Source organism: Miscanthus floridulus, chromosome 14, assembly GCF_019320115.1.
Source record: "Miscanthus floridulus cultivar M001 chromosome 14, ASM1932011v1, whole genome shotgun sequence".
Taxonomy (NCBI): Eukaryota; Viridiplantae; Streptophyta; class Magnoliopsida; order Poales; family Poaceae; genus Miscanthus; species Miscanthus floridulus.
This window is the reverse complement of record NC_089593.1, coordinates 15,711,342-15,783,180: the sequence shown is the minus strand read 5'-3', so window position 1 is coordinate 15,783,180 and position 71,839 is coordinate 15,711,342. Positions and strand designations below refer to the sequence as shown.

The following is a 71,839-nucleotide window of genomic DNA, read 5'->3' as shown; positions in this document are numbered from 1 at the left end:
AAAAGGGAGATGATCAGGATCTTGAAGATAAAATTGAGAAGAGACAAAAGTTATGATAGATATCTCACCCGCGATCCTGGCCTCGGACAGCCTATCCTCCACTGAATCGGCCTCGGGAGGTGATCGGCATCGGACTATGGCCAGAGACGATTCTGTGAGGGAAAGACAGTCGATGAGATTCTAGCCATGCCTATCGATGGAGGCGAGTAGGTCATCATTGTCAACCCACCTCCTCGGATAACAGGGGAGCTAGCGGCGAGCTGTTGATGAAGAAAACTCGGAAGGCTAAACAGAGTCGGCCCTATGCCCCAAGGCAGTGAGGGGATCACGAGTTGCACCCTCCTAGTGATGAAGATGCTGGCATGACGACGCATCTCCGTTGAGGGCCTCCTCAGTAGACCTCTTACTGTTCTCCATGATCTCACACCTATGGGAAAGCAGAAATCGCACTAAAGATGCGAAAGGATTGAGACAAAGCGAGTTGTTTTTCGATCCACAACCGTGGCCCGTATATATAGCCCAGTAAGGTGAGAAGATAGATTTTTTCGGGGTTATGGAATTAAAGTCAGATACGGAAATGGATCGACACTCCAGAAATTTAGGGGACGGATAACGAAGAGATAACAAATTTAGACTTATTGCTTCCTATAATCACAAAATATCGTGGGATGGATACGAAAGGTTTACATTGACCAGCGATCAACCCACCAAGGCTTCTTTGGATTGAAGGGAGTCCGGATCCCCGCAAGGCTGAAGATCATCATAAACCTAGTCACATCGGCCCATTGAGAAAATTATGCCAAGAGAAGGGGAAAGGCCGCCTGCTTAACAGATGCCCAACTGATTTCTCGGTGACTGGGAAACTGTGGGAAAGAAGTCTATGGCTTTCCTATTGGGCATTTGATGGAGCGAACAAGGGAAAGGTGTCCACACATTTTAGCCCTTGCAAACTCTAGAATAGCTCTACGAGCATGGAGAGAAGACTCAGGTGATATCACAAGAATTCTTCTAACCGTAATAGCTGATCCTCTTGCTCGACAAGGTGCTAAGATAAGTGACACAATCATCCTATGCACAAGAATTCTTCTAACCACTCAAGATCCTCATAGCAAGGAATTAGATCATGGAGGGTCTGGCGGAGTCAAAGGCACTCGAGGAAGCAGATAGAAAAGAAACATAGTTGAATTGTTGAATTGCTCTCGCCAGAGTTGAATAGACATTTTATAGTCGGCCTAGAAAGATGGATCCAAGCGCCCGTGAGGCAATGATGCTCTCGTGAAAGTTTTGAAGCATGGGCTCATAAGCTGACATAGACGGTGACAAACAGTAGACCCTAGATCAAGATTCTCTACCCGTGACCACAGGACCTATTGGGGGTACAGACATGATAATTTTGGAATAAAATTACTTTTATCCCAAAATTGGGGGGCATGTGTTTACACCAGAATTTAGAAGAAGGGTTGCAAGAACTCAAAAGCTCCCAAGATCATGTCATCAAGGAGTCGATTGCATAAAGGTCGGTATTAGCTGATTCGAATACAGCACTGGAATCGGCTCTCTTTAGATAGTGCCAGTAGATAACTATGATAGCTACAATTGGCGCCAGGAAAAACATGTTGGACTCTACAAAAAGGGAAAGATTAGGGTCCAAGTTATCTTAAATGGGGAATGTTTTCTTTTAGGCCAAAAATTATAATGAGTCGTGCTTAAGTAGGATTTGTGTTTAGGCCCCGGGTATAAATATTGGAACCCGGCTATTGTAAAGACACACAATAAATCAAATACAAGTTACTTACCTTTTTTGGCTCTGGCCACCCCTTAGGAGTAGGAGTAGAGTAGATCCCGACGAGTTCTTTAGTGAGCAGGGCTGCATCGGTCCGGCCAACCTCTGGCTTGTCTGTAAGTACCGTCAAGGCTTATACTTCTGTTCGTACGGCTGCATCGATCCGGTTGACCTCCACTGCGACTCTGGTATAAGCTAGTTATCGACTCTTGTCTAGTTCAAGTATGGCTATATCGATCCGATCAACCTCCACTGCTCGAACTAGATCAAGGTTAAGTTATCGGCTCTATCTAAGGGTGGAGTCATTCGGATAGATTCATTAAGTTACTGATACTGCTTATTACTTTCATTATTTATTTAATTACAGCAATATCACTTCGCCCGATTGGGATTGGTATAGATCGGCCTTATATCCTATTTAACCCATCGTTTATTAATCTAAACTGATCTAATCCGCACCTTAAACAATGAGTTATGTTTTATCGGCTGTTTTTTGTCAATCTTGATCGTGCATAGTGTGCGGTTAAGGCATGTTTGGTCTTGAATAGATCTGACGGCTAACAAAAACCGTTCCATGGTTCATTATCACGGCCTATGTGATTCTACCTCACACCCCACTGTTAGCATCGTGGAGTGGGGATCGTTATTTGGTAGATCTGTTCCTGATAGGGCATGACCTTAGTTGTGCACTATGCCTGAATTGGCTGTTTTGGCCGATATCAAGTGTTTTCACATATGCAGTTCACACCACGAGACCGTTGAAGTAAGGGTAGGTTGAAAGACATGTTAGCCCTATGATCTTATTATTGTATTATGCCCTACATGATTCTGCCTCATGTCCCACTGATATTAGTAATAAGTTAGGGTCGTCGAATTTATTGTTGTTTCTATGGCCTGCATGATTTTGCCTCATGCCCCACTGGTCATAGCGATAGATGAGATCTAATATATTCATTTGATCTATCTCTATTAAATGGTTAAGTGATGATGGGCTGAATTTTTATATAAAAAAGGGATTCGGTTACTTGCAGTCATTGGCTTAGCATAAATTGGTTAGTATTGGTTAGTATTAACTAATATTTGTCTAAATAACAATATTTATCCTGAATGATAACCGATTTTTCTTTCATAATTCCATGAGCTTTAACTGATTTATTATTATGAGTATGCTGGAATCGGCTATTTAGTTGATCTCCTTCCACATCAGCTCTTAGGGCCGCACATTCAGGACCGTCTGGCAACACCGGCATGTTCCGCCTTAAATTACTGATTAGCTTTCTTTCTTTGTCAATTGTAGGGTCAAATTGACTAGCATGTCTTGGGAGGAGTGCGCAGGATCGATAATCCCTGCGTTGAAGTCAGGCGGATCTCCAGTTCCATCGAGCAGACCCTTCCGGCTTGCTCGTGTGCCTTGGCACGGGATGAATTTTCATGCCAACACGGACTCAGGAGCTATGCGCAAACAGTTTCACCGCCACATCACCATATGTCATCGTTGACCGGTCACCTTCTCGTGCCAGCGTTCAGTCAACTAGGCCAAGACCGTGCCACTGCTCCACTACTGACCGGACACCCAGGTCTAGCGTACGGTCCTGCGTCTGGTCAGCTCCCTGACTTCACCAACTTCTCCACCCTTGCTCAAATGTGCCAACCACCAAGTGTATCACCTTGTGTACGTGTGTTAGTATATTTTCACAAACATTTTCAAGGGTGTTAGCTCTCCACTAGATCTAAATGCATATGCAATGAGTTAGAGCATCTAGTGGCACTTTGATAACTGCATTTTGATATGAGTTTCACCCCTCTTAATAGTACAGCTATCGATCCTAAATGTGATCACACTCGTTAAGTGTCTCGATCACTAAACCAAAAAGCTCCTATCAAATTTCACCTTTGCCTTGAGTTTTTTGTTTTTCTCTTTCTTTTTTTCCAAGCCGAGCACTTGATCACCATGGTCAGCACACCATCATTATGATTGTCACCACTGCTCCACCACTTAGAATAGTGCTACCTATCTTATGATCACTTTGATAAACTAGGTTAGCACTTAGGGTTTCATCAATTCACTAAAACCAAACTAGAGCTTTCACTTGCCGACAAGCAAGTGAACCTCGGGATAAATTATGTGTCAATTGGCTCTTTGGTTTTCACTTGGTGATCATGTATTGTCTCTTGCCACATCGGTAAACCCCTCTCTACCTCTCTTGCTTTACTTCTTTTTTACTTGTTGTAGAGGTAGTTTGAGTAGTGTAGCTCTCTTGCTAGTTAATTGTTTAGCTAGCAAGTTAGTTGAGTAGCTTGGTTAGCTTCTACTTAGTTGTTAGCTAGCTCAACTAGAGTAGCTTTAGTGACTTAGTTTTGAGTGTGCCTTAGTGATCTTATTTCACTAGAATTATTGGAATAGGTGGCTTGCAACCCTTGTAGAGCTAGAGCAAAAAGCTTCGTTTATTAATTTTCTAACACTTGCTCTAGTGTTTTGTAGAAAATTTTATCAGGCTATTCACCCCCTCTAGCCATTAGAACCTTTCAGGTACACGGAAGCATACTCGATGGGTATAACCCTTGAGCCCCCAAGCGATCCTAGTTGGATCATCAGGGGGTCTGTCGGTCGGGAGTCTCTCTCCCGAGGACTTAGAATACCCCTATGTTTGACTCTCATCAATGGGTATTCAATATGTGTGACTTGTGATATCATATTGAATTCGATAATGTGATGGCATGATCTCCTAGGACTATCACATTATGGTTTGATTATGTGGATTTCCCTTCACGGAAATCGTGGATTGTTCAATAGCCAAATCCATTTTGTACTCCATTGCAAATTGGACCATAATGCCCAAATAGGATGAATATTCTTGGTATCTAGGGTTGGTATGGGGGTATTATGGTCCTCTAGATATAAAAAGGCATTATAAATAGTGCCTTCTAATGAATAAAGAGGGAGGAGGAAGCATTTTGAAAGATCCAACACTCGCATTTACTTTCGCTTAGTGTTAGATATTCATCACTATGTATGCGTAGGCCCTCGTGTATGAGTGGTAATAATATCTAGATTCAGAGGAGATGTCCAAACCATACATAAATTTCATCGATCAAAGCGTGATTGACTGAGTAAGCGCCTAAATGGTTACTTACGTAGTTAAGGCAAACATGTACATCTTCAAACTCATTGTATATAGAGGCTTCTTCAAGGTTGTGATCACCCCATTCCTAAAACTGACCGACAAACAACAACCCTCACCATGGTGTTCAACATGGGTCACTTGTACTTAATCAACTTCCTCCTCGACAACATATGTCATGTCTTCAAAAATACTAAGCACAACAGTAGCAGTCACCTTGAGTACCCTAGTGCCTACAAACTACATGGCTCATACGATAACAACCAATTGTTCCTATGCCAACTACCATTTCACCATGGTGGTGGTGAGCACTGACGAGAGTCAAACATAGGGTACGCTAAGTCCCTAAGGGAGGGAGAGCTGACCGACGGACACCCCGATCAATCTCCCAGATCGCCCGGAGGCTCAGGATATACCCATCGGGTATGCTCGTGCGCACCTTCTGGAAGGAGTCGAGGAGAGCCTAAGCATGCCCATGGCCATTGCTCGAGGCTTGGGGCTCGCTAAGGCCCTAGACTATCGAGCGATGGCAGCCCGAGCCTGACTCCAACCTAGCACATACCCAGGCTAGTGCTTAGGCGAGGAACTGATGTCCCAAGCCATGGGCAACTAACCAGGCTTCTGGCGCCCAGCCGACACGGAGAAGCCATGACATTTGCCCGTTCAATAGGCAGGAGGCCTTGTCAGCGACTTCTTTGACAATGTTGTAATCCCCAATTGGGCACTCCTTAACATGAAGAAAACTATACTGCCAGACATAGGGCTTAGAAGCCTAAACTAGGATAGATCACCGCGTCCCTCTTGTGTTTTTGAGTGTCCAAGCCACCAGAGACCCACACATCGACTTCTGATGAACAACCGTGATGCTCGCCGTGGTTACAAACCCGTGACAAGCACCTATGCCCTCTGTTAGTCATATGATTGCATAGTGCACTGTTATTCCAACTGATCTCAACATGATATCCTAGTGTGGTGGCCCTCTACCACATGATCGTCGCTATATTTAGTCTTCTAAATTCTGTTGGACTAACTAAAATTGTTATTATTTCATATATTATTTTACCGTATTGTATTTTTTGAGTGCTATCGTGGGATTGAAGTTATTTTGTTTTACTGCCATTTACTGGCATGGTTTTATTCCATTCGATATGTATGTGCCGATAAAATACTTAATAAACATAAAATGTCACCAGTATCATTTTGGAGATTGGAAAATTTTCACACCTTCATTGTAGTAGCCATGGCTAAATATCAACATGTTTTGCTCAACTAATGTTTCTAAATGAGTTAAATACATCGTAGGTTCATTAACTTTTGGTGGCGTGTCATTTAGGTCCATCATCTTTCAAACTGTATTTTTAGGTCTATTAACTTTTGGTGGTGTGTCATCTAGGTCCATCAACTTTTAAACTGTATTTTTGGGTCCCTAAGCTTTTTAACTGGTTCACCATAGGTCCATACCCCTTCGTTTAGCGAATAGATCTGACATGGCACGCCAAATAAGCAGCCACCGTGGAGTAAATGATGAGTCCATAGCTCCTCAAGATGTTCATGTAGACTTGTCTAGCAATAATTCAAATGTAGCAGCTGGTAATTCATTAAATATCCTCTGGTCTTAAATTTGGGACTATTATTTTTAAGGATAAATATATTATGGACATGGAGAAATTTACAACTGTTGGACTGTCATCAAAGATATATTATAGAGGTGCCTTATTATTTTGTGGAAAGGAGGAGAAAATGAAGCCAACAAAATACTCATATTCAGATACTCCAAATCTTTACTACGTGAAATTTTTTCAAAAGAGCCCATATTTTTTTAATATAATATTTAATACTATGATAGTAGTATATAAAATAAGTATAACCATATACTCTAAGTGTACTTGCATACTTGACATACATAGTGCCCTAGATGGTCTAGTATGATGATATAATATGTCTACATACACTTCATCGAACCATATATGCCCTAAATATAGAGATATACACATGGGAGTAACTACTCCCTAGGAGTAGGAAAGAATTTCCCATATAAATATATATTTTGTTGGCTTCATTTTCTCCTCCTTTCCACGTAATAATAAGGCACCTCTATAAAATATCTTTGATGACAGCCCAGTAGTTGTAAATTTCTCCATATCCACAATATATTTATCCTTAAAAATAATAGTCCCAAATTTAAGACCAGAGGATATTAATGAATTACAAGCTGCTACATTTGAATTATTGCTAGACAAGTCTCCATGAATATTTTAAGGAGCTATGGAGTCATCACCTACTCCACGGTGGCTGCTTATTTGGAGTGCCATGTCAGATCTATTCGCTAAACGAAGGGGTATGGACCTACGGTGAACCAGTTTAAAAGTTGATGGACCTAGATGACACACCACCAAAAGTTAATGGACCTACGGTACATTTAACTCTTTCTAAATTCACAAAGAAATCCAAAAGGTTTCAAAAACATATTGAGAAATCGGTCTCCTAACCTAGTCATCGACTTCTTTAAAAGTGCCATGTTCACTTGTCTAGTGTCACTTCTTCTATGCACTCTAGACTCACCTTCACGCTAAAATCAATATGGGAGATTAACTCTACACAAGACAACGTACTCAACCTTTATTCATTTATATGGATTTGTATAAGGTACTCACACTTCTTTATGTGGCTAACTTAGTACCTTATTCTTTATGCCATCCTACCAATGTATGTCACTACTTGTCTTCTCCTTAGGTTAGTCCCTACTCAATGAAAGGCACCCTTATTTTGTAGTGTTAAATGACCTATAAGATTGTACCATATGGCACATTACCCACTCTTCTAACAAAATATCTATACTCTATAGTTTTCTTCATTACAAAAATATCTAGTTTTAAAATATTCCATACTCTAGCATGATTAGTATCCTCTTTTTTTCCTATAGTTGTTTGGCATATTTCATATTATATAACTTATGTGACAAGTTTTACTATATCTATTTGGCATATTTGAGAAGCAAGAAATGTTGTTTGGAATGAAGAAAGTTGGTTCCTTAGCTTAGTCCCTACATGGTGAATGGCCCCTATTTGTAGTGTTAAATAACCTCTAGGACGTACCATGTGGCACATTACACACTCTTCTTGACTTCTCCTTAGCTTAGTCCCTACATGGTGAAGGGCACCCCTAGTTGTAGTATTAAATGACCTCTAGGATTGTATCATGTGGCACATTACACACTCTTATCTATACTCTATAATTTTCCTCATCCTTACTAGATATTTTGTGATGCTAAAAATATTAGTTCTAGAATATTTTCATACTCTAGCATGATTAGTATCCTTTTTGTTTGGTTAATTTGACACATTCCATACTCTATAACTTATGTGACAAGATTTACTATATCTGTTTGTTATATTTGGGAAGAAATGTTGTTCAGAACAGAGAAAGTTAGTTCTTTAGCTTAGTCTCTATGAAGGGCACCCTTATTTGTAGTGTAAAATGACCTCTTAGGATGTATCATGTGGCACATCACACACTCTTCTTGACTTATCCTTAACTTATTCCTTACATTGTGAAGGGCACCCTTATTTGTAGTGTTAAATGAGCTATAGGATTGTACCATGTAGCACATTACACACTCTTCTAACAAAATATGTATAACCTATAATTTTCCTCATCCTTACTAGATATTTTTGTGATGCCAAAAATATCTAGTTCTAGAATATTTCATACTCTAGCATGATTAGTGTCCTTTTTGTTTTCTATAACTGTTTTGGCATATTCCATACCCTATAACTTATGACAAGCTTTACTATGTTTGTTTGGCATATTCTGGAAGCAAGAAGTGTTGTTGGGAATGGAGAAAGTTGGTTTCATCCATAGTGCATTGCCGAGAAGGTAAAAGCATATGTAGAAGTGGTATTTTTTGGCACGTGTTTGTACCATACATGCATCTTCTCATAGGTGTGAACCTAATTTATCCATAGTAAAAAGGGTTTTGTCACCGGATGGATGGCTAATGGTTTATGTGGATGTGGCCATTGATGATCATAGGCATTGGTATTGCAATTGGAAAACATTGAGGGTCTTTCATATCCACTTGTTGCTAGAAAATGGATTGAATTACAAATATTTAAATGACATAATGTTTGGTGATTCGTCACGATGTTTACTTTGTAAAGGAGCATAATCTTCATTGATAAATTGTGGCCTTAGATTGCTTAAATCTTGTCAGGAAGATATAGTCTCCTGTAATGGATAGGTACGGTCCCATGTTGGATTGATTATCCAGGAGATAAAATATATTGCATCTAGGACTTCTATCTCAAATGTCCATGTCAATCGGTGGTGTAACTAGGCAGGCCACGTAATTGCTAAAGTAGCTGATCAATATAATGGTCATATTTGGCTTGATGAGGTTCCTGAGCTCATCTGAGCCACCCTATGTAAAGAATGGTTAAATCTTTATAACCTATATAGATGGAACCCACTAAAAATCATTAACTCTTATTTCTCTACTACAACCTTGCTCCATGTTACCTCAAGTTCTTACCTCCGTCATATCATCTTGTTCATTCAAATCTATCCATCCATGTGGCAAAAGAATTGAATAGTCAGTGAGAGTATGTTCATCATCCTCTCACTAACCATTAATTGCTATTTCTATGGTGCACGACGTGACCTCTTTGACTTCCTCACCTATCACTTGACGTCTCACTCTAACGTAGTCTCCTTTACATAGATCCTTTCCAATTCCAATACTATATATGCATGGAACATGTAATGATCTTTGTTAATTAATTTTCGTCATAATGACCTTCATAAAACCATCTCCATTCCTCTCCACTTCCTCTACTTTTTTTTTTGGTAACCGCACTTCCTCCACTCATGCAGGGCCATTGTGCCTTTTAGTTTCTACCATAATACTCAATTTCTTCTCTCTCTCTCTCTCTCTCTCTCTCTCTCTCTCTCTCTCTCTCTCTCTCTCCTCTCTCTCTCTCTCTGTGTATATATATACATATATACATGCACAATGCTCTGAGCTTATGCTTCTTCTCCATGTTGGTTTCTGAATTCTGAAATGACTGATGCTCAACAATTTTGGTTGGTGTCCATCCTAATATTTCTAATATTGTACTGTTTTAAAAACTTGTGGTCTAAGTCTTGGAGCATTGTCTTATGCAGCAAAAAGATGTCATAAGGCAATTCAGATTTGTTAGTGAGGTTTCGTTCATTTGATATCCTTCCTACTGTGAGCACTTTTCAGAATATGACAGACATACCAATTATATGAGGTAACGTCTACAGGTCACCTGATTAGTAATAAAAAATTTCGAACTATATAGTATTATTGCTATGAGTTATATTGTGCAAACTATGGGGGTGTTTGGTAGGGCTCGTCCTGACGGGCTCCTCTATTTTTCACTAAAAAAACGACTCCTTCTACAAAAAGTTTGGTAAGGCTCCTCCGGATGAGCTAGAGCCAGAGTCAGGGAGGAGCCCTACCAAACAGACTCTATATATAATATCTTTTACGCACCCTACCCAAATATTTTCTTAGAAAACTTGCACTTCATATTGGCATGATTATGGTCCCGTTTGGTAGGGCTCCTCTCCGACTCCAACTCCTACGGAGATGCCCTACCAAACGGTTTAGTAGGGGCAGTTTAGAGCTGTTTTTAGTGGAAAAAAAGAGAAACCCTACTAAACGAGACTTAAATCATTTGTCTTTTACAAGATGTCACTTTCTAAACTCTTGCCGCAATGCGTGAGGTATTCACCTAGTTAATATAGTATAATGCTGGCTTTCCAAGAAAAATAACGCGTGGCTATGCCAGCAAGGAACATGGAAATAGGTGGCAGTGATAGGGCATGACCAAGGTCATCAATGTTGGAGGGAAATAAGGGTGTGTTTGGTTGCGGAACGAGGACTTGCATTGTATATATCTTTCATGAGCAGATGCAGGCGGGGTGGAACCGTATTCCAGAAAAGAAGGTGTTCGGTGATGTTGCATGAGAGGATGCAGAAAAACTGAGATGCTATTTGGTTGTTGACGGACCAGTATCCTAAGGGTTCCCTATAGAGCCGACTACTCACCATGGGCTTGGGCCGGCTCACGGTCTGCTTGAAGACACAGAGCATGGTGGCGTGATCTCCAAGTTATCAAGGACCGACCTAGTTGGATTACTAGGAAAGTTAGTCTATTAATAGAACTGGAACTTCTCTGTTATAACTGACTAGGACTAGAACAATACGTCTTGCCCTCTGAACTGTATAAAGAGAGATAGGCGCGCACCCCTTGTACAATAATCAATCATAAACAACAACCCAACATGCCTAACTATACTACGGTATTACGCTATTTAGCGGCCTGAACCAGTATAAATAGTTGTCTTTTAGTTTACTGTTGAGTTCTGCATACGCCGAAGCCCTCCAGTCACTATCCCGGGTAACCTTGTGACGTGTTTCCGGTCATTAAACACCGACAGTTGCCTGCATGAGCAGATACAACTTGTCTAATGAAGCTGACATGTGGGTCCATCCTCTACAACCTGCATCCACCAGGCCAGGCTCTAGAGTGAAGCTCATTTTGGCCACCAGCCAGGATGAGACCGTGTATCTGCATGAGTGGAGTCAAGCTAGAATAGTGGATCCTGGCAACCAAACCAACTTCTATTTCTGCGTATATGGATGAGCTGAGCCAGGATGGGGTGGAAGCGGGCAACCAAACACACCCTAAGTGGCTGGGGAAGAGCGTGGCATAAACATGGGTCATGAATAGGTTGCCGACTCAACTTTTTTTTGTCATGCCATGAATAAGAAACTTTTTTTAACTTTTTTTTGTCATGCCAAGAATAAGAAACTCTTTTATCACAGTAACCGCTGCTTATATTACCATGTAAGGAAAATTTACAGATACGCGTACACATACGAACACATACACAAAGGATACAGGGGAGGATGCTACCCCATACAAACTTCAAAGAGGTACTCAATGAAAACGAAAATTACATGGAAGTCCTTGAGTGCCTCTGTGTCCACCACATTGTCGTCTTTCGCCAGCTTCACCATCAACCATGTCGCCGGAGAAAGCCGAGACGAGCAGTCCCCATCCGTAGGCCTAGGAGAGCACCATCGACCATAGGCTTTGAGAAGAGCTGCAGTGACATCTTGAGATGAACGGGAAGAAGAACCGTGCGAAACATCGGCCGAGGACACACCCCGTGCAGACCCAGGCCTGGATTTGGCCATGCTATTAGAGGCCTAGACAATAGAGAGCCAGACCGTCATACCTGACCAACATAGATGAGCGAGCCTCCAAGCGAGCCTCCCCGCATAGTGCTGCCAACACCATCACCACCGACAGGCAGCCAAAAGTTTCTACACAGGAGTTGCCGAAATCTGAAGCTCCAGATCCGGTCAACCTCCACCTCACAAGCCCATGGCCAGCCCCAGAACAGAAGACTACGAGGTAGATCAGGATGAGGAAGACCTTATTCCACATAAGCTGCGCTGCCTCCACCAAGTGACGCCATTGGGATACGAACCCCAAAAGGAACCTAATCTACACCGCCAGGCAAGGAGACATGGATCCCCCACAAATCCGAGACCAAGAGACCGTCGGAGGCAGAGGGGATCAACGCTCCAGCCCGACAGGAGCAGAGGAAAGTGGATTCTCCCTCTTTTGCCTCTCAGTACTGTAGCTTGGGGAGAGGTTTCAAGAGAGAACCAAAGGAATATCCCTATGAACAGGAAACTTCATAGTAAATTGACAGCCAAACTTTTTTGGACTTAGCTATGACCTATGGAGTCAGACAATATCCAAATTGTATTTTTTAGCTTGTCTAGTATATGTTTTAGGAAAACGTTTGGTAAAATAGCTTAAAAATAGCTTCTCGTGGTTGTTAAAAACAACAAAATGTCTATATATCCTTTTTTAATTTTTCCTTTACATTTTCCTTATTTATTTTACTTTTCCCCTCTTCTCTCCAACTTATCTCTTCTCCACCGCGAGATCTACCGCACATAAGCACACGTCATCTTCTCCGCCTTCTCCGTCCCAATAGAAAGCGGCTCCAGTGGCCATCTCACACGACGACAGGTGCACGTAGCGACGGTCATGGGCTCCAGCGAAAGGGAACGAACCACTCATAGTTGATGGCCACGGGCCCACCAATCCAAGGGTGAAGCGGGATGAAGCTACATTTTTCAGCTCCGTCTTCCACCCTGCCATCTCAGCGTGACTTGGGGGGATCAAACTCAAGATCGCTAGCATCGCATTCCTTACCACAGCGTCTCAAATTACTTATGACCAAGTGGCATTTGTATTTACCTTACTTGTAATTAATATTTGGAACCATAAATAAATTCAAATGAAAAAAATAGTTAACTACAATCCTTTTGTATTTATCTTAGCAAATATTACTATATTGAATATTTTTCAAACTCTAGGATTTGAAGTTTAAGCTCAAAACTCTTTTTCTCCTACTCAAGTTTTAAACACATTTCTACACAACTAAAATACGCTAGCAGCATCGATGCAACAAACTTTCTATAATCTATGTCTATATTAATTTGACTTAGATTTTTCTTCGTTTATTACAAATTTGGTCTTAAATCTAAATTTGCTTTAATAAACTTCAGAAAAAACTAGAAAGTTTTAAAAATCAGGGTGCTACATAAGACGATGGTTTGCCTCTTTCCTTGTCGGCGGCGGCTTCTCGTATTCATGGTGGATGGTAGCGTATCCATGCCTTGTGGGCGCCGTGACTTCACCCCACGGCCCGCCCTGCGTGCCTCCATGGTACCGGATTCTGAAGCAGGCATTCGCGGCTGCTTCCTGCGTGGCGCCGGCAGATTCTCCTCCGTGGTGAAGGATTCGGGTAAGAAGATATCAGGCTTGGAACCTTTCATCGACATCGACGAGGCAAAGCGATTGGCCAAGGAGGTAGAACGGATGCGGTTTCTGCGGCAGATGGCACGGAAGAAGAAACAAAACGATCGGCAGCGGATGCTGCAAGATACCGTCCTCGACTTCGATCCCAAGCAAGGGGGCGAGTACTACACCAGATTTACGTTCGCCGACCTCACAAAATTTGATCTCGACGAGGAGTGTAAGTCCATTCCCATGGGTTTAATTCTGATTAGGTCAATTCCTCTGCTGTGCCCTACCCAGCATTGCCCTCCATGAACAATTACAAAATTTTATTTTGGTTCGGTTGGTTGTTGCTTACACCGTTACACGATCAAAGCATTATACTCTATTCTATGTTAATTTGTTCTTTGAAATATGTTTTGTTTGTCTATTCAAGCAGAGGTCATCACTGTCTGAGTTTCTGTCTCTTGAATAGGCAAGTGCAAGAACTGCCAGCTTGAATCATATTTGTACAAGCCTATCTTGATTCTTTTATTTTATTTTTCACACCACAGCAACCCTTTGTCCAATGAGATTTACTGATGCTGTCTACAAAAATAAGGACGACTATGAGCTATGTGAAGGAATAAACATCTTCTCTGTGAGAATAACCACCTCGGATGTTGGCTTCCCTATCAATGTGTATGGCACTGTCATTGCCAGAGACAGTCTGGACAAGAGGTGTGTTTATCTCTTCAGCCGTGAGAGAGATCAATGCCAACTCATCAACGCTGAGGTATGTACATTGGGCCGATTGGCAACACTATATCTCTAAAAGAACTGCTTGTATGTATGTATTAGGTGTGAGTTAGACAGGGATTGCAAAATTCCACTGGCCTGCAATTGATTTCTATTGATCAACAAAGTAACCACTAGTGGTTAGTTGGTCGATTACCTGTTTGATATTCATCCTTGTTTCTTGTTCTGAATTTATTTTTGGTGCTGAAAGTTGGAAATTTACACGCTACTGATCAATAATCCCCAGAATATTAGACAATCTGTATAGTTTCCAAATGTTACTAAATTGCAGATGGTCAGTATGGAGGGTAAACTTGTGATGTGTTAGTTTTCAAGTCTTTTTGGTAGGCACAATTAGCATCCCAAGGTCCATGAACAACTGGTAGAGAGAACTAGGTGATGCAACATCCTTTGTCTTATGGGATTCCTCGAAATGTTTACACACTGATCCAATTGTTGTCCAATAGAAGTACATTGTTGTTTCTAGGGTGTGGTGTGGATATTGTATGGAACAGAATAAACCTAATGTTAAACATTATTTTATAAAAATTTATGTGAACATAAGTATGTATAATACATTAATGAACTATATTTGAACCCTTTGGCATAATATTTGTTTCTTATATTAGGGAAATTATTTATCACATTTTATTATATCGACATCATGCTTAATGGTACAACCATATGAACCTACAGCATCGTGATACCATATGTAAACTGATCATTAACTGTTTCATCTGTGGTAGTAGTTTACATATGCTAGTTGGCTGTAATCATTCTATTTTGATTACAGCATTATTGTATTCAGAGAAATATAATGTAACACTTAACCTATAATGTAAACTTTTTCGTAGGATGAATCTTTGACCTTGACAGGTCCAAAACGAGTACTCGCACTGATAGGTCCGAACTATGTTGAGATTGATTTGAAGATTAAGGATCATCAAGGGCAGGACAAAGAACTCAGTAAAGGAATGCTATCGATCCGTGGCATAGAGCGTCGACGGTTGAAGCAATGTGTGCTTGAAAGTGACTCTCTTGCTACCAGGCTTAGCACTGTGAATGTGCTGTAAGGAGTTGTGAAAGATGCAATGGAGGGTACTATTGCAATTGAAGTTCTACAATGAGACTTTAATGGGAAAATCACTGCCCAGACCACCAGTATCCTGAACACCATTGTGCTTTACGATAGTCAAGTGGTTGGTGGCATGGCTGGTGATGGCACTGGAGCTATCAAGCTTATGCGATCCGTCGTATCTGTCTATATGAAGGATATGCTGATAATTGTTGCCGAAACCAGTGACGGTAAGTCTAAACAAACCATTGATTTTACTCCCAAGATCATCGGTAGAGAAGAGGAAGTTATGACTGTTGGTGTCACTAAGATGCGCATGAAGGTTGCGTGGTCGATAATGGACTTTTAAGTGAGCTCTTTGCACCTTAAGGTTTGATGATGACAGGATCTGTATGACTCAGTGCAACATCAGAGTAGCGATGGTACGATCATTATTTTTTGGACCCTATAAATAAGTAGTCCCTAACGTGTTGAGCCTGTTATGTTGAATGAACTATTGTGTAACTGCTTGGGCCTGTTGTGTTGAACTATTGGCTAAGATATTGTGCTTTCGCCGCATTATATCATGAACATGTGTGATACTTCTGTGTTTCATCACTTGACTAAATTGTTCTTGTGGATTATTTGGTGTCAGGTGAGTTGCCATCCTTCAAATTCACGCTGTTGTGCAAACAGGAACACCGACTAAATCTGCCATGTCATAAATCTTTTGACAAAAGTGGTACAAAATTAAACTAGAATCTGTGAAAATGTTTCTAGTCTGTTACTCGATCGTCACAGTTGACACAGAAACAATGGGCAATCTCGGAACGGCAAGGCTAGCACCCGGACGTCTGGCCCCATGCCCGCGACTGGACGCAGCTCCCTTTCGACGCACCTGCCACGCCCTATCCCGTCCCCCGCGCGTCTATTGCGCCCACGTAATTCGAGAGCCCACCCGCCGCGCAGGCATCACAACGTCGTGATGGCTCCCGTGCGATGGCGATGGCATAGTCGAGTAGGCCATTAATCGACCAGGAGCGACGCGATGAGGACCCACTCTAGGGCCACGTACGCCAGCGCGTCCTTCGATGGAACGCTGCTGCTACTGCTAGCTTACAGCCGATATCCCGACAGGTGCGTCCTTCGGTGGAACGCTGCTGCTGCTCCCGCGCTAGCTCTCTCTTCCTCGCTCGACCACCCGACATCGAGATCTACTTTTGCAACACTCAGATGAAACAATTGCAACATACGACTTAAACAGATGAAACATTAGAACATACACTTATAACATAGTCATTGTAACATATGCAATATTCAGTTAAAATAATTACAACATACGTTTGAAATAGATGAAACATTTTGTACAAACTCTTGCAACAGACCTCTGAAACACTTACAACATGTGCAACATCCCGTCTGCTTTTGCAACATCCATATGAAATAATTGCAACATACCTCTGAAAGTCTTAAACATCTAAAACACTTGAAACATACATTTACAACATAGGGTAGGTGAAGATCGAGGCTGGTCAATTGTCGTCGTAGTGGGATCCGGCGGCGCACGAGCACCACCAGCACCAGCACCAGTGGCGACGCGCGAGCACAACCACCACCAACACCGTCCTTGGCTCGCCCAGGAAAACAGCGCGCTACGAGAGGGAGCAGGCGGCGTGCGCCCATAGCGAGGAGCGAGCGGTGCGGGTAGGGCGCGCGGTAGCGAGGACGAGCGGCGCAAGTGAGGCGCGTGACGGGTGGGAGAAAAGCAAGCGAGCGAGTGGCACGGGGTGAGGCACGCGGTGGAAGAAAGCAGCGAGACGGACTGAGGCACGGGGCGTCTGTTTGGCGCGGACGCCCATGGCCAAGCATTATCGATCTAGGAAGTTGGAAATCTGAACATACAAGTGAGAGTGTGAGACAAAATTGCAATCCCTGCTCCCTGGCCCCCTTACATCCTGTGTTGATAAAAAAAGGAAAATTAGCTTGGGTTGGGCTGGCTTCAACCGTAGTTGAGTTGGGCTCGTAGTAACGCGTGGCAGAGCCAGAACCTCAATGTGCAGCTGATGGGCCGGTGTTACTCAAAATAAAAAAGTTGATGGGTCGGTGGCTGATCATGAGGCCAATGCGGAGAGATCGAACAAGAGGGGCCTAGGGGCATAAAAGTTCAGCCCAACAAAGCTGCCAGGGCCACCAGCCCACTACTACTAATACTACTAGGCAACAATCCATGATTGTTCCCAGCCCAGGAATGTAGCTTTCGGTGTATAGTACAACAGGATTCTTGTATGTATCTTGTATCTTCATGTATCAAAATCAAATGCATGTAATGTAGCAGCTGTACAGCCGTATCCTAGTTTTTTTTTAGAATTACACGTTGTGTGCATCGACAAATTACACAACTGAATGGCATTTGTGAGCAAAATTTGGTTTTTTAAGTAAAAAACGAAATGCTTGATTGTGTTCCTGAAAACTAGCTTTAGTAGTCCATCGGTATCAAGTATTTCTTCAAGTTTCAACGAACATTTAATATCAACTTTAGTTAAAAAAAAAACTAGTGGTAAAAAATGTAGGGACATATCGTGACTGCCAAAAATGTGGGCCACTAAAATAATGGGTCCAGTACATATATTATTTTATATTTTACATTTAATAAAAAATAAATTTGTAAAATTACTTTTACATACTAACAAAGTTAGGCCAACTAGGATCCACCCCACTTTATTTTTGAGATTAAGGAAAAAAAGAATACGATCCACAACTTAATTTAGCTGATGGACCGAACTGGTTCGACCCCAAAAGAGGCTCAACAAAGGTCATGGGGTCCTGCTCAACCGCAAGATTGCAACTGACATAAACCTATTCGTTAGGTCTGTCAAATACTCATTAGGTTTTCAGATATTCAGCTATTCTTGGTGTAAAAAAAAGTTACTGAATTAACTCACAAGAATTAAGCATCAGGATCATAGTGCAAGTTTATAATCTTTTTTATGGTTTTCTTGTAGATAAAATTTTAGAAAGGAGGGCATGTAGAAGTACTAAGGATTCAGGGACATCTATGTCATTCAAACACATCGTCCTTATTTGTTCTCTACTTGTAGACTGCAGTAAGCTTGGGAAGTTTTATCAGATTTGCCTAGGTACAGGGGTTTACTAATTGAAGAGTTTTGCTTAACCTTATATGTAGTATATTATCACCATGTTTGTGCTTATTGTACCAGTCATGAAAGAGTTTTGCTCCAAGTGTTTCGGATGGATGTTAAGATATATTATACCTTTTTTCTTATGGAGATCATTTTGTCTGATGTTGTACCAGAAACAGTGGTAGAATAGCTCTCAATGTCTACTTTTGAATGCCTTTCAACATGCGCAAATATTTGGGTAGCATGTGACTGTCCCTTATATATGACCCCACAATGTAAGGGAAGAATGTTGTACCAAAATGTTAGCCTCTTATACCCTGGATGTCTTACAGAAATATAATTTTCCGTAGACCTATAAATTAGTATTTAAAGTGTTTTTAGCCTTCAGAATGGAGCCTGCTTCAGACTTTTTGAGCTAAAAAATATTTGCACTTGAAACGATGGGATTAGAATTACTATAACCTAAAATGCCTATCTTGTTGATATCACCTGATCTGTAGTTTCTATGCATTTTGTCTTAAGTTTGCATCTTCGGGGACGGCTGGGCGCCGGAGGTGCCATGGACTACAGCAAGACGCCGCCTGCGCCCTGTGCGACCAGGAAGACGAGACAGCCGATCTCCTACTCGCCTCATGCGTGTTCACACGCGAGGTCTGGCATCGTCTCTTGCGCGAGAGCTAGGGGGTGTCGGGTTCCGCGCACTCAATTTTAGTCTCTGTAATATTGAATATTTAATACAAATTTAGAGTATTAAATATAGATTAATTACAAAACTAACTGCACAGATTGAGACTAATTTGTGAGACGAATCTATTAAACCTAATTAATCCATGATTTGACAATGTGGTGCTACAGTAAATATAGGCTAATGATGAATTAATTAGACTTAATAAATTCATCTCGTAAATTAGTCTCTGTTTGTATATTTAGTTTTATAATTAACTTATGTTTAGTCCTCCTAATTAACATCTGAACGTTTGATATGATACGAACTAAATTTTAATCTCTGTAAGACTGGTGTCAGCAGGCAAGGAGAGCTGTACCAGAGTCCTTCAGACGCGGCTTTGACTCCCTTGAACCGCTCGTCTCGTGGGAGGTCGGGAAGAAGCGCAACAGACTGACGTTCGACAACAACTCCAAGACACCGGCTCAAGTTCTTGCTCTAATCCATGAAGAGGCACTGCTATAGAACTAGTTTGTAGCAACGGCATCTTTTTTTAAGTAGAGGCGGCTCACTCCGCAGCTACCCCTACAGCGCCCCTGCTAGAATCCCACGAGGTCAGCCGCCCCTATAAATGGCACAGTAGGAGCGGCTAGTGATACGAGCCGTCTCTATAAATGGATCGATTTAGAGGAGCGGCTCAATCACCAGCCGCTCCTGCAAATTAGATTTGTAGGGGTGGCTCAGTCACCAACCACGCCTACAAATATTTTCGTGTTTTTTTAAATATTAGATCTACATATTTTTTTTAAGTTTATATATAAATGTATTAAAAACAATTTGCTATATTTGCTCGTACACATACAAAATAACTTGCTGATATATATATATATATATATATATATATATATATATATATATATATATATATATATATATAATGATACATTTTCTTTTTTAAAAAATAAAAATTATGTTTAAAAATTAAAAATTTGAATTTGTGAACTTTGAATTCATTTTAAGACAGAAAATGATCTAAAATAAAAATATTGTAAACATCAAAGTTGTAAAACTCATCAAGATTTATAATTTTCATTCTGATCTTATTTTCATGTGACTTAGTTTGAAAACTTTAAATTTTGAATTTCATAAAATGGCAACTTCAAACAATGTTTTCAAAGAGTAAACAATTTCAGCTAGAGAAGTTCTGAATATAAAAGTTGTATAACTCATCAAGATCTAAAACTTTTATTTTGGTCATTTGTTCATCTGACAAAGTTTTCATATAGTTTATGAAACCATATGATTGAGATGTAAAATTTGTGAATAATGTTCTTATCACTTTGTCGGAAGAACAAATGACCAAAATAAAAGTTTTTGATCTTGATGAGTTATACAACTTTTATATTCATGATTTTTTCAGCTGAAATCATATACTATTCCAAAATATTGTTTGAATTTATTATTTTTAAAAATTCAAATTTTGAATTATTCAAACAAAGTCACATGACAAGATGATCAAAATAAAAGTTGTAGATCTTGATGAGTTCTATAACTTTTATATTCATGAAATTTTTAGTTTAAATCATTTGGTATTTCAAAATCCGGTTTAAAGTTGTAAATTTTTTAAATTTAAAATTTGAATTGTGAAAACTTTGTCACATGAAAAGATGACCAAAATAAAAGTTGTACATCTTAATGAGTTATACAACTTTGATGTTTACAACATTTTTAATTGAGGTTATTTAGTGTCCTAAAATTATATTGGAAATATTAAAATTCAAATTTTCAAAATTTTAAATATGTTTTTTAAGAAGAAAAATAGAATTATATATATACATATCAGCAATTTGTTTTAATTGTTTAAATATATATATATATATATATATATATATATATATATATATATTTCACATATATAGACTAATCCAAATAATTATATATATATAATACAGACTTAATAATTTATATAAATGGAAATATATTTTTAGGGGCGCCTTAATCAGAAACTGCCCCTACTAATTGATTTCTAGGGGCGGCTGATGTTTTAAGCCGCCCCTACAAATCGACCTGAGTATATAAGCACGGACGCTCGGGGGCCGAAATCAACTAAGTCTTGGGCGCTCCCCCCCCCCCCCCCCCCCTCGACGCTGTCGCCTCCCGGCCGCCTCCCCCTCTCCACACCCCTGAGCCGCACCTCGACACCAGTGGGCCGCCACGACGTCACCACATCTTCTCGGTGGCTAGGGTTTCAGATCGAGCCCCCGGTCGGTCGACCCACCGCGCCCCGCTGCCGCCTCCCTGTTGTCTCCCCCTCTGCGTACCCTGAAGCCACAACTCAACACCCCCGGGCCACCACGACGCCCCCACATCTCCACGGCGGCTAGAGTTTGAGATCGAGCCCCCGGCTGGCCGACCCACCGCCGCCACCGCGGCCGCCTCTAGGTCCTACCTCCATCACGCCCCGACGGCTCTAGTGTCCATGCGCGCTACCCCGACGGGTCTGCACTGGTGGCCGTGTCCTCCGGTGGTTCTAGTGTTTGCGCGCGCTACCCCGGTGGGCCTGCACTAGTGGTCGTGTCCTCCGACGTCCACGCCCCCTCTCCCGGCGGCCTGCCCCGGTGTGCTCTAGCGTCGGCGCCCCTTCCCCAGCAGGCTTGCCCCGGTGGCCATGCGTCCGACATGCGCGTGCACCACCATCCCGTGCCCACCACCCCTTTCTTTGTCTAGGTCTTCTGCAGGTATCCCCTATCCCTTCTCCTCCATTCCTGCTCCACTGGTGCTTTCTGATGTGAATGTGGAATTAAGCTTAGTGATGGTCACTAATTGTGGTTACATACATGGAATTTATATAACAGGAATGCTAACTTCATATATAATTCTAATGTGTCTAGTGTTGTCCTTCAACTAGTTTGCAATGCTACTTTTATATAACAGTAATAGATGAATGTCTTAAGTCATGTAATGTTCCTTTGCTTACTCTAATCATAAGTAGCTGGGTAATAGTGGTTTATCATCCTTATAATTAGCTACTCATGCATAGTCTTGTTAGTAGAATAAGTGAAGCACTTGATTACACTTGAATGTTGAAATGGCTGCATGAACAGTTCCTGTTAAGTGGCTAACTTCCATATATTGCTTATCTTAGAATTTCAAGATTTTAGGCCTGCTAATTTAAGAGTTATAGATTTTGCAAGTTCCCAGTCAGTTTCTGTTTTACTTTCTATACAGATCTGATTGATGATGCTTTTCATCATGCTAATCATGTTTATATGAATATGTTGTATACAAAAGTTGTAGCTAACTTCCATGTATTGCTTGTACTAGAATTTCATGATTTTAGGCTTGCTAATTTAAGAGTTATAGATTTTGCATGTTCCCAGTCAGTTTCTGTTTTATTTTCTATATAGATCTGATTGATGATGCTTTTCATCATGCTAATCATGTTTTCTGTGAATATGTTGTATACAAAAGTTGTAGCTAACTTCCATGTATTGCTTGTCCTACAATTTCATGATTTTAGGCCTTCTAATTTAAGAGTTATAGATTTTACAAGTTCCTAGTCAGTTTATATATGCTCCTTTTGACAGGCAGCAACTGCTTTGTTGAGCCTCCTCTCCTACTTCTACTTCTCTCCTCTCCTCTCCTACTACACTTCTACTATTAATCTCCTCTCCTCTCCTACTACTCCTACTTCTACTACTACTCTCCTCTCCTACTCCTACTTCTACTACTACTCTCCTCTCCTCTTCTACTACTCCTACTTCTACTATTTCTACCACTACTCTCCTCTCCTACTACTTCTACTCCTACTACTACTCCAACTCCTCCTCCTACTGCTACTACCCTACTAATACTACTGTGTTTATATATGCTCACTGTTTTTGTTTGGCCTCCTCACCTCTCCTCTACTACTACTTCTACTTCACCACTCCTCTATGTTTGGTAGCAGCTGCTATTTTTTTGGGAACAAGTAGCTGCTTTTTTTTAGCAAACTCTCATCTCATCTCCTTTGTTTTGCCAATGATGAAATTGTCCAACTCTAGAAATTGTCTAGAATATGAGCTGATGATCATAAACTTATGAGGAACTTGGCATCATTATCCACCGCCCCTACTGTCTTTTTCTATATGCTCACTATGTTTATGATGTCTTTATGCTACAAGTTCTTGATTAAATGATGTTTGACATGTTTTTGAGGCCTCTACCACTACTACTACTATACGACCTTGTCTTTTATGATGCCATGATGCTCCAAGTTCTTGATCAAATGATAATTGACATGTTTCTAAGGCATCTACTACTGCTACTACTCATTTTTTATCTATTATTGTTTTTAGATCTTCTAGCATATCTAAAGTCAACTTTCTTGGTTCTATTAGAACAAAACACAAAATGTAATGGACAAGAGATAGTGCAACTCCAAGCCCTGAGCATAGGCTAATCTTTGAAGAGCCAGAACCATAGCACATTACTCAGGAACAGTTCAACAATGAGCTAGACAAGGGTCTAGCAGAGATGTTTACTCAGGATCAGTCCGACGAGGAAGAGGGAGAAGAGGGAAGAGCAGGAGAGGCTGCTGGAGGCGATGACAAAGAAGAAGATGATGATGAAGATGACGATGATGAGGATTCAGAAGAGGCATATAAAAGTCCCAAGGATCCTTTCCCACATGAAGTCATATGAAAGCCAACGAAGGAGGAGCTAGACAAGGATTTTGACCTGAACGAGGTGGTAGGGATAAAGCTTTGCAAATTTTGCTAATGCTTTGATTGTGTTACAATTACTAACACTTTGACCTCTCGTATATATAGGCCCATCCTAAAACTCAAAAAATATGACATCGACATCTGTGACATCTCGTCGGACAAGATAGAGCAGTGGAAGAGAGATCAGAGGCAATAGCCACAGAGTTGGACATTGCCACCTCTGCTCCACAACCCCAAGCCATGGCCATGAACTCAGGTACCAAGCCGAAGAGGAAATGGGGGGATAGAAAAAACAACCAATATCTAGATAACGCATGCTATGTGATCACAGAGGCCGGGCTAGCAGGGGAGATCTGTCAGCTGAAGCAACTCAGAGGACGATTCTATAATGCGATTGGGGCCCTAGTAAGAGATCAGTTGAACCCAGCTATCATCAGCTAGAAAAAAGTACTAGATGAGACAAATAGAGAGCTATGGGAGAAGTTCCTGATGGTCAATTTCTGGTTTCCAAAGGGAAGCCATCAACTGGTAAAACGTCAAGCTATGAAAATAATGAGAGAGTCATTCTGATGTTGGAAGTCAGACCTCAACAAGAACTATATCCAAAAGGGGTTGACTCCCTTCAACGAGTTTGGCCACATAACTCCTAGTCAGTGGGTGAACCTTGTGGCTCAGAAGACTTCACCGGCAGCATTGGCCCTCAATGCCCGTAACACCGAGCTGGCGAAGAAGAACCAACATCACCATCATCTTGGTCCTAGTGGCTAATATGGCAAGGAAGAGTAGTTTAGGAAGATGGAGGAAGAGGCTGCCACATCCGGGTCATTCGACTTGAGTGGGTTGAAGGTGCGCTGAAGGAACTGGATTCTTGGGAGGAGTACTAGTATAGAAGCATCTAGTGGGCTTAAGTTTAATAACCCGGAGACGAAACAGGCAGTATCAAAGATACTAAAATATGCTGAAGACAAGCAGAAGGGCTCATTCAAGCCTTCTAGAGAGAGGGACAAGCTTAGCCTTGCCTTGGGAAACCTCGAGCACGCATGCCACACCAGGGGGCTAGGGAAAAGAACGACCTAGAAGCATGGATTCGAAGAGGACCAACACATGTACAAGAAACATGGCAGAGACGAGAGTCTAATCTTGAGCTCACCATGAAGGCTCTAGTTGCGAAGGCGCTAGAGGAGCAAGGACTATCTTCAGAGTCAAGGACAGTAATGGCGTTGTTGGTTCCTAGTAGCCAAGGTTCCACTACAGCTACAACCCCCGTCGATCGCATATGGGAACCAACTAGTTGTACCTTGGTGGTTGTCATCGGCAGACAAAACACTACAATGGAGGTGGCAAAGGGTGTGGCACATCCTCCTGGCTAGTGGCGGAGGTAGGTATCTGGCGAGCCTTGGTGGCCGCCATACCTAAAAAAATAAAAAATATTGAATATATGTACTATATTTGAAATACATACACATATGTACATGACATGGTCATACACTCATATGGAGGAAAGCTAGATAGGCCTGATGGGCTCCACCTCTGCTAGCTTGATGGGCCTCGGGGCATCGATTAGCAGAAGGCATAGAGGGAAAGGGAAGCTAGCCTAGTCCTCGTCTACTTGCATCTCTTCGATTCTTCCTCTTCGTATTTTGATCTGATCGATCAACGCGGTGGTTCCTAGACAGTGGATGGTGGCATCGGCACGAGAAGCCAAGAACTCAACATGGTGGCCGGCGGATGGCGATGTGAGTTCAACGTGGCTAGTCTGCCATGCCACTGATAGTGGCTATGGCTCTGTGCCTCCGATCCACCTAGCGCCAGCAACGTCAAGTCTACAACTGCTTCAACTACACAATGGGTATGTATTTCCAACAACAAGATTTATTTAGTGAGGTATTTTATGTGCCAATGCTTTACTTTTGGATTATATGATCACATAGTAATATACATATTTCAATAATGTTCTAATGGATCCTTGCATAATTGATAGTTATATTATACATGTTTGACCTTTATAAACCCACCACACCTAGAAATTATTCCTGCCTCTGCCCCTGCTCCTGGCGGCTTGCATCACAATAATAAGATCCCGCCAGACTACACTAGGGTCGAGGTGCATTCTGTGAAGCCCGAGTTCATGCAATGGAAGATAGACCACCCAACTCCCGAGGGACTAATGTTACTCGGAGAAGTAATGAACTAGTTCATCCTCTAGCACAAATGGGACATTGTATTGACTGCTTCTTCACCGCCTATTCAACGTTTGGAGGGACTTTTTGTGGAGGGGGAGATACTTTTACCGTCTCATGACCACCACTTGCATGAGATGCCATATTCTTCCCTGCCTCCTAGCGAGCACGTGCATGAGATGCCACAACCTATGTCGTACTCTTCCTCGCCTCCTAGCGAGCACATGCCTGAGATGTCATAGCCTTCTCCGCTTGTAACGAGCAAGGGCCTCCTAGTGAGCATGTGCCTCCAAAAGAAGTTCATGTACAAGAGGGTGCCCCGCAAGGAGCCAGAAAATCGACAATAGATTCCAATCACCATAAGGCCAATTTATACATCGATAAAAGACATCACGTCGACGTGTAAGTGGTATGCACATGACCAGTTCAAGCCTGAGAACCAAGTCAAAGAAGTCCCACCATCCGAGGAGGCCCTCAGCCGCATCCAAAAACCGACAAAGAGGTATCCAAATGTTGATGACACCAAATGGTCAAAGGATTGCCCGAAAACCTATGAAAGAGACAAGCCCTTCCTACCAAACTGGGACTTCTAGCACCTACCACTTGGAATAAAAAGGTTCCATGATTGGTACTTGCGTGCTCTCTAGACGAAAATACAAATCATACAAGCACGCTTCCCTGTCAACACATTTGGAGGCCCAGATGGGGTAATTGCCTTTGACTTCAATGACATCCGGATAATGTTTCACCTCGGAGAAAAGGAAATGAATCTAGTTCGCACGTGGTGCCTGTAAGTCCTTGTCGTCTTGATGTAATATGATTCTTTGGATTTTGTTGTAACTAACCCACTGTGTCATTTGTAGAATGCAAGTGCACATTTCAAAACAAATGCCAAGTGTGCGATCGGGGTACGTAGACCCTCGATGTATAGCACAACCAAACTTCAATTACGCCAAAGAATGGTCACTGGATGGCAAAGAGCTAGCTGCTGGAAATACCATTGAGGAGAAAAAGGAAATCTGGAACAAGAAAATAAGGGGGGCGGCCCTTAAGACAACGGCGTACATAGCCCTAGCTTTTAAATAATTCCAAAATAACCAAGTTATATGGCTGCCATACAACTTCGAGTAAGTCCAACTATAGACTTAAAACTTTAACAATAAACATTGTTTTGTTGGATGCAAAAGAGCTTATCAGTTTCTATGATTAAATTCATGCAGCCGCCACTAGATTTGTATAGGCGTCGATGTCGGGATGGGCATGGCATGGGTCTTTGATTCAATAGATAAGGACCCCGCAACATACAAAGACTTCATATCGATTCTCAAGACGTATACATATCGACAATCGTCTTATATACCATTAACGTTCACTTTTGGATATTAACAAGTTGCATTTGTTAAATGCATTCGAACAGGGCATACAGGTACTATGTTCAGACTCACAAAGAGACGCATGATCTAGAAAGGAAGCATAACCTATGTCTCAAAACACTATGTGCGGTAAGTGTAACTTACTTAAGTACTCTATTACATTGCTGTCAAAAGCATTACTTAACATTTTTATATGCGAAACACATAGTGCCCCAAGCAGAAGCCCGGGAGTTTACATTATGGATACTACGTATGCAGTATGATGAGTAACACCACTACCTGTAGGAGACACCTCTGTAGGGTAAGTTTGAACCTCTTCAACCTCTTTATATGCTCACTGTTTTTATATATGCTCGTTGTTTTCATATATGCCCACTGTCTTTCGATATGCCCTCTGTTTTTAGATATGCCTAAACTTGTTGTCTTGTAGTGGCAAGATGAGAAAGGTGTGAGAAATGATCCACACAAAGATGATAACCTCTTGGAACTCGTCGGTGACCTTTGCAACTTCATAATGGACCAGATTGTACACGTTAGAGGCATTTACCATGACTGAGCGACCAAATTAGGTAGGAATCCTCAGTACCAACATATTCATGAGTGGGAAAGGCTAGGCTTAGGCTGTTGATTGGACTTATAAATAGAATGTGACATTGGTAATGTTATCAGACTTGTGGAACGGTTCGACTTATGGATTATGTGAATGTAATGATGAATTATATTTGTTCTTGTGATTTGGACTTGTAGTCTTATTGGATATAATGTTCTTGTGCATTATATATGTATATGTATATATCTTCTTGTGAATTAGCTGTTGATATAATGGCCTTGTGTAGCACCCGGTTTTAAGAAACAAAACCAGATACACACCATATATGAGCCCAGGAAGTCAAATCTCACATATAGCTACAAATAAGGGTAATATCATAAGACAATGCTTATTACATAGCGTATTAGTATAAAGAATACAACCTCATAGTATAGACAATGGAAAGACAACTCCGATCTTCAGGTGAAAACTCCAATTCCATAGGGACAACTGAGTGGTTGATCACAAATCTAATTCCTCCAAACTCTAGCAATCTGGTACCCATACGGAATTTTTATCCAAATAATTGAAAAATAAAGCAAGCGTAAGTACATGTCGTACTCAATAAATATAACATGGAGTTCATGAGGCTCAAAAGGCTGACACTAGTTTAACCACGATTAGCTTTTATTGAGTCATGATTTTAGCAATAGGGTGGCAACAAAGTTATCATAAGCCCATAAACACATGATCACGTAAACATGAATAATGAATAGTATAAATAGTATTCATTAGTGAGCATCTTTATCATTAGTATCATTAGTGTTCATCATCATTAACCATTAATGATCATCTATTCCATAAATGTTCCAATGGCCACTTGTGACCGTGATGTACGGCTGATATACCAGTTTTATACTCTGTAGAAGTTGTACACTTTCACTGTGAGTCGTGATTTACCTCTTTCGTCCGAGGTAGCTAATCTCTTGACCCACTTCCAAGGAAGGTCGACAGGGTTCACTATGAAGCCTTTCAAAGGTTCGTCTAACAAGTTAGGGCCATTAGATTCACTCGGCAACACAGATATAGAGCCCCCCCTTCTCGATGGCACAATGACGCGCAGCCTATACACAAGGGGACATAGGCCGCACTATATCCGATTCGGACAAGCCATTCTTACGCCAATAAAGGATAACCACTAACAAGCTACAAAAGGTATCCTCATACTGAGCTAAAGCCAGAGCCATGTAGCCCTCACAGTTGTACTGTAAGTCCCGGATAATCACTTACAAATAAGTCCTTAGGGAGAGGAATCTAGAGCACCATAAAAATAGCCCAATGCTCTAGCCCCCTTATTCCATGTTGCTTAAAAGCATGTTTTAAACAGTTTATTGCATATACCATTAGTCAAGTTAGAAGATCATGACTTTAGTTGAGCACTAGCAAAGCTACCCAATGTAATAACCCAGAGGTATCAAGGTACAAGTACTAAAAGACTAGGATATCCTTAGTGGTAGTCAAGGTAGACACATGCAGCATGAATTAAATGATTAAAGACGTATAGGACAACAAGAAAAATCCATATGCTATACTTGCCTTAAACTCTGATCTTCTTCTAGTCCAAAACTTCAAAGATCTGCTTCTTGATTCATCACGTATAGCTCACCGACTGGACGACAACACACAAACATCCATACACATACATGCATAGCATAAAATTACATCTATATTAGAACAGTACACCAATCAATAAAATATTTGAAAACTAATCTACGTGTTGTTACAAGCACCCAGACACAAAAAGCACGCTAATCGAAGCTATGGTGAGAAAAACGGCTACAAAAAGATTCATCACTTTATAAAATAAATAAATGTAAGCTTGATTTATTTTAGTTAAGCAAAAGCCATGTGAAGTATATTAATTCAGATTAGTCAAATCATCTTTTAATTCAAAAGTCGAGTAATGACTAGTCATATCTTATTAATAAATATGGCAGAATAATTTAAGTTAAATCAAACTTTAAATTCGCAAAGATAAAAGAACACATGAGAATATCTGTTCGAATTATATGTAATGCATGTTTGAGCTAAGCAAATTTAAAACATTTTTTTGTTAGCACTTAAGCATATTAATATTTGCTTATGAAAGACCGTGGTGTAGAACCTATGTTTGCTATACATTTAGAAAACTGGTAGCATGGACACTGATTAATTTAGTATTTTATTTGTAAAACTCAGAAAACATGTGACATGATTGGCCTCGTTCGCTGGTCTAAAACTTGGCTGAAACTGGCTGAAAAACATTGTTCTTGTTGAATTGTTGTGAGAGAAAAACACTGTTCTGGCTGAAAAAATAAGCCGAATAAGTCGAATATGGGGTAAGCCGAACGGGGCCATTATCGCTGCTGGATTACATCTAAATGACGCAAGCACGACATTGATAGTATTTACGGCTAATAAAATAATGGGGCAAGGAAGGCTGGGCTGACCATTGAACATAGGCGTCCTCTGCACGCTAGACATGGCACCAGTTGCAAAGAACTATAGCAGCAGATGCAACGTCCGTCAGGCGGCTCGGCGAGCTCCTGTTGGTGATTCTCGGCAGCTTGATGGAGCTTGCGCTGCATGCCCGACGATGGACGAACGACTCTTCACGTAGGTGTGCCCGTCAGCTGGTGGATCAATGATGTTGATGACTCGTGACTTGTAGATGTCATGGCACCGGGCACCAGATCGGCAGCAGGGGCTTCGGTTAGGCTTGGGCGTCCGTCTTTGCAGAGAAGCTCGGGCGGTGACAGAACACATAAGACTATGTGCAGGCTTTTTTGGAACTGGCCGGCGAACAACTTTGTTCCGTCGTGTCCATGGTGTCGATGCTTATTGCTAGCAGCCTTTGATGTACATGTAGAGGGATGGAACTTTCAGAATTGAATTGCAGCAGATGATTAGCGGTGGCCTTAGGGCTCGGCAAGCAACAAACGCTTGGCTTCCTCTCCTGCTCTGGCAGGGAGAGCATAGCGAGCCATGGCGATCAGGAAAGACGTGTACGTACGTCGAGCAACGGAGCACAGAGCGAATAGAGACAGAGCGCTATGTACGTCGGGTATGGCGACACCGGGTCTTCCTGCGAACCTAGACGCGAGGAGCGGCAAAAGATTCTCCACGTCGGCGAGGCAGCTTCAAAGCTTGGGATGGGAAGGCACGGCCGCGGGCACCCGGTATTTATGGCCAGGAGCAGCTTCGGACGCAAGGCAAGGGAGGAGGCATGAGCGGCACGGAGTCGGCGGCAACGGTCGTGTCCGGCTTGGAAACGATCACGAGGTGGAAGACGATGTGGCTGACATGTGGGGCCGGGCCGTCAGCGTCACAGGGAAGAGAGAGAGCGACCACACGGTGTCCGCGCGTTGCTGGGCCGGCCTGCTTGCTGGGCTGCGGAGAAGAAAACTGGCCGCGCGGACTCGTGGTTGCTACGCCGGCCCATGGGAAGGAAAGGAATAAATAAAATTTTTCTTTTCTATTTTTCAAACCCAATTTCAACTTAAATTCAATTTTTTTTAAAAAAAATTGATCAAACCCAAGCATCATAAAAATAAATATACAGCAGCATGTATGCACCAGCATGTTTCTAAACCTTATAATAAATTTTAATTTCATAAAAATTTTTATTTTCTATGTTTTAATGAGCACAAAAATCCAAAATTAAATCTTTTTAACCCTATTTCAAAAAGAGCAATTTTTAGGGTGTTAAACCTTGTGAATCATATATGTACATATATTCCGGTCAGATTTGAATTTATAAATCTAATTTTTTTTTTGCGGAAAATGGTACTACAGGGGTGGTTCTATATTTGACCGCTCCTACAAATAGAAACTATAGGGACGGTTGGTGTCACAGCCACCCCTATAAATTTAAATTGTAGGGGTGGCTAGTGTTATCAGTCGCCCCTGCAAATCTTTTTGTAGCGGCGGCTCATAACACCAGCCGCATCAACAAATCGATTTGCAGTGACGGCTTGGAAACCGCCCCTACAAATCAATGATTTGTAGACACGATTGTTTAGGGGCGGTTGGGGAAACCGCTCCTACAAACCATTTCCAACCGCCCCTATAAATCCTGACAGTAGTAGTGAGGCCGACTCCTGAATCGCTGCAGGATTTCGGAGCCTGGCACCGCTGATCGCGGCTGCTGCTTAGGCCGTCAGCTCCCCACTTAGGGTGTGTTTAGTTGGGGAGGTGAAAATTTTTGGGTGTTACATCGGATGTGTCGGAAGGATGTCGGGAGGGGTTTTTTGATACTAATAAAAAAACAAATTACAGAACCCATCAGAAAACTGCGAGACGAATCTAATGATACTAATTAATCAATCATTAGCACATGTGGGTTACTGTAGCACTTTAAGGCTTTTCATGGACTAATTAGGCTTAAAAGATTCGTCTCGCGATTTTGCTGAGAACTGTGCAATTATTTTTTTTCGTCTACATTTAATACTTCATACATATGTTCAAACATGCTCTTTTACTGTAGGAGGCAAAAAAAATTTTTTTGAAAACTAAACACACCCTTATTCGCAAGAGCAATTCCTCGCTTAGTACAACCATCTACCACCACTGTTGAAGCCAAAGATTTGTGTCTGTGTTCAACCCGTTGTATGCCAACGCAACTTGCCGCCGTGCCCTTCGTGTCGTGTATCTATTTTTCTAACTTCTCTTAACGAAAACACGTGCTAAGCACGTTTTTGAAAAAAAAACTTTGCATCTTTGGCTTTGTAAAATTTCGATATATGCATGTCTGTAGGTTAAATGAAAGATAGATGGGAGAAATTTCTTCATGAATTTGATCTGAAAATTCATTTATGTTCAGTTCAGTGCACGTATCTATATATTTCATATGCTGTGCTCTGAACTAATGGGCAAAACAGTACTTTCATATGGGATTCAACTCTTTTTTAAATTGTTTTTATGTTGTAGAGAGGATTGATTAATTTGTATACTGCATTCATGTTCCCAGTTCAGATCATCGACATCACATTCATCTACATTCACTACTACAAGCAGGAAATTTTAGGGGCGGCTGGTGATCCTATTGTAGGGGTGGTTTTGTCAGCCGTCCCGAACGAAGGGTGGCTTTAAGTCCACCCCTACAAATCGGGTTTTTAGGTGCGGTTGAATATTTGTAGGGGCGGCTAGATATCGGCTAGATACTGAGTCGCCCCTACAAATTATTTTTTAGAAATTCGTGAATCCAGGTTGAAAAAAATATGAAATTTTTTTAAGTTGCGCATTTTTACGTGTAAAATCACGCGCTATGCGGCTGTGGGGTTCGAACCCGTCCCTCCTCTAACCACTCTATCCAATACACACTTATGTCTATATCGTATTTTGGTTCCCCACATATTATCCTAAACTGAGCATAAATTAATTGCTTGAAGCCCTAAATGAAATCAAATTAAAAAATTGTCAACTACAAAGTTTTCTAACTTTTTGAGATCTCCAACTTTCATTTTGATAGTTTCTCCATCCGAGGTCATTTACAAAATTTAAATTTCCAATTTAGAAAATTCAAACGTAGTTTTTCATGACAAGATGATTTCAAATGAAAAAAATTGTCAACTACAAAGTTTCATAACTTTTTGAGATCTACAACTTTTTTTACTGTTTGTCCATCTGATATTGTTTAAAAAATTCAAATTTTAAATTTATGGAAATTCAAACATAGTTTTCCTTAACAAGATGATTTCAAATCAAAATGTTGTCAGCTACAAAGTTTCATAACTTTTTGAGATCTACAACTTTCATTTTGGTAGTTCCTCAATCTGAGGTCGTTTACAAAATTTGAATTTCAAATTTTAGAAATTCAAATAAAGTTTTCCTTGACAAGATAATTTCAAATCAAAAAGTTGTCAACTACAAAGTTTCATAACTCTCCAAGATCTACAACTTTTATATTGGTCATTTATTCATCCGACATAGTGGTAGTAACATTAACAATGTTACTACCACTATGTCGGATGAAAAAATGACCACAATAAAAGTTATAGATCTTGATGAGTTATATAACGTTTATGTTCATGACTTTTTCAGCTGAAATCGTTTAGCATTCCAAAATGATGTTTGAAGTTGGTATTTTTTAAAATTCAAAATTCAAATAGATAAAACACGGACATATGAAAAGATGGATAAAATAATAGTTGTAAGAACACAATAAATTGATAGCGCATGATTTTATAATTTTTTAGGAAAAAAATCATCAAATTTGAAGTTAGTATGAGGGAGAAAGACTAGTTACAAGTTTTAGCCAGATATTAAAAAGAGAAATCAGAATTCAACAATTTCAAAATTAAATTTCAAACAACATTTTGAAGTAGTAAATGATTTTAAATGAAAAGGTTGTAAACAACAAAGTTCCATAACTTTTCGAGATCTACAATTTTTATTTTGGTCATTTCTCCATCCGAGGTCGTTTAAAAAAAATCAAATTTTAGTGCTTAATTTTTATTATTCGGCGTCTATTTGTAGGGGATTTGTAGGGACGGCTGGTTACAAATCAGATCATTTGTAGGGGCGGCTCATAATACCAGCAGCCCCTATAAATAGATTTATAGGGACGGCTCATTTGGCCACCATTTGTAGGGGCGGCTCAATATAGAGCCACCCCTAAAAAAAAGATGGCGTTGCTACGAATCATTTTTGTAGTAGTGATTAAATATGCACCCTATGTTGAAGGGGGATAATCGCGGATGGTTGATTTGATTCTTTGATGTATAGCATCAGAGCCGCCCCTAAAAAAGGTAGCGTTGCTATAAATCGTTTTTGTAGCAGTGATTAAATATGCACCCTATGTTGGAGGGGGATAATCGCGAATGGTTGATTTGATTCTTTGATGTATAGCATCAGAGCCGTCCCTAAAAAAAGATAGCATTGCTACAAATTGTTTTTGTAGTAGTGATTAAATATGCACCCTATGTTGGAGGGGGATAATCGTGAATGGCTGATTTGATTCTTTGATGTATAGCATCAATCACTACTGGACGCAGGGTCTTTGCCGAGGGCCTGACGCCCTCGGCAAAGGCTCTTCAGCCGTCGGCGAAGGATTTGCCGAGGGCAGCTCTCGGTGAAGAACCCTCGGAAAAAAAAACGTCGGCGAAGGAGTCTTTGCCGAGGGCCTTTTATCGGGCACTCGGCAAAGTATTTGCCGAGGGCTATCGGTGGCCCTCGGCAAAGTAAAGTAGCCGTTAGATACGCGGTTATTTTCCACGGCGTCTTTGCCGAGGGCTGACATACAGGCCCTCGGCAAAGAGCTTTTTTTTCGAATTTATTTGCCGAGAGCTATACCGCAGGGCCCTCGGCAAAGACCTATTTTCTTTTTTTTCTCGGAATTTCTTTGCCGAGAGCTATATCGAAGGCCCTCGGCAAAGACCTACGTTTTTATTTTTGTCTCGGAATTTCTTTACCGTGGGCTGTGTTCAAAACCCTCGGCAAAGACCTACTTTTTAATTTTTCCTGGGAATTTCTTTGTCGAGGGCTATGGTTAAGGCCCTCGGCAAAGACCTGTTTTTAATTTTTCCTAGGAATTTCTTTGCCGAGGGCTATGGTCAAGGCCCTCGGCAAAGACCAGTGAAAATTTTCAACATTCCACCTGTTTCTTGCTTTCCATGCAGACAATATATATATATATATATATATATATATATATATATATATATATATATATATATATATATATATACAACAGCAGAAATATCCCACAAATATCACAATCATCACATATATCTCACAAATATCACATATATCTCACAGATATCACATAGATCATCACATGTATCATCACAAGTCCAAATTCAACAATTCCATAAGTCCACAATCTAACTCAAGTGTCAAGTCCACAAGTTCAAATCCGACTGAGGCTGGCCAACCTCTCCAACCGTCTGGCCTCTGCGTCACCAACCTTCCCAACCGTCTTGCCTCTGCGTCGAGGGTGGTGTAACGAAGCCTCCAGAATCAGGTGACGCACGAGGGGGGTTATTGGAACCCGCCGACTGAGGCTGCACAAACAATTATATGCTTATGTGAGATTGCAATAATTATTCTAGGACTACAGTTTTAGTATTTAGACAGAAACCTATCAAATTTTTTATAGCTAGTGTTGTCTGGGTTTCTATGTCATACAAGCAAATCAGTAGCTAGTGTTCTCTGGGTTTCTATGTCACACAAGCGAGAAGTGAACTTTAACGCTTACAGGAGTAGCTGCAAACGCGTGCGGCACCTAAGGCGGAGGAGCTGACATCTGCACAGGCACACCCGTCTTCTGCCCAAGAGCTTGCATGATTTGCATCATTTCTGCAATCCTGACCTCCTGGGCCTCCCGAGCGGCCTGCTCAGCCTCCAGCCGAGCAGTGAGGGCCGTGATCTGCGCCGTCTTCTCGTTGTTCTGGGCCTGCAATATTGCACTCCAATATTTCAGTAATGCAAATCTAACTCAAGTGTGAGAATATTAATTTACGACGAGTAAAACAAGAATTACCTCGAGCGCATCGACCCGCTGCAGTGTCGGAGTAGGCCGTGAGCGTATGGGCTGGCTGGAACTCGTGCTCTGTGCTCGGAGCTGGCTCAGAGTGGGAACAGTGGTGGGTCGATGGCGGCATTCGCAATCCACGTCCGGCCGTGCTTCCTGCCGCCACCGAGCCTCATGATGGCCTCGGCATCAATGGGCTCGGTGCGGACGTCGTACTCTGGCCCGTGCCGCTGCTGTACCGCCGACGTGTACTCCTGGACTTTAGTGTACACGTTAGGGTCGGAGTATGCCTCGCGAGGGGCAGCCGGGTCCCAGGTGACGTCGCTGGCCACCCTGGTCTGGTGGGACATAGCCCACGCCGTGAACATCGAGACATCCTCGTCCGGGTGCGCAGCCTCCTGCGAGAAAGGCGGCAGGTGGTGAGCAATCAGGCATACGTTAAGCGTGAAACTAAATAGAAGAAAAATCACTTACATATGCCGATTTGAATCCGGGGAGACTCCTGCTGCCTTGATGGTGAGTGGCAGCTGGCCTGAGCATACGCAGTGCCCGCTGAGACTCGTGCTTCTCTATGTAGGCCGGCGTGAACCACCTAGCCACGATCATTGTCCAGGCGTCGGCATGCGCTCGGCACCACCAGGGAATCACCTACAAGTCAACGAGTGTTTGACATATATGAAGATGAAATTGAACATATTTAATTCAAAAAACAAAACAATATCAATGTTATTCATGTACCTCAAGGTACTGCTCCTGTGTCAGCGTCATCTGTCGAGCCTCCCTCTTGGTGACTGTCATTCTACGAGCCGACGCGTAGTAGTCTATGTGGGCCTGGACGCGCGCCTCGTGAAACATGTCGGTGACATACTTCCTACAGGCTGCATGCGCCACACGATCAGCGAGGCCCTCGGTTCCTTCTTCGGCCCTGAAAAACCTCTGCATAAAAGATGATATATCCAATCGTTATTTGAAAAAAATAGAATTCAATGTGAAGGATTGATTAATGTTGTGCGAGAGGAACTTACCCAAAACTCAGCAAGTATCCGCTCCTGCTTGTTGCGGTACTGGTCGTCCTCGCCCAGGGCGTACCTGTCCCACGTGTAGGCTGGCTCTCGGGCCTCCGACGGCAACTCCACAATGCCGGGGAACCACTTCCGGCACAACACACCCAAGACGGTCGCGGGAGAGCGCAGAGGAGTACCTGACAACACCTCCCAAGCCCTGCACAAGTAAGAAGAAAATTTATCAGTTTCTCTTTCGATTTCAAACATATCATATGAAGTAGTTGTGATATCATTTATATTTACTTACTTGGGCGGCACAGGGCGAAGCACTAGACGGTTCTGAGGAAGCGGAAACGAAGGGAGCGTCGCCGGGCCTCGCTGGTAGACACCCGACGCCTCGCCTCCCTCATGAGGATTGAACCAGTGGCATTTGAACATGACAGGTTTAAGAGGTTTGTCACCATCAAATTCTAGTTGGTAGATCTCCTCAACTCTTCCATGGTAGTCGAGACCATCAGTGCCAGGCGTACAAACTCCGCTATTTGTGGTTTTCCGATTGGGCCGGGTTTGCTCGTATCTTGTTGTGTGGAAACGATAACCATTCACGTCATATCCGGTAAATGACTTCACCCTAGCTTGGCAGCCGTTCGCAACTTGTTTCAACTCATCACTCATGGATGAATCGGTCTGGGCCTGCAAGCTCAAACATGATAGATCGTTATATTCGAATATCGAATGTACAAGCTAAATTGGACATTACCTTTCGTTTAAACCAAGAAATGAAATCAGGCCTATCCGCTCCCGCGCCCCGCGATAGAAGGGTGTCTTGTTCCTGTGGGGTAGGATCCCTAGGTTCATGCCAGGATTCACGAACAAATTCCCTGTTGGAGCGAGAATCAATAGGGTTGGACGTTGAATAGTAACGGCGTATTGAAACAAGATCATTGAGAACTTACTTGATGAAAGGTTGCACCTCAGTAAGGTTATTCAACACGTATAACATGATACTGCGCCACTCTTTATTTGTCAAGATCATAACGGTCGATCCACTTGCGCTACCGAGTTGTCCTTGGAAAAGGCCGAGGGTCGATTCATTTTCATCAGCATTGTAACGAGGGAGTGGATTTTGATTGCTAGGAAGGTTCGGCTTGTAGTACAGCGTTGTGAAGTTTGCCACCTCCTCCCGTAGGTATGCCTCTGCAACGGAAGCCTCAATTCTGGCTTTATTTGTACATTTCTTGCGAACAGTCTTTAGTCCTCTCTCGACTGGAAAGCACCAACGAAACTGCACAGCCCCCCCCCCCAAACGTACTTCAGTGGGAAGGTGCACGATCAGATGCTGCATCGACAAGAAAAAGCTGGGTGGGAAGATCTTCTCCAGCTTACAGACCAACACAGGTGCCACCTTTTCCAATTCCATAGCGATGTTCCGAGATATCTCCTTAGCACACAGCAGGTGAAAGAAATAGCTCAACTCTGCCAACACTTTCCAGACATGCTCAGGGACGTAGCCTCGGACCATTGCAGGGAGAAGCCGCTCAATCCATATATGGTCTGCTTGTCCACCCTTCTCCTGTTGTCACAGTGGCTGCACGGACACCAAACTAGAGAATGCCCTTTAGCTACACCCTCACCAAATGCATGTTTCAAGAAGTCATCTGTCCTCTTCACCCAATCCACGTCGTAATCGTTTCGACTTCTTCGCCCCGTGTACATCCACTAACGGTCCTCCATCCTTTGACAAATACATCACCGAGTAACGTAACCATCAACTGCACCTAGCCGGTGTTCCTACTGTCTAATAGGTGAGGATAGATCCTAATCCCACCCGCGTATGCGTAGATGAGGTCAGTTTCCATGCTCCGCTCCTATCCAAGACAGAATTTCGGCAGCACCTCTCCGATGTTCTCCCAATACACGTCCTGCAAAGAAGTTTGTGTATTCGGAGAACAATGGGGAGGTGCTGCCGAAATTCTGGCTCGGATCGGAGCGGAGCATGGAAACTGACCTCATCTACGCATACGCGGGCTGTCCAAAAAATGTGGACAATCCGAAACAGATACGGTCAGATACACACAGTGATCTGCATGCCTCCAACCGTATCTCTTTCGGACGGGAGACGCCTAACTGGTTTACGCAGTCTACGACAAAGATACAGGAGTAGATGTTGTTTATACCTAAGGTGGCGGTGGAGACAGGGTAGCGGGGCAGTGGAGAGTCGCAGCGCCGACGAGGACGATCGACTACTCTGAAGCTCCTTTGACGTCCTCTGCTCTGCAAAAAAAAGGGTATAAGTTAAAAATTTCGGCAGAACCTCCCCTGTACGGGGAGGTTTCCAAAACCTGCAAAAAAAATCGGCTCGATGGCCAACACCCACATTCACGGCACAAAGGCCGACACATCAACAATGGGAGGCACGAAGGCCATCCACATCAAAAAACGGCGCGATGGCCGACAACCCATGGTTTTACCTTCTACTCGACCGAGGGACGGGGAAGTGAAGGTGATGGCAAGGTCGTCCAGACGAGGCCGTTATCCAGAACCACCTGCATTGCATGCCCAAGTAATTGCTTCAAAACATGACCCGCTTAGATGAATAAAACAAGTGCAACTGCAGAAAAGTACTGAACCAGTAAATCCTAAATTTTCCGGGCTGTAAGTAAGCACATTACACTTTTCTCTTCCTATAGGAGTTAATTCCATTCATACTTAATAGCGAGCATAAATGTTGTTATTCAGATTTTGCTAAGCTTTGTAGTAGAATCATTTCAAACGTCCCTTTACGGATCAGTTATGCAGAAATAATCATTAGTTCACTAGCAACAAAGACTAATCCATGCAAAAGCAATACAATGATGCGCAATAACAACATTTCAAGGTTTCAGGTCAAGATTGCGAAATCAAGGTGACTTTGTAAAGAAGAGACTGGGGAGGGAGCAGAGGCACCGAACCTTCCGGGCGACGACGGCGGAGGACGCGGCCGGGGCGGCGGCGGGCCGTGGGCAGGCGACGGGGCGAGACGACAGGAGAGGAGGAAACGGGGGGCGACGGGGGAGGGGCGGCGGCGGCCTGCGCGGTGGCGGCGGGCGAGCGCGCGGCGGCCGAGCGCGCGGTGGCGTGCGCGGCGGCGGCGGCGGGCGAGTGGCGGCTCGGGCGGGCGCGGCTTGGGATAAGGCCGCCCGCCCGGCCGTTCCCTTTTTTATATGGGGTCCCCTCTTTGCCGAGGGCCTAGATCCAGAGCCCTCGGCAAAGATTTTTTTATTTTTTTTATTTAATTTCTTTGCCGAGGGCCAACATCCAAGGCCCTCGGCAAAGATGTTTTCTTTTTATTTCCGCCGGCGCCATCCCGTTCAAAATATTTGCCGAGGGCCTGTACAACGGGCCCTCGGCAAAGAGTTTTATTTTTTTATTTCCAAATTCTTTGCCGAGGGCCTAACGCCGAGCCCTCGGCAAAGGCTGACGGCCGGTGCCGCCGTCACGCTCGGCCGAGGTCGCCGAGAGGCGGTACTGTGCCGAGGGCCCGGCCCTCGGCAAAGGTGGGCCTTTGCCGTGGGCCGTTGATTGCCGAGGGTCCGGCCCTCGGCGAACGAGCCGTTGCCGAGGGCTAAGCTTCGCCGAGGGCGGCCCTCGGCAAAGAAAGGATTTGCCGAGTGCCCGAAATTAGGCCCTCGGCAAAGTCTTTTGCCCTCGGCAATGTTGCTGTTTCCAGTAGTGAATTAGACGGATCACTCCACCGAATTCTTGTACCGTAGCAATGCACGGCCGTTCATCAAGTTCAAACAAAGCAAATGACTGGAATAAAAGAAAATCTCTGAACATCTGATGAGCTAAAGCCTACAGCACGCAATACTCAAGATGTGTAACAGTTGTGTGTCAGCTGGTCTCGTCGCCAACGGATCAGAATCAGATATCAATATCACAAATAAACGCTTAAAAACGAAATATATATGTAGCGCGCGAGCACCAGGGGATACATTGCAGGCACGTCTACCATTTTGTTTTATGTGTGGCACCTGGTCTGATGCTGTGAAGCTGTCCAGCGGTGCCAGCAGCTAGCTGGAAGTAAAGCAAATCAGAAAAAGGATCATCAGAAGAAGTGAAAGGGAAAAAAAAAGGAAAAATAGAAGTACTACTCTGTATATATACTGGAAATAATCCACATGCGAAGAATCATCAGAAAAGATACACAATAGAAGCGGAAGCAAAAAGAAAGAAACAAGAAGTATTATCCTAGCAGTAATGCACATGCGTGCGATGCATGCCCCGGCCACTCATCACGTCGTTGTCCGCGGAAATACACTTGTACTGGTATAAATAGAGCGCAGCTCCTGCTTCTCCAAACCACGAAGACGCACGCAACCATATCTATCCCTAGCTAGCAGCTCTTTCTCAGCTAAAACCTAGCTAGAGCTCAGCAGCCCCGAGAGCTAGCTACCAGCTGCTACGTAGGTGTCGTCGTCGACGTCCATGGGGTCCATGGGGAGGGCACTACCGGCCACCGTCGACGAGATCAGGCGTGCGCAGCGCGCGGATGGTCCGGCCGCCGTGCTCGGCATCGGCACGGCGAACCCGCCGACGTGCATGGCCCAGGACGACTACCCCGACTACTACTTCCGCGTCACCAACAGCGAGCACCTCACCGATCTCAAGGCCAAGCTCACCAGGATCTGCAACAACAAGAAGTCCGGCATCAGGCAGCGCTACTTGCACCTCGACGAGGAGCTGCTGGCCGCCAACCCGGACTTCATCGACCGCACGCGGCCGTCGCTGGACGCGCGCGTGGAGATGGCCTCCGCCGCCGTCCCGGAGCTGGCCGCGGCCGCGGCCGCCAAGGCCATCGCGGAGTGGGGCTGCCCGGCCACCGACATCACCCACCTCGTCTTCAGCACCTACTCCGGCGCGCGCGCCCCGAGCGCCGACCGCCGCCTCGCCTCCCTGCTGGGCCTCCGCCCCACGGTGTCCCGCACCATCCTCAACCTCCACGGCTGCTACGGCGGGGGGCGGTCGCTCCAGCTCGCCAAGGAGCTCGCGGAGAACAACCGCGGCGCGCGCGTCCTCGTCGCCTGCTCCGAGATCACGCTCATCGCCTTCTACGGGCCCGAGGGAGGCTGCGTCGACAACATCATCGGCCAGACCCTGTTCGGCGACGGTGCCGGCGCCGTCATCGTCGGCGCCGACCCCGTCGCCCCCGTCGAGCGCCCGCTGTTTGAGATGGTGTTCGCGTCGCAGACCACGATACCGGAGACCGAGGACGCCATCTCCATGCAGATCAGCAAATGCGGCATGGAGTACCACCTCTCCAGCCAGGTGCCCCGCCTGCTGGGGTGCAACGTGGAACGCTGCCTTGTCGACGCGTTCCGCACGCTCGGCGTCAGCGCAGCATGGAATGACCTTTTTTGGGCGATCCATCCCGGCGGTCGTGCCATCCTAGACAACATCGAGGAAGTGCTCGGTCTGGAGGACGGGAAACTGGCGGCGAGTCGCCACGTGCTCAGCGAGTTTGGCAACATGAGTGGCACCACGGTGATCTTCGTGCTCGATGAGTTGCGCCGCCGTCGGGCAGCGGCGGCCAAGCAGGGAGGGGAAACGCCGGAGTGGGGAGTCATGATGGCTTTTGGACCTGGAATCACAATCGAGACCATGGTGCTCCACGCCCCTAGCAACCTGAACCTGGAGGGAAATTAACAATTCAAACATCCACCAAAAGGACTATATATATACTTCTACGCGGAATATAAAATATGTTATAAACCTGGTATAGAGGTTGCCCAAGCTAAATAAGGTCCATATAGCCAATTCATGGACCATAAGGTGGAGTGTTAAGTTTGTTCACTAATTATCAGCGTGATATATTGTTGTGTTAATTGTATTATGTATACTTCTATATACCTATATAATAATATTAAAAAGAAAAAAAAATCGGTTCATCATCACTTTGTCCCTCATTCGTCCATTTCGCACTCCCACCATTTTTGTTGTATCCCTTGACCCGATCCCTCTTGTTGATAGATAAAACCTTTGTTGGCACCGCACCACTCTTGTGGTGGATAAGTCGGTCGAGCTCGTATGCATCACGATTCCTCACAGCTCCACGTGCGAGGTGGCTCACTTTCTACCTATCTGAATCGTGTGCACACAATAGCCATGTATTTAAGGCGGATCAACTTTTTATCAATTTCTCATACAGGATTAATCCTTATTTCACTTAGCATTTGTTATAGGCATTGGATTTATTTGATTTAATGGAAATATGGTTGGACCAAGTCCAATTAAATTCAACAAATATAGCTAGCTGTTCAAAATTGACTTAGACGGACCCATACGGCCACACGACAAGTTGTACATCCTATTGTAAGGCATGTACATATTTGCTAGCCTAATTAAAAGGAGAAATTTTCTTCCTCCACTTTTCTGTCTGTCGCTCTCTCTCCTATCCATCTCTCTATAAGAATCCTAGCAGTATGTGATGAATATATAAGAGATAATAAAAGTCCTACTAGGTTTACAGTCCCGTCTGTGGTCCGGACTCACGTCCGGTGCTCATAAGAGTTAGAATGGTACGTGTCCAGGCACACTTCAAAGTCTAATTCTAAGACACACACTACAAGAAAATGGAATATCCTTGGTGGTCAACAGTTTCCTTTAGGGGCGAAATTGAACCCCCAAGGATATATCATTGCCTCAGCAGTTGTATGAAACCTCCAAGGAAATACATGTTCTTGATTGCTAACTCAAACCACCAAGGTAATTATACATTTCCTTGAGTGCGCTATTGGGGGATTTAACTTCACCAAGAAAACCTAGCCCCTGAAACTTTGGAGTTGAAATTGTGATTTCTATAACAAACTTTACTTGCAGGAAAAAGAAGTAAAGCGAAGGTGGAAATTTGACTTCGTCAGAAAGATTCCGTCTTCACTGAAAGGATCTCGTCTTCGCTGGTGAAAAGAAGAAAGCAAGATTAGAAGAAGATAATCAGAGCAAAAATCAACTAAGTCTAGAAGACAAAGACATCAATGAAGTTGATGTACAAAAGTTGGAGAATGAAGACTCAAAAGGGAAAAAAGACCACTTCGCCCTTGTAGTTGAAAAGGGTTGTAACTATTTGAGTTGGGGGTAAAATAGTCATTTTATGTAAAGTACGAAGACTAGGACCCCTATAAATACCCCGTCTAACATGTACAGTACCACCATGGAATGAATACAACTTTGTCTTGTGTTCAAACTTCGATGCTTGTGTAATTTCTTACCTAACATCTGGCGCCCACCGTTTGTGTGTGCTCGAAAACTCCCATGACCACGCGAAGCTAATGGACAGGCCTAACAAGAAAATTACCACTGGGGTAACCGAAGATGACCCACCAACAGTCGAAGACCAAAGCCTCGAAAAAGATACACCCCAAGACCCAAACTCTTCAAAGGCAAGCGAAGCCGAAAAAACAAAGACTCAAAGAATTAGAAGAACAAGTGTTGAGAAAGCAAAAAGAACTTGAAGAATGTCACGCAAGAGCAAGAGAAAAGTATCTAAAACAAAGAATAGAAGAAGCCAAAGCCAATCTTCGAGAACTAAATGAACAACTCCAAAACGCAAGCCACGAAGTTATACATTTAGATGAACCAAATTCAGCAACAAAAGCTTCTCAAGAGAAGAATTCTCAAAAGTCATTCATATCAATTGACACAAGCTCTCCCTTGTCAATAAACTTACAGCTAGCAAAATGGCCCTTGGGGTACAAATTCAACATGATACCAACGTTCGATGGCCAATCTGACCCAAGACAATTTCTGATGAGTTTTGAAGCCACAGTAATTTTTGGAGACGGCGATGAGGCTACATTAGCAAAATCTCTTGTCATGGCACTTGAAGGACCAACACAACAATGGTACTCTTCGCTAAAAGCAAAATACATACATTCATGGGATCAACTTAAAGCAAATTTGCTTGTTGACTTCCAAGGATTCCAACCAGCTGGCCTCACAGACATAGATCTGTTCAATTGCAAGCAACAAATCAAAGAGCCCCTGAGCTAGTACTTCAAAAGATTTATCCAAATTAAGGCACAAATTCTAAACATCCCAGGCAAAATGATGATAATAGCCGCAATCAAAGGACTTCGAGTAGGCCAATGTGCTTCTCATCTTGCCTAAAAAAACCAAGTACAGTTGCAGAGCTTTACAAAGTCATCCAAAAATATTATAAATTGGATGATGATTACAGAAAAAGAATTGAAGAAAAAAACAACTTCAGGGCTCAAATCAAGCAAAGCAACAACAACTTCCATCCTCAAAGACCAAACAACTATGAGCGAAGACCATTTACACCACACAATCAAGTCAATCAAATCGAGAATGACAACAAATCAACAGCTAAAAGTGATTATGCTCACCAAAATTAATACAACCAACAAAGTCAATTCAATGAAAGAACATTTGAAAGAGGTGGCTTTGGCACAAGTGGAAGAGGAGGAAGAGGAAGAGCACCTTTAAAACCTAAAGATATGTACTTCATTATTCATGGCAAAGGGGCTGGACATACATCTAAAATATGTCCTAAAGTAAAGAAAAGCATCGAAGAAGCCCAAGAAGAAAACAAGGCACCAAGCCAGTCAAAAGTTGTCAATCATGTGAGGGAAGAACAGCAAAGTTCTTATCAAACTTATTACCCAAAGCACTATAGACATCCCCAAGCACTACTTCCAGGGCCACCTCCCGCATACAACTATGAACCCCTAGCGATATATCATCCCATGCAAAATCAATGGAGGCAAAATCAATCTCAGCAATCAAATATTCAATTAGCACAACCTAAAGCTTCAGTTGCAAACAACAACCCACAAAACAATTAAGCCAAGCAAGAGAATAACTCCCCATCAGTTTTAGCGGTGAACAATAATGCAATCATCCTAAGCAGAGGAAGAATATTAACAATCACGAGAGAAAATAGCATGGATCGTGAAAATAACAGTTAAAAGAAGAAACTACTTCTGAAGAGTAAATTTAATTTCAATGGAAAGCCCATATAAAAAACAAGAAGGTCTAATCTACCAATCATATTTTCACAAGAAGACCTTCAGCTAAAAGATTACCCACATATGGATGTTATGGTAATCGAAGCAAACATTGATGGTTGGGCAGTCTAAAAATATTGGTTGATGGAGGCAGCTCTGCTGACATTATATTCACATCAACAATTGATGCCGTGAAAATTGATCGCAAAATGTTAGGAAGAGCTAAGCATCCACTCTATGGCTTCGGAGGGGAAAAAATTCCACTCAATTGGAAGAATAATTTTGCCAGTCTCTTTTGGAATAGTAAGCAATGCAAGAACAGAGCAAATAGCATTTGATGTGGTTGACATGTACTATCCATACAATGCACTCTTCGGAAGAGGAACTTTAAATGCATTCGAAGCAGTCATAAGCTACTCATACTTATGCATAAAAATGTCAGCAATAAATGGAGTAATCACAGTACACGGAGACCAAACTGAGGCAAGAAACATTGAAAAAGAATATACTCCATGACAAAAGAATGTTCATGCAATTGTTGAAAAAGAAAAAAAAGAAACAGAAAATGCGAAGCCTCAACTCAAAGCTGAAGCTTGTGAAGAAACAAAAAGAGTACCTCTTGATTCATTAGTCTCAGACAAACAAGTCATCATTGGTACTGGACTTTCTCAAGAAGAAGGGGATAAACTTGTGGAATTTCTTCGAATTAACAAAGATATATTCGCTTGGTCATCAAATGACTTAGGAGGAGTTAGTAGAGACATAATCGAACACAAACTAGACATCGATCCAAAAGTGAGACCAAAAAAGCAAAATTTGAGAAAACTAGTCAAAGACAGAGTTCAGGCTACCAAAGCTGAAGTTCAAAGATTGCTTGATGTAAAAGTTATAAGAGAAGTTCAATTCATAACTTGACTCGCAAATATTGTCATGGTCAGAAAAAAGAATGGAAATAGTGAATGTACATCGATTTCACATACCTCAATAAAGCGTGCCCAAAAGACAATTTCTCACTGCCAAGAATTGACACATTAGTCGATCAAGCAGCTGCAAGTGAAATGCTAAGTTTCTTGGATTGTTTTTCTGGCTATCATCATATTTGGATGAGAAAAGAAGATGAAGAATTCACAAGTTTCATCACCCCATTCGGGGCTTACTGTTTTGTAAGAATGGCAGAGGGGCTTCGCAATGCTGGCAGCACAACATTTATTAGAATAACTTCAATAGTGCTTCACGAATAAATTGGCAAAAACCTACTCAACTACATTGATGACATAGTAGTCAAAAGCAAGAAAAGAGGAGATCACATCGAAGACCTCCAAGAAACATTTACAAATCTCAGGAAAGCAAATTTAAAGTTAAATCCTAAAAAGTGGACCTTCGAAGTTCAAAAGGGTAAAATTCTAGGCTGTATTGTATCAGCAAAAGGAATCGATCCAAACCCAGACAAAGTCTAGGCAATCTTATACATGAAAGTTCCTAAAAATATAAAGGACGTAAAAAAATTGACAGGAAGACTTGCTGCCTTAAACAAGTTCATTTCAAAATTAGCAGAGCGAAGTCTGCCGATATTTCAAGCACTCAGGGGAACAAAAAGAGACTTGGCATGGGGACCTTCGCAACAACATGCATTCAAATAAATAAAACGTTACATGTTAAAGCCAAATACTCTAACCACACTAACCCCAGGGGCTGAATTGCTCCTATATGTCTCAGCAATAGAAAGTGTAGTGAGTGCGGTCTTAGTTGAAGAACCGGAAAATGAACACATAAAAAGACAAGTCTCAGTCTACTTTGTTTCAGCTCTATCTGGCTCAAAAATCTATTACTCGGAAATCAAGAAAATAGCTTACGCGGTTTTAACTGCAACAAGAAAATTGAAGCACTATTTCCAAGCTCACAAAATCAGAGTACCAACAAACTATCCTCTAAAAGAAGTTTTGCAAAATTATAGATCATCTGGAAGATTGGGAAAATAGGCAGCTGAACTATCTCAGCAGTACATCGAATTTCAAAAAAGAACATCAATAAAATCCTTGGCGGTCAACAGTTTTCTTTAGGGGTGAAATTGAACCCCCAAAGATATATCATTGCCTCAGCAGTTGTATGAAACCTCTAAGAAAATGCATGTTCTTGATTGCTAACTCAAACCACCAAGGTAATTATACATTTCCTTGAGTGCGCCATGTTTACTTGAGTGTTATTATCACAAACTGCTAAGGTATTTCCTCATTTCTTTCGTGCTATTCGAAACCATCAAGGCACTTCATATTTCCTTGATGTTGTTACAAACCATCAAGTTAATTCTCATTTCCTTAGGTGTAATTGGAAATCACCAAACAAGTGATAGTTTCTTGGGTGCAAACTCTCAAGTAAATTGTTGTAGCTGCTAAGAAAAAATGTTCAATTTATACGCATTTGCCTTAACTACCAATACCATGGACTCAATGCATTCCTATTAGTTAGACATTGCATATTATAGACACAAATGCTCCCTTGACATGGTTATGAAATTAAATCCGGGTTTTTTTTGGTGCATTAATCCAACAAAAGGTACAATTTTGTGTTGCTATGCATTAGAGAATGCATATTGGCACTTAACTTGAGATGTCTAGTTAGTTTTAAAGCTTGCATGCAACATACTAATATTGTATGAAGGCATAGTTTATATCCAAGTTGTAGAGCTCGAAGAGATATATAACTTTGTAGTTGATGACTTTTCTAAAACTTTTAGTTTAAACTTTTTCCATTTGAAATTATTTAGAGTCTTAAATATTTAATACAAAATCCACTAAAGTGGATAAAAAAGAAAGAAACATCTACTTTTTCATAGATAACTCTGAGATATAGTGGTAAGTGAGTTTCACCTGAAACCTCAGGTCATGAGTTCGTTTTAGGTCATGAGTTTGATTTTTTCCGGTTGTGGCATCCCTGGCAATTCTTACAAATATCTTGGGGTCATGGATCCTCAAGAAAATATATATCCTTGGTGGTTGATACAAATACCTTGGGGTCATTGGAACTCAAGAAAATATATATCATTGGGAGTGTTATATTTCCTTGACGTTGTTAAAAATCTGACCTCGTCTTTGTTTCCTTGGCGGCCAAACCCTTAAGAAAATCATTTGTGGTGGCCGTCCCTAAGGTAATTGAATTTCCTTTGCTCTCTGCCCTTAACGGTCCTTCCCTGAGGGTTAGCTGCCAAGAATAATATTCTTCACGATTTTTATGCTTTTCTTGAGGATTTTCGGCCCTTAAGGACATTCCGTTTTGTGCAGTGATATTGGAACAGACAGTCTGTATATTTTGTTGCAACATACAGGTATGCATATTTGCTATAATATTAAAACAAAGAATTTCTTTGTCTAAATTTTTGTCCTCGGTCTTTCTAGGTCTGTCTATCCCTCCACTCCCTAAGAATAATAATCCTGGCCAGAGTAGTAGTATCATGTCTGTGGCATGAAGTCCTAAACTCGTCTCCCGTGTTCATACAAGTTAGAATAGCGTATATATAAGGTTTTGTTTGTTTCCACTGCTGCGCGCGGCGTGGCACGGCGCAATTAAGCAAGACTCGCTCAGAGCCGCGACGTGAGATTGCTCCGACGTGTGCGCGTTCAATGCTGGGTGTTTGGCGGGCGCAGGTGTCTTCTCGGTTCTCACACGTACAAGGGCCATAGCCCATAGAGATGTACATCGATAATGCTACGTCCGGACGCAGCTTCCCACAGGGCTGCTCGCTTCCGTCCGCGCCCCTTCTCATCTAAAAAAACTCTCTACACAGGGCTGCTCGCCAGGGGTGGTCGCCCAGTAGGGGCTCGCTAGGGGTGGTCGCCTAGCAGGGGGCACTCGCCAGTGCTCGCCCAGGCCACGATAGCAGGTGCTCGCCAGGTGGGCTGCTGTGGCCTCGCGCAAGTGCTCACCCAGGCCGCCGAGCAGGTGCTCGCCCAGAGTCGTGCGGTGCTCGCCACTCTGCTGGGGCACTAGCGAGCTCCATGCGCCGCCGCCGACCTCCGTGCCGGTGTCGAGCTCCGCAATGACCAGCCGCGATGAAAGCGCATGTTGCAAGCTTATGTTTCAAGTGTTTCAGATGTTTCATCTGGATGTTGCATGTGTTTTTATCTAGATATTGCAATAGTGGATCGGGATGTTGCACATGTTGTAATGGCTATACACGTTTGTTGCAAGTGTATGTTCTAAATGTTTCAGCTATTTTTCAGAAGCATGTTGTAAGTGTATGTTTTAAATGTTTTAGTTATTTCAGACGTACGTTACAAGTGTTTTATTTGAATGTTGCATATATTGCAGTGGCTACACATATATTGTAAGCGTATGTTTCATCTATTTTGAACGTATGTAGCATCAAGTCATACATGTTGCAAGTGTTTCATGAGACGTGAGAAGCCGGCACATGCGGTCCCCACGGAGCAGCACGGGCGGGCGAGCAGGCTCAGCAGGCCTAAGAGCCGTGGGTCTCCGGACGTCCCGGAGGCTCGCCACACTGGGCATACATAGTAGACGCAAAACCAAGCACGGCCATAATCATTCCTGAAGGCCATGTGTATAGCTGTGAGTTTGAGGGTTGTAGATTGTAGTTTTGTAGCGGAGGTTACTTCTTGCTTGGCTGCTTGTTTTCTTACTTGATTTGTAGTAATTTATCATTACCTAGAACACTTAGTAACTGATTTCTGATGGTGTCATTGTCTACGACAAGACCGCAAGGCTGAAGCGACAAGTCAGATAGCCACGCGAGGCCTACAAAAGGCCCAACTGGCTTCGGGCCTAAAATCAGCGCCCATGCCAACCCAGTGAGTAAGTTCAGGCCTCACATTTCGGGTTGGACTTGGGCTTGAATGGACCAACCGTGTTTTTTAGTGCAAAAAAAACTGAAAATTATGTTTCGGGCTAAGGTCGAAACATGATTTTTTTTTTGCAACAAAAACTCAGTCTAAGCCCTGTCTGGTAGGGTCAGCAGGTCCTGGCCTGCGGGCTAGACCTGTTTTGGTCATGTCTACCACAAACTTAATGCTTACAAGTTCTCCGTTCCCATTTTCGCTAAGATTCGACCATTTTCAGCGCAAAATGGCAGATATTACCAATCCCTAATAAAAATTAGGATTCGCCATGTACTACTGTTCTAAAGTAGAGTAAAGATAAATAAGGATGAAAAATAGTAGATGTACTATGTCGATTGGCTAGACCTTGTCTCCAATCGGCCATGGCTTTTAAATAGGCAGCTGGTCTTTGCCGTAGAGACTTAGGACTCTTCACACGTAATCCCTCCGTCCCAAAAAGAGTGTTGTTTTTTTACTTTCAGACATCTTGTTTGATTATCCGTCTTATTCAAAATTTTGTATAAATATTATCTATTTTGTTTGACTTGTTTTATCATTAGAGATACTTTAATAATGATTTATTTATTTTATAATTTACACAAAAATTTTGAATAAAACGAACAGTCAAACACGATGTCTGAAAGTAAAAAACGTCACTCTTTTGGAGACGGAGAGAGTACGTACTCTGATGCATATAAAATATTCATCCTCCCTCCCAAAGCCCCGCTCCCGCCCAGATTCTAGCTAGGGTTTCCCCGATCTCCCCTCCTCCCACTCAGCCGGCCGGGCCACCGCCACGATGTTGGAGCTGCGGCTGGGGCAGGGAAGCCTCCTCAAGAAGGTCCTGGAGGCGATCCGCGAGCTGGTCACCGACGCCAACTTCGACTGCTCCGGGACCGGGTTTTCGCTGCAGGCCATGGACTCGAGCCACGTCGCGCTGCTCCTCCGCGCAGAGGGGTTCGAGCACTACCACTGCAACCGCAACCTCTCCATGGGCATGAACCTCAACAACATGGCCAAGATGCTCTGCTGCGCCCGCAACGACGACGACATCATCACCATCAAGGCCGACGACGGCTCCGACACCGTCACCTTCATGTTCGAGTCGCCCAACCAAGGTAAGATCGCGGATTGCGAGATGAAACTGATGGATATTGATAGCGAGCACCTTGGAATCCCGGATTCTGAGTACCAGGCTATCGTCCGCATGCCTTCTGCTAAGTTTATGAGGATCTGCAAGGTCCTCAGCGGCATCGGGGACACTGTCATTATCTCGGTGACTAAGGAGGACGTGAAGTTCTCCACATCTGGACAAATTGGGAGTGGAAACATTGTCTGCAGGCAGAACCAAACTATTGACAAGCCGGAAGAGGCTACCACCATAGAGATGCAGGAGCCAGTTTCCCTGACCTTTGCGCTGAGGTACATGAACTCCTTCACAAAGGCATCTTCACTGTCCGAACAAGTGACTATCAGCCTGTCATCCGAGCTACCAGTGGTGGTCGAGTACAAGATCGCAGAGATGGGTTACATTAGATTTTACCTGGCGCCAAAGATCGAGGAAGATGAGGAGACGAAGCCCTGATGGGCTTGGCTTGTAGCATGTTGCTAGCTTTTCCTCGTCTTCCAACCATGGTTTTTGCATGCTTAGCTATTGTTTGCAAGCAAAAAAGGATGTTATGCGTTTATCTCCTAGGGCAGACTGCATTAACTAATTGTATTTGTGACTGCTCTTGTGAATCCATGGATTTACAGTGAATCTAGATTACTGGGCTTTCCCTTTGAATAAAAAAAATCCTCCTAATCCTCTTGAGTTCGTTTGGCCCTGCAGCTGAGACGTGAGCTACCAGCTAATCCGAGTAGAATTTGAATCCTCTGGGCAAACAATTATTCTGTGCAAAAACTGCAAAATCCTCTCTTGATCCCTCCTTTCTGAGTTTCTTTTATCTTAATTCACACGTATACTCCAGCAGCATGCAACATGCATCAAAGTGGCGCCAGGGTCTCCCGTCTCCGTGCTGGACGTACTCCTGAATGTGCTGTTCATCAGCGCCATCCTTAACTAATCCGCGCATGATATCTTGATCTGTCATTAGACCATACAACTTGATATGACAACGCCAAGTCGCCAGCACTTGCTAATTCTGAAGAACTCCATGCTTCTGCTCCTCATAAATCCTGCTGCTTGAGTAGCTAAGTACAGATTAATCCAAATACTTGTTAATGGTTGATTCATCTTGTTCACTAATTAACCTGGCCATTGGATATATTTCAGGCTTTCATCGGCTAACAAACAAATTAGCTATAAAGCCGAATTTAGCAACAAACCTAGTTGCGGCCAAATTATGGCCTTGTTCGCTTCTCTTATAATCTGTATTTTTTAGCTTGTTTTTTCAGCCGGAACAGTATTTTTCTCTTACAACAAATCAGTCAGAACAGTGTTTTGGCTTGTTTTTTCAGCGAAGCGAACGGGGCCTATAGCATCAACAATGTTGTCGAGCCATCGGTTTTAATGACAAGGCCCTAGAGCCAGTGTTTGCATCAAAAAAATCAAGATCTGGACAGCACATCACTACGGGAGAGCCTGGCTTTGCCGAGTGTCGCCGGCTTTGCCGAGTGCTAAATGCCAAAGTAAATTAAAAGGACATAACTCCCTTGTCCAGAATCTGTTTTGGGTGAACGATAACTGGTAACTCGTTGGAAAGGTAATTACATAAGGTTTTCATCAGGGCAATATTTTGCACATGTTCTGTTCTAGACACGGGGGTAAATCCACGAAGAAGATGCAGCAGCGTGCAGCGAAGGTAATGACAACCAAATCAATGGGCCAACTTATCAAGACCAAGGATCTATGACATAGGATGAAGTCGACCAGTGAGTTCAAAGATAATTAATAAAATTTCTTCACAATTGGCTTTGCCATGATTAATAGGATAAAGTGAAGAAAACGTTGCATGGACATTGTTTTAATCTTGCAACAAGGACAATGCATGTATTGCTTTGAGAATTTAATAAAAGCTTCCTTTATTAAAAAAAAAGACAAAAAATGAGGCGTAGTGTTGTCTACGAGCGCATAGGGAAGCAAAACACAACCTGAATTGTTTTACCCGTAGTGCTAGCACCGTACGTTCGGACGGACGCGAGTGTCCGGACGCCTATGCCTGCTACACGCACAGGCGGGGGACTGCTCACGCCGCTCCCCGTGCTTCTTACTCCCCCTGCACCCCTCCCCTCCCTGCCGCTCCAAGCACTTCCTGGCCTGCTGCGCCTGCACTGTTCTCCTACTTCCCGCACGCACACGGGGACCGCCTACACCGCTGCCGCCATCTCCCTCTGCTTCCTGCTCCCGCCGCCGAGTAGCGCTCCAATGCGCATGCACGACGCCCCAGCAACTATAGTAGGAGGTTGTGGCAGGTGGGGCACATTGCAACATGTGCAGTATCCCGATCTATTTTTGAAACATCTAGATGAAACACTTGCAACATATGTCCGAAATAGCTGAAACACTTGCAACATACATCTGAAACACTTGCAAAAACACTTGAAACACTTGAAAACACATGTGTAGCAATTGCAAAACATATGCAACATCCAGATAAAACACTTACAACATACATATAAACACCTGAAACACTTAAAGCAAACGTTTGCAACATGCATGTTATGCAACATCCAGATTTATTTATGCAACATTCAGATTAAACACTTGAAACATGTCTGAAACACCTGAAACACTCAAAACATACGCTTGCAACATGCACATATTGTCATTGCAACATATGCAACATCCCAGATCTAATTTGACAACATACAGTTGAAACACTTGAAACATCTATCTGAGACGTCTAAAACACTTAAAACACGGCGTCGCCGGCAACCACGACCTACCTGGTGAGGAACTGCAGTAGCCAACAAGCTCGGGTTAGGGGACGTCGAGAACAATGGCCCAGCGTACACCCAGGCGTATATAGGAGCACCGGTGGCGCCCTCCTCCTGGTGGCGTCGGGTGGTGGTGGCGAGAAGAACGCCATAGCCGCAACAGACGAGGTGAGATGGGGGCGTGACGCGAGATGGTGGTGCGGCACGGGATTGCGACGGGCACGACACGGGATAGGGTGCAGTGGAGGATGATTGTGGCGGTGAGGCAGATTGGGCGCGGGTGGAGAGCGCGGTGGAGGCGGGCACTGTGGACGGATGCGCAGAGGAAGCGGCTGCAACGAACGAGAGTGGGGAAATGTTCTACAGGAGAACAAACGAGAGTGGGGAAATGTTCTGCAGGAGAACGAACGAGAGTGGGGAAATGTTCTGCAGGAGTGGAGGAGGCTAGAGGCTGGTTGCCTGGGCCGGTCCGCAGGCCCAGTAAGCGAAGCGTCTGGACGGATAGGACGGACGCCCTGACCCTAACATTATCGTTGTTTTTTACTCGTGGTTGATTAGATTTAGTCTACCTCTTTTCCTTTTCTTTAGGACCACCTTTACATGTGTTCTTTTATTTTCTTTTATCCTTTTTATTTTCTTGTGGCATCAACCTATCGATTGAGCCTAACTAAACCTTTTATGCATAACCCTTTTCATTTACATGTTGTTTTTCTAGTCACTTACAATTGAACCTCATCATTTTGGGTATTTACATATCTATGCCTCGTATTCTAAGCCTCTGGTCCCTCGTGTAGATGTTGGCCTTCAAGTAATCGATCTGGTCCACCCTATGTCTAGGGAGCCAATTTTGTCTTCCATGAGATACTCGTGCCTCATCTTATGGTCACCTCCGACCTTCCTCAACCTTATAATAAATATATATAAAATTAGGTAGCGTGTCTGTACGTTACTACAGGACAACTCAATCTTTTGTACTAAAAACACACGGATCGCAAGATAAGATAACAATAATGTGAAATTTAATACTGACATTAAAATAACATTTAATTCAAAAAGCAAAGTTCGTGAAATTAACACAGTCACGGAGAGCGCGACATCGCAGGCTCACAAACTCAACTGTATAGACTTTTCCGTGATACGGCTAAGATAATATTTTATATCGACAGAAAGAATTCTCTGATATCCATTTCTTTTATGCGTCAATAAATCCATGAATAAATTCCGTTGCATCTCCATTTAATCCTATACACACAGGTTCGAGTATATATGTAGATATTAATGCCTGTCACATGGATAATATTGTGTGCCTTAAAAAATCTCATAAAATCTTAAAACAACGTATGTTATACTCACCGTATAAATATGTGTGGCTTTAAAACTATTCCACACAGACATATATTGTAGAATAGGTGATTGCCCGTGCATTGCAACGGAAAAAAAAACTATACCATGATAATTCAAATTTGAACATGTGTTGTATCATTAAAAAACGACCAACATTCCGTTTATAGCTAATCATCGATATTACATGAGTTCTCACTTAGCATGAACAGTTAGAATATAAAATTTCAAGTTTTAATGTGAACAAACAGAAACATCAAGTCTTGATTGATACAATGAAATTATAGTATAGATAATCATTGGATTAAAGATAATCACATAATCAGACCACTATTGCCATGTAACACCACTGTTTTACAATAAATTGATTGTCGAATCTGACATCCATGGCTCATTTGATCAGGCTGTTAGATGTCTACAATTTTTTGGATAAGAAATGTTGATTTCTTCAAATATATATTCACAAATGTAAATTCACCTTCCAATGAATCAATCTCAAGTTCAGTCTTTTCAATCTCCTTGAAAATGTTTTCCTTCTTACATGTACCGGTCGGGCCGTTTGAATCCCCAGATCAATAATCATCATGTTGGATAAGTTCAACAAGCATGTTCGCAAGGAAATCAACAGGATCATCACCGAGCTGATCTAACTTGATGGCAAATTCATTTTTGAAAGCTTTATCACCAACAAGTATATAAATTTACCCCCTGTACAGCCCATGGTGTAATTGAAAAATTATACAGCTGCTGAAAAATTCTTTTGCACCATTCCTTTGTACCTCTACAAGGGCCCCAAGTGGATCTGCTTCAAGAGAGCACAAATGGTTCAGCTTTGTAATGCAGCAAGTTCGAACTGAAGATTTGTCTTATGGCCAAACTGAACATGTTCCTGCATAAAATTAAAGTGAGGCTGAAACTATGAATGACTGAAGTTGAACAGACTGAACACAAATAAATCAATATAAAGATTGGTTGGTGGCCAAACTGACTGTGTACAGGAAGATGAAAATTCTATACTGCAGAACCATAGAGGTCATCCCATTATTTATATTTATATTCTTATAGTATAGTGCCCGTGCTAATGCTACGGACCATATTAAGTCAAAAGTTAATTCTAGAACAATATTGGTCTCGCGCCGTGCTAACGCTAGTAGTGCGCCATGCTAATGTTCAAACAACTTTGTTTCGGCCTAATCATAGCATCTCTAGTCAATGCCATGTCTAACAGAAGCGTGGCATTAGGCCTGAAATTTCATTTCATTGCAGTTTTTTTTGTCTGTAGCATATCATTACAGTTCATAAACTAAAAGACATTAATAAGTTAACAGGCAGTTATTATAACCCCTCAGGGACCCGATTTAAATCACACCATAGCTGAATTAAACAACTACAGATGGGGCTCCATCCTAGATCAGACCAGAGGTTATGGTCGAAGGATAGACACTTGCAGCAGAAAGAAGCAGCTGTTGTTTACATTGTCAAACAACACTTCCTATTGGTAGGTCTTGAGATCCTCATTGGGGCTACAACTACGTCTATATAATCAGATTAAACTAACATGAGTACATGACCAAAACAGGAAATGTATAATATGTATAGTCACATAAGCCACAGCAAGTCAGACAATTTTTGGCATAAGTAATTTGACGGTAATTCTAGATTGGCATACCACAGATCACATGACAGTGTAAGTTTGTAAAGATACCTACCTAGAGCAAACAATTTTAAAGACCAAAAGATACCCAAAAACAAAAATAAAAGGCAAAATTAAGAGCACTTGCATTATCATCAGAAAAGAATTGTCTTCTCACTCACAGAGCTACCAGCACTGTGTCAGAAGGTGTCCTAAGATTGTTTCGAGGTTTCATCATCTGATACAAAGAAAAAGACAGAGATACAATTCAACAACGTCAAACACCGAGAGATACAGTTAAGGATGTTAAGGATTCAGATGCAGAGATGTCTGTGTATCACTCGCTCGGCAGAAGCCGGCCTTGGATCAAGTGTTGGATTATGCATGAGGATACAATTTTTTTAAAAAAAATAACAAACAGCAATAAGCTCAAGTATTATTGTAACACGCCTGTTGTGAGGTAGGGGGCTGTGGCGAGGGTAGGGGCGGCGGCTATGGAGGAGGACTTGTTCATGCTAAGCTGCTGGAGATTCTCAAGCAAGATAGCAACATTAGCAAGTTCATTGTTCTTGGACTGCATAGCGACCTCTGTTGGCTTCGTCATCTGCAAGTTCATTATTGCCTTTGAACAATACAAATTTTCAATGAAAAATCCATTCCTCCTACGTAGTGAAAAATATCAAATGGAAGTTAAGAGTTCTTGCAGTTACGTAGCTCCAGCAGTGTGATAACAGCACTATCAGAATTTCTTAGTAGTCAAATATGTTGCTATTTAAATCCAAACAAAAAAATAATTGAGATGTCAGGCAAATACTAAATCCTTCGTTGAGATAAGCCTTAGATCATTGAGACATTTGGTCAAGCAGATCTTCTGCGTGGTTATCATTGCATTCAGCCTATTATGTCGAGTGCCCTCACCTTGATTTGTTGTAGACATTGGAAATTAGGGAGTAACGCCATCCAGCAGTGTAATGGCAAGAACGCATCCAGCACCTATAAGGTCCGATGTGTGTGCACTGGAGTTCGACCTCAGGACACGTTAACCGAGCTTGTTGTGCTGGAGATGCGCAACGTCTGGGCGTCAGGCTTGGCTTTGATGCGCCTATGATTTTTGTGCCCTGCAAATGCATAACCCAGTACCAACTCAATTTGCAGTAAACATTAGCAAGACCTGATGTGATTTCCATCCGTCCCAAAACCAGAGAACTGAAACGGGCATCGAATAAATCACAACTGAAAATATATCCGCACCAACACGAACGAAGACTGAAACATGAAACACGCATTGTTTTTGATTCGTGCTGCGTTTTCGTAGACAAATACCACAGCGGACTGGATGGCAAATACAAACTCAAGAACACGGATCCTATCATTGAGGCAACAGAGGACCAGCAATCTCCAGGAAAACACAGGAATAGGCCATCAGACATCCAGAAGGCAGTAAACCATACCTCTTGCCAATCCTTGGTGGAGATTCAGATTTCAGAGATGCAGGCGAGACGGTGGCAGAAGCAGGTTGGCAATCGATGGCTCCCCTTGCCGCCACCGCCGCCGAGCGGCGGAGCAGCTGCCTGGTCTCTCTCCCTCCACAAATCTCACGTGTGCAGACATCGCCCTGGGGGCTCTTGACCGCGCCGAGACACCACCGCCGCCCTGCGCAACCCTAGCCCTACGGCGGGGCGGCCTGAGATGGGCGAATTGATTGGATATTTTTGTTGAACGCGGGGAATGTGACACGGTGTGTACCTTGGTTTTGAGCCTGGTGCTGTGCGACGCAAGCGGGATGCGCGGCGCGGCCTCGGCGTCGGCGAGGCGCGCGTGGAGGGAGGCGGCCTCGTCCCCGGCGGCGGCGGCGGCGTGGACCTAGAGGCGACGCTCGGCATCCATCCAAGCGGCGCGGTGGCCCGCGAAGATCTAGGAGGCGCGAGCGTTGGCGCGGGCGTCCTGGATCGGCGTCAACCAGGCGCGCGTGGAGGGAGCCGGCCTCGTCACCGGTGTATCCGTAGCAACTGCATCAACGCACGGGCACGAAAAAAGTTGCAATCGGGCGCGGGAGCCGGGCAGGTGCATGCGGCAGCGGCGCGATGAGGGTGGACGGAATAGAGCGAGGGGTGCGGGATCCCACAAAGGACACACGGACAAAGGCGGACATGAAACAAAAGTCAATTAAAAAGTATCCATGTTTTTAGGCAGTCCTAATGGTGTATTAAAAAGTATCCTTATTAAATGACTTGCCACGTAGGCAAAACGCTGACATGGCAACGTAATTAATGAAGAAAGAGAGCAAAAATCCTAGAAATGGTTTCCTCATGAAGAAATCAGGTCTTCTCTTGACCCAATGCACCAAGAACCCATGAAATCGTCATTGGGGAGAAACCACCAGTTTCTAGGGGGCTCATGCCGCACTTCCATTGGAGGAAGAAGATAGAGTTGGGAGAGAGAAAGAGAAAATAATTATTACTCATAGAAACCATGGGTTGGAAAGCAGTACTTTTTGGTACGGTATCCTATGTTATAGAAACTACTAATTTTTTTCATTGGGACTGCCCTTAGTTATATGAGATGAAGCATTGGTCAATTTTTAATGGGGGATTATCATTTATTGCAGCTAGCTCTAAATATGGACATGGATTTTATTTTATATTATGGAAATAAAATTGGGCCACCCCAAACTAACCTAGTGTGTGTTTAGTTTACGAATTTTAGGAATTTGGCTACTGTAGTACTTTCGTTTTTATTTGGTAATTAGTGTTTAATCATGGACTAATTAGGCTCAAAACGTTGGTCTCGTAATTTTCAACCAAACTGTGTAATTAGTTTTTTCGTCTACATTTAATGCTCTATGCACGTATCGTAAGATTCAATGTGATGGCTACTATAGCACTTTTTAAGAATTTGGTTGGGAACTAAACAAGCTGCTAATGTATTCAAGTACTTGGGGAAAAAGAGTAAAAATGGAGTAGAAGAGGGGAGGGGATTTCTCCGGAATCTTTCTCCGGAATCTTCTTCCCTTGCATCGTTGTATGGTTGGGCGCTCCACTCCAGAGCTGGGACGTGAGAAAGTGGTGCTGGTGCCAGTGCCACAGCTGCCGGTGGGCCCCGGGGTAGATTCCGCATTGATCCGCGCCTGGTCTTATCCCGTTGGGGCGTTGGGCCAGGGCCCCCGCCCGCGTCAGCATGTCTTCAACATGGAACTTATATATAGGTATCCAATACAAAATGGTAACGAGACATTTAAAATCAGTCTTTAATAGAGTAGTTATATGAGAGATCTATTTTGAGCTGTCTGAAAAACATAATCTAAATATAAACATCTTCTTATATAGAAACTTAAAAGAATTTTTTTATTTTATTATTGAAGAAAATTACGAATATGTATACTTTTTGCTTCAAGCGCTACGAATGAGTCTTATTTTGGGATTGGTTGTTGTTGGAGATAGCCTCCAGCGCGCGTGAGAAAGATTCGCCTCCTACGCGACGCCTCGACCTCGATTCCCCATTGCTTTTCCCCTCCCTTCCCACGCCTCTCGTCTTCTACCTCTCCGGGCTCTCCGACTCTCCCACGGCTCGCCGCACAACAATCAGTGCTCTAGCACCGGCACAGCGCAGGACGGAGCATGGAGATGGACCCGCCGCCGCCCCTGCACGCCGACCGCCGCCGCCGCTGCAGCGAGTACCTGCTCGCGCTGGAGGAGGAGCGACGCAAGATCCAGGTGTTCCAGCGCGAGCTGCCGCTCTGCCTCGACCTCGTCACGCAGAGTGAGTGCTCTCTCTGTCTCACTCTGACTCGCTCACTAACGTAGCAGCCCACGCGCGCGCCAGCTCTCTCGCTCCGCCTCCGCGACGCCGTCGTCTCGTCTCAAGCTTCTTCTCCTGCGCCGTCGGCGCCCGGCGTCGTCCATTCCTTCCATAAAATCTCTACGTACGTGTGTGCTGTGCAGCTATCGAGGGGATGAGGAACCACATGGACAGCATCGTTGGCGGCAGCGAGGAGACGGTCAGCGACCACGGCGGGCCCGTGCTGGAGGAGTTCATGCCGCTCAAGCCCACCCTCTCGTCCTCCTCTTCCGAGGACGACGGCGAAGAGCACGACAGCTCCCACCACCAACGCTCTGCCGGCACGTCTGACGACGGCGTCGATGCCGACAAGAGCGACGAGGCGGCGGCGGGAGATCCGGAGACGGCAGCGGCCAGAGCCAGCAGCGGCAGGCGGCGGTTGCCACAGCCGGAGACCAAGAAGGCCATGCCGGACTGGCTGCAGTCCGTCCAGCTCTGGAGTAACCAACAGCAACAACAACCCTCCCCGCCGCAGCCCCACCAGGATGAGCTGCTGCTGCCGTGCAGGCCGGTGGCGCTCAGTGCCTGCCGGAAGCCCGGGGGCGCGTTCCAGCCGTTCGAGAAGGACAAGGACAAGGAGAAGCCGAAGCAGCGCACCGAGATGCCGCTGCCGGCCTCGTCGTCGGCCACGGCCGCGGCGAGCTCGGCCGTGGTCGGGGACAGCTGTGACCAGGCCGGCGGCGCCACCGACAACGACACGGCGGGGAATACTAATAAGGCGAGCATCAAAGGCGGCGGCAAGGACAAGGAGGCGCAGTCGGCGTCGCAGGCGCCCGGCCGGAAGCCGCGGCGTTGCTGGGCGCCGGAGCTCCACCGCCGGTTCCTGCAGGCGCTGCAGCAGCTCGGCGGGTCCCACGGTTTGTTGCTCTCCCTTATTCTACCACCTCATCACCAACACTTCAAAATCGTGTACAATTAGTCTCTGACACAATAATTAACAATCTAACTAATGTGAGTTAAATTGTTAATAATGGATGCTCATATATGCAGCGGCGACGCCGAAGCAGATCCGGGAGCTCATGAAGGTCGACGGTCTCACCAACGATGAGGTCAAAAGCCATTTGCAGGTCAGTAGCTGCCTCAAAAAAGAGTGTATTTGCAGTTCATAGTACCATCTGTTCTCTTCTCACTCTGCCCTTCATTTTGAACTTGTTGGGACTTCAGAAGTACCGTCTGCACACGAGGCGGCCGAACTCGACGGCGGTCGCGGTCCATAACAGCGGCACCAGCGTCACGCCGCCGGCCGCACCACAGTTCGTCGTGGTGGGAGGCATCTGGGTGCCACCGCCGGAGTACGCTGCCGCCGCTGCGGTGGCAGCGGCGGCGGCACAGCCGCAGCAGGTGCACGACCTACCCGGCGACGCGTCAGGAACGACGACGACAACCGCCAACTAGGTGTACGCTCCGGTGGCGACGACGGCGTTGACGCCCGGACTGCAACCGCCACGTCCGCAGAGGCAGTCGAGTAGCTGCTCCGGCGGGCGGCGCAGCGGGGACGCCTGCTCTGGCTCGCCGGCCGTGTCGTCGTCGTCGCAGACCACCTCTGCGTAATGAACGCCGGCCTCGATCGCCAACTTTGCTTCTCATTTTAGCTTACGTCCAGCGGTACAGAGACACGTAAACTTGAGAGTTCCTTCTTCGTGCTAGCTTTTTACTATTGCTGCATGAATCGTGTATATATATATATACCAGCATTTTGCCCTCTGTTTTTGTGAGTAAGATAAAAGTTACCAAAAAAATAGTAGTGATATGCACCCTGCAGACCTCATTTTGTATGTTGTTGTAGTTAACTTCCTTTGATTGATGCGCTGCACGGTTGGGAAGGATGATCGTGTACTTTGAATCCTTGGACTGAACCCTGTTCGCTTGATCCTATCAGTTATGATACAGTGTTTTTCTCTCATAATAAAACAGCATCAGCCGGCTTATAAGCCACAGAAATGATCAAGCGAACGGAGTGTGAATTGGTTAGCTAGAAATGAAATCGTGCATCTGTATGTCATGTAAATATTAAAGTTCATTTCATATGTTCCTTTTGGTGTTATTGTTGTCCCAGATTCTGCCGGTGTTTTCCCCTCTTCAAAATGAAAGGTATTTTAGATTTATCTTAAGTTTATTTAAATTAACTGAAAAACATAGCAATATTTTCATGGGAAACAATTTTGCAACAACAAACAAATATACTAGTGGAACAATTCGGTGTTATATTTTCCTGTAGACTAGATAAAACTTAAATCAAAATGAGTAAAGTTCATTTGTCACCCTAAACTAGACACAAAGTTTGGAAACTCCAAGAACTCTTATAAATACCCCACCCCAACTTTCAAAACCATGCATATAAATTACCCATTTCAAAATGCTCGTCAATGTGGTTTTGCTAAAAACCTTATATTACATCATACGACCCCAACTCTAAAATCCTTACATCATACGACATCAACTAAAAACCGAACAATTTAACCCCCTCGCAATATTAAAAGTAACTTTCAAGGTAGTCCTTGGATGTGGCATGTGGGTCCTATATGCAAGCATCCTGCCCTCTCTACATGTATCCCTAGATCTTTCTCTCCCCCTCTCTCTCCCACTACTACCCAAATTTGGCCGTCCTCATCATCCTTGTGGTCTCACTAATCCCTGTTAGGTTTTGTCCCACATTGATAATTGATGTTGGAGGAGCAAAACATATATAAAGTAAGGCACTATCATGGTAGCCTTTTGGACGGAGTTAGGCTCAAGGCTATGTTTTGAGCTCTGGTACCAACTTGTGGGTATAGCGGGCGGAGCTCTGCTCGCACTCTAACATCCCCACTAACCTTGCTCACAATGTCGTTGTCGTGTCGAAAATAAAGAGCCATGGCGAGCACTTTCATGTGCTATTGATATTGATCCCGCTATAGAGGCCGCTATTGATCCCACCATAGCGGACACAAGGAAGCCGTGGGGTGCCCTCCCCTTTGCTATTGCCACTGCTCGTGGATCTCCGGCCACCATAGCAGGACAGCAGCTCGTCTCTCTTTTTGAGTGTATAATGTATGGTTTTCAAGTTTAGGGGGGGTTGGGGGGATGGTGCATGCTTCAAAGTTCAAACTCCTACACCAACATCGCATGGCAATCATGAGCTGTTGTCGGTTATCGATAGTTCTTTCATTGAGGTAAGTTTCTAGCCAGCAAAGGATGATAGGGTCAAAGTTTCCAAGGAAAAAAAGGGTAAAATCATGTAATACGTTTTTTTTTTTTACGAAACTGGAGGCAATAATTTATTTAAAATTAAAGACATTACAGAACAAAGCTAAGCAAAGCCAAGAGTACAGGATTCAGGAAACAAAGAACGAAAAGAAGAAAATTAGCCTAATCAAGAAGAAAATTAGCCTAATCAAGAAGAAAATGAGCCAAATCATGTCAATACGTTGGTGGCTGTTACAGAGCGAATATTTGCCAACCCAACGAATATACAAACTTGTACACGGTTCTTTATCAAAAGATATACGATCTCGTATACTACTAACGGCCACTTCGGCGGTGTTGGGGCGGCAGCAGAGTAGGAGTAGGAGTACTCGTCACCACTCACTTGCACCGGCCACCGCCCAGGTTGGGTAGCGATTCCATGGCAACGGGAATGTTTCCCAGGTCGCCTCGAATATCCCGTGCCGCATCTCCCGCTAGCGAGGGCGTGTGACGGAACGGAATCTTTTTTTTTTTGGTCCCGATGGTCCCTTCCGTACAGTACGTCGCCGCCCGCTGGGCGCTGGTGGTGGCCGGATATTCTAGCGGCTTTTCACCGCGCGCAAGGGCCGTCCGTCCGGGTCCCTCTAGCAGGCGTTTCGGGCTGGTTAGTCGTGCTTTTTCGATTAATAAATAGTATTTTTCTTTGACAATAAATCAGTTAACAATATTTTTAGTCGTGTACGAACATGACATGTGTCCTCCTAGGTGGGAAAAAAAAGAAGTGACAGCTAGCCAAACACCGAGTCATGGTAGACAGAATACAAACATGGCTTTAGTATAGGACGCACTACTACGACATAGTTGAAAGATAACATATATCTAGTATGACTAACAATGCTTTTTTCCCCTTTGATTTTGTTGATTGGCATCATGTGTTTATCAATAGATTAATCTTTTTTTTTTGGGGATAGCGGAGGATTTCCGGGTTCAGGCATCATTAAATTAATGAATCGGACCACAGTTATTACAAATCGATAGCAAATATCCCAACAATGAAACATGTAAAACCAAGACACTAAACGTTCTGATATATGTACCAAAGAAAACTACTTCGACCTAATAAAATGAAGGAACTAAAAATCTTCAAATTACTTGGGTACGTATTCATCTTTTTCATGAAATGTTATTCTGTAATGTTGGCATGAGCCAAACTTAACAGTGGGAGAGAAAGAAATCCATCTGCTGCTCGAAACTCTGACCTCCCCAAACGAAGATCCCGGTATATATAAACATCCCCACTTCCACCTACATATGCCGTGGGAATATGCCAGATACGAATAGGTACCCAAGAATCTGAACTGGACAACAGCTAGCCACACACCAATAGAACATATATATATATAACATATAAAAGGTCCTCCAAAGCGACGTCGTCATCGAGGATATGGCTAAAGTCACCACCTTCGATCCGTTTGCCTAGTAGAACAAGGCAAGATTTTCATGTATGGCCTCAGAGGAGGATAACGACACCTAAAGACATCATCGTCGTTGAGGCTGGTATAGAGAGCCATACATCAGCATTACTTTCGCCGGTGTACGTAGACACGGGGACATGCAAAGCACCCAAAGCTTGAAAGGGTAACGTGGTGTACACAGGACCCAGTACATAACTAGGGTATATACGAAATGTTACCTCCAACGTTCGGATGTTAACTATGAAGACTAAATATAAGCTAATTATAAAATTAATTACATTGATAGAAACTAATTTACGAGATGAATTTATTAAGCCTAATTAATTTATCATTAGCACATGTGTTATTGTAGCACAACGTTGTTAAAATCATAGCCTAATTATGCTTAATAGATTCGTCTCGCAAATTAGTCTTCATCCGTGTAATTTGTTTTATAATTAGTTTATATTTAATACTCTAAATTAGTGTCAGATACCGTGACGCAACAGCTCCACTGTTTACTGGTCTGATTGTCTGACGAATTAAGCCTGCTGAACTGTGGGCCGATGGATTTATTGCGTGCGTCCATTTGCCCCTTCGTCTGGATTTGGATGGATGGGTTAAAATATCGGATGGTACCGCAGGATATCCCCATCTTGATTCTTCGGTTTCCTATACTGCAGGTAGCCTAGTGGGGAATGCCTTGCCGGCTTATTCGCTGATTCCTCCTTCCATGAGATGGCTTTTTACCAGCCTGGTTGGTTGGTACCTAAATTTTAGTCGTCAAAACTGTAGATAATCCAAATTTTTTGGTTGGTTACCTAAAATTGCCGATACCTTATGTTTCGCTTGCCAAATCTGTGATAAATATTTGTGTCTAACTTTTGGTTGCCAAATTATTGCCTTAGCAAAATTTAAAAGTCAACCGAGCATGCCCTACATTTCAGAAAGATTAGAGAGTATATGGAATCTCCATTGCTAAAGCACATGTTGTTTCCCTGAATTACTGCATATACGCTTGTTATTTTTTTTCCTTTCTTTCTAACGTTGTTTGCGCGACAACTCAAGCTTTGGTTTGCATTTAATTTAGCATCAACTTGTAGTAACATGAGCTTGGTTTTTAAATTTTCTTCATCTTATTCATTGCGTGCGAAAACTTAAACTAGTAATGGAAGGAAATGTAATAACAATATAATGATGCACATATATAGCACATTAGTGTTGTTGAAAGATCGGGTGATAGGCCATACATAGCAAACTAGTGATGGTTAAAGTCATGGCCGCAGGCGTCACTAATGACTTATTAAAAGTGATGGCTGTTTAGCTATCACGTCTCATCCTCTAAAGGGACACAGGCGGCGGAAGACCCATATAGCCCGTTGTTACTTACTAGTAGGATTTGTACTTTTTCACCATACCAAGTAATTAACAGGCGAGTAGTATTCCTCAAAATCGACCTATCTACCAGGAAAAAGGTGACAAAAGAGCAACGAAAACTTCATCCCCTGGGCCTGGTGTCCATCGTCTAAACATGTGGCTGTTTGCCTGTTTACACGAACAAGCAAGTCCTGCTGTACAGATCGCGATGATCGATGTCGATGACATCTTCTGGTACCAGTTACAGTTAGCGATCGCAAATTTCTTATTGCGTTTTTCACAGCACGATAACATGTATTCCAGACTTTGTCCGAACAAGTTCTAGTTTTTGGCATGGACATTCACGCTAATTTTTCATTGCATTTTTCACAGCACGATAACGTACAATCCAGACTTTTTGTCCGAACGAACAAGTTCTAGTTTTTGGCATGGATATTCACTACTGTTAGTTCTTCGATGCAGAGAATCCACCAGGCAAAAATTTTGGCGTCCAGCAATCAAGTCATCAACCCATAGCTTGTGGCCATCGGCCGTACCTGTACGGAAATACCGAGCAATTGCAGTTCCAGATGTGTATGGAATGCGAGAAATTTTCTAAGTTTCTGTGTTTTTTATGTGAAATTGAATTGATTACTATAAAATTCCTGCATGACTGCTACAAAATTCCTATGTTTCGAACATGACCTAGTGCATTGTCTGCCCGTTGGCAATTGCCGGCGCCCAAGGAAATACATAATATTAATGCTTATATTTTTACCTTCCATTATTGGGCATAGCAAGCAATGTAATATTCTGTCTTCCATGCTTGTTATCTGGCTGGGTGCGCCCTCCTCTGCAGTTTTCGTGCCCCCAAGCAGCGGTTTTAGACCCCTTTAGGAGCGCGGGCTGTGATTTTCTCGTGAAAGAATTGGTTCATGTGAAATTCATGTATCATTCATGTGAAATCCCTTAGGGCCCATTTGGATCCTTGAATTGAAATCATTATAATAATTATAATTTAGACATAGATTAATTAAGTTAATATAGTTGTATATAAAATATATTTGTATATTTATTGTTAGGCATATAAGGGATATACTTATATGTTACATTTTTATTGTAGGAAAGTGAGTTGAAGAGTGTACTATAAGTTGAAGAGTAGAATTATAACATAGTAATATATAGAATTCATTTTCATCTCCCACCTTATGAATTTAAGATAGGTTTATTTGTGAGCTTGGAAAAGTTACGGAATGTCAAATTTCGACCCAAATAGCATAATCCATTAAGTATATTTCAATTCCTCCAAAATGGAGGGATCCAAACGGCCCTTATGGTCTTTGTGAAGTTAACTATTAAATAAATCTAAAAAGGAACTCCTGGTTAATTTTATTCACTTGATATAATGATTGATGTACCAAGTAAATATTAAGGAGCTTTTGGATATAAACATCTCCAAAATCTCCTTTAAAGTCACTTGGTAAACTAATAATTATGCCAACCGAATAAAATGAATAGGGAACTCTATTGGAAACCCATATAGTTTGAACTAATAGGGCAATAATATAACATATGTTTAGTTATCTGTAGAACTTTTAGTTGGGGGTATAAGCACTCCATAGCTAATTTTTAGCTAACATTTTTAGCTAGAGCTAGCGAATAGTTCTAGGTCATCCGAACGGACTCTTTCTTAGATAACTAGCTGTTAGTCAGGTGGATGAAACAGGGCCTTAACTCCCCTGCTTGGGCCCCTGAAACTGAAACTTGCCTTGTTGGATTAGGGCCTTTGTTGGGCTTACCATGCACTGGTCAAGTCGGTCCAGGAAGTCAGTCCGGCAGCGGCACATTGGTTGCAGGCTTGCAGCTATGGGCCAGGCACGACACAATGCTCGGTCCTGTTCGCTTCTCTTATAATATCGTTTTTTAGCTTATTTTTTCAGCCGAAACTAATATTTTTCTCTCATAACAAATTAGTCGAAACAGTATTTCGGCTTGTTTTTCAGCGAAGCTAACGGGGCCGCTGGCTGCATCTAACGGCTTGTTTCCGTGATCAAAGCTGCTGTGCTGTACAGATCAGGCAGACGTTGGTTGCCAAAAGATTTCTCTAGAAGCATCAAAGGTGAGATCTTCAATAGCGTATTTGTTTTGGGAATGAACTGGATTTTTGGAGACAGACTTGTTGATTAACTTAGGAGGCAGCCGGTCTTGAGCACCGCCTGTGCAAATTGACAGGCCCGGCGCCACCTCTGCAAATTTACAGAGATAACACACTTAGAACATCCATGTTTATATACATCTACAGAAAGGACGTCGTAAGAGGCCTATCTCTGTGAAATGTGTACTTGAAAGAGGCATGCCACCTAAAGTCTTGTGAGGCAAAATTTCGATGCTATATATAGTTATATTCTAAGAGGAGGGAGCTAAGTATGTAACACCCTAGGTGTTTGGCTTCCACAAAATTGCATGTCATTTCATAAACATATGCATCATCCATGTCATCATGCCATTGTCACTGAAACACACATATGCAACATTCGCAAATTCTGTTTGTTTCATACTAGATTGCTTATGAATGGTAGTAGTGCAACCTGTGAATGCAACATGAATTTCTCATACCTTGAAACATGGCAATATGGTAGTAATGTGACAAGTATAAAACAACAACAAAGTCATGAAACATGTGAAACATTGCATTGCAACATTTGGGTGAATTGCTTGTTTTGTTGTTTCATCACATGTGATCATTTGACATGGGTATAGCACTTGTGTAAAGTGGTTGATTATGGTCTAATACACCTTAACTACACTTAGGGAAATTGTTTGGACATTGTTCATGTGGACCAAAATGACCAAATTGCCCTTTTGGAGAGGTTTGACTTGAATTGACCCTTAGAATGCCACTGTTTGACTAATTCAAAAGACTAACTTAGAGACTTTGCATGGCTGTGCACTCTTTACCAAAGTTGTAGCTAATTTATCAAGGAACAAAAGTTGTTTTATGACCAACTCATGAAAATGTGTGGAACATGGTCAAACAAGGCCCACAAGTCAGATTTCCCTGCTGATTTCATACTTAGAATTTTTCTAAGTCCTGAAGTTGAGTTACAGTGTCGTGTACCAATGTTTGGAGACTTGTATCTCCCTAACCAGGCCGAACCAACTCGAGCTCCAATTGAAGAAGTTGTAGTACTCACTTAGGTCTTCAATTTTGTTAACTAGACCATGAACCAGATCGCCACCATTTGGGAGTTACGGGTCGTTGAAGTCGCGCTGTCAGGCGTAGTCGTTGAACACTGAATCACCGTTTCAGAAAACGGTCAGAGCTCGCCGTGGCCGACCGGCACAGGAGCTGCTCGCCGCGTGGCGCGCATGCTCTGCCGAAGCCTCCACGTCGCGCGTCCGAGCTCCAGAAGAAGGCCAGCGCCTGCCCGACGCACTCGCCAGCTCCATTTGCCTCTTTTTCGCCTCCACCGCGCGCAGCACCGAGCCGCTGCAGCTCCGCCATTGCCGGCCGAGCTTTACCATCGCCTAGCTCACGCGCCTTTGCAAAAACGTGTTGCCCAGTTCGCCCAGAGCCTCGTCGTGATCTCCTTTACCACCTCCATCTCTCAGTCGGTTCGTTTGAGTCTTGGTAAGCG

At 43.2% G+C, this 71,839-nt stretch overlaps 4 protein-coding genes, 1 long non-coding RNA gene, 1 other non-coding gene and 3 pseudogenes across 7 annotated transcripts; 4 read left to right on the top strand and 5 right to left on the bottom strand.

Annotated features, from left to right (window-relative positions):
- Window positions 1–13,613: 13,613 nt before the first annotated feature.
- On the top strand, window positions 13,614–15,961 carry LOC136504182 (uncharacterized; annotated as a pseudogene).
- A 21,460-nt stretch (window positions 15,962–37,421) lies between these two features.
- On the bottom strand, window positions 37,422–38,137 carry LOC136503099 (uncharacterized). The gene is made up of 3 exons (XM_066498286.1): window positions 38,007–38,137; window positions 37,721–37,916; window positions 37,422–37,631 (listed from the first exon to the last, which is right to left on the bottom strand). Exons 1-3 carry the CDS (start codon window positions 38,135–38,137, stop codon window positions 37,422–37,424), a joined length of 537 nt encoding a protein of 178 aa, XP_066354383.1.
- A 64-nt stretch (window positions 38,138–38,201) lies between these two features.
- On the bottom strand, window positions 38,202–40,765 carry LOC136502762 (uncharacterized). 2 transcript variants are annotated; one of them, XR_010770692.1, is made up of 5 exons: window positions 40,651–40,765; window positions 40,171–40,245; window positions 39,877–39,973; window positions 38,460–38,580; window positions 38,202–38,392 (listed from the first exon to the last, which is right to left on the bottom strand). It is a non-coding gene; the product is annotated as an uncharacterized lncRNA (long non-coding RNA). The 2 variants fall into 2 exon arrangements; XR_010770691.1 differs by lacking the exons at window positions 38,202–38,392; window positions 38,460–38,580 and having other exon boundaries at window positions 39,732–39,973.
- Window positions 40,766–42,154: 1,389 nt separating this feature from the next.
- Window positions 42,155–43,384, top strand: LOC136505969 (bisdemethoxycurcumin synthase-like). The gene has a single exon (XM_066501099.1). The coding sequence runs from the start codon at window positions 42,167–42,169 to the stop codon at window positions 43,382–43,384; it is 1,218 nt and encodes a 405-aa protein (XP_066357196.1). The 5' UTR covers window positions 42,155–42,166.
- An 8,951-nt stretch (window positions 43,385–52,335) lies between these two features.
- On the top strand, window positions 52,336–53,121 carry LOC136505974 (proliferating cell nuclear antigen-like). The gene has a single exon (XM_066501103.1). The coding sequence runs from the start codon at window positions 52,336–52,338 to the stop codon at window positions 53,119–53,121; it is 786 nt and encodes a 261-aa protein (XP_066357200.1).
- Window positions 53,122–57,920: 4,799 nt separating this feature from the next.
- Window positions 57,921–58,001, bottom strand: LOC136506335 (small nucleolar RNA snoR2/U65; annotated as a pseudogene).
- Window positions 58,002–58,096: 95 nt separating this feature from the next.
- LOC136506317 (small nucleolar RNA Z112) lies at window positions 58,097–58,280 on the bottom strand. Its single transcript, XR_010771531.1, has one exon. It is a non-coding gene; the product is annotated as a small nucleolar RNA Z112 (small nucleolar RNA).
- A 257-nt stretch (window positions 58,281–58,537) lies between these two features.
- Window positions 58,538–58,635, bottom strand: LOC136506321 (small nucleolar RNA snoR31/Z110/Z27; annotated as a pseudogene).
- A 3,129-nt stretch (window positions 58,636–61,764) lies between these two features.
- Window positions 61,765–64,625, top strand: LOC136505177 (transcription factor NIGT1-like). Its single transcript, XM_066500290.1, has 4 exons — window positions 61,765–62,148; window positions 62,331–63,083; window positions 63,217–63,293; window positions 63,391–64,625. The coding sequence occupies exons 1-4, from the start codon at window positions 62,007–62,009 to the stop codon at window positions 63,619–63,621; spliced, it is 1,203 nt and encodes a 400-aa protein (XP_066356387.1). The 5' UTR covers window positions 61,765–62,006; the 3' UTR covers window positions 63,622–64,625.
- The last annotated feature ends 7,214 nt before the right edge of the window (window positions 64,626–71,839 follow it).

Bases quoted from the DNA above. Each gene is read 5' to 3' on its own strand.
- LOC136503099 (XM_066498286.1), bottom strand. From the start codon at position 38,137: ATGTTCAAATGCCACTGGTTCAATCCTCATGAGGGAGGCGAGGCGTCG. The intron at 37,917-38,006 runs GTAAGTAAATAT...TTACTTGTGCAG, and splicing joins CTTCGCCCTGTGCCGCCCAA to GGCTTGGGAGGTGTTGTCAG. The intron at 37,632-37,720 runs GTAAGTTCCTCT...TCTTTTATGCAG, and splicing joins GGATACTTGCTGAGTTTTGG to AGGTTTTTCAGGGCCGAAGA.
- LOC136505969 (XM_066501099.1), top strand. From the start codon at position 42,167: ATGGGGTCCATGGGGAGGGCACTACCGGCCACCGTCGACGAGATCAGG.
- LOC136505974 (XM_066501103.1), top strand. From the start codon at position 52,336: ATGTTGGAGCTGCGGCTGGGGCAGGGAAGCCTCCTCAAGAAGGTCCTG.
- LOC136505177 (XM_066500290.1), top strand. From the start codon at position 62,007: ATGGAGATGGACCCGCCGCCGCCCCTGCACGCCGACCGCCGCCGCCGC. The intron at 62,149-62,330 runs GTGAGTGCTCTC...TGTGCTGTGCAG, and splicing joins CCTCGACCTCGTCACGCAGA to CTATCGAGGGGATGAGGAAC. The intron at 63,294-63,390 runs GTCAGTAGCTGC...TTGGGACTTCAG, and splicing joins AGGTCAAAAGCCATTTGCAG to AAGTACCGTCTGCACACGAG.